At 46.4% G+C, this 72,089-nt stretch overlaps 1 protein-coding gene across 1 annotated transcript; it reads left to right on the forward strand.

Moving 5' to 3' along the window:
• Positions 1 to 22,071: 22,071 nt before the first annotated feature.
• Positions 22,072 to 26,964, forward strand: LOC123143765 (uncharacterized). The gene is made up of 4 exons (XM_044562746.1): positions 22,072 to 22,643; positions 23,589 to 23,681; positions 24,372 to 26,324; positions 26,659 to 26,964. Exons 1-3 carry the CDS (start codon positions 22,197 to 22,199, stop codon positions 24,375 to 24,377), a joined length of 546 nt encoding a protein of 181 aa, XP_044418681.1. The 5' UTR covers positions 22,072 to 22,196; the 3' UTR covers positions 24,378 to 26,324; positions 26,659 to 26,964.
• Positions 26,965 to 72,089: the final 45,125 nt, after the last annotated feature.

Raw genomic sequence — 72,089 nt, forward strand, 5'->3', positions numbered from 1 at the left:
TCTATGTAAACCCTAGATCCCCCCGGTGTCTATATAAACCGGAGGGGTTAGTCCGGAAAGGATATATTCATTACCATAGTCATACAGGCTAGGCTTCTAGGGTTTAGCCATTACGATCTCGTGGTAGGTCAACTCTTGTAATACTCATATTCATCAAGATCAATCAAGCAGGAAGTAGGGTATTACCTCCATAGAGAGGGCCCGAACCTGGGTAAACATCGTGTCCCCCGTCTCCTGTTACCATCGATCCTAGACGCACAGTTCGGGAGCCCCTACCCGAGATCCGCCGGTTTTGACAATGACGTTGGTGCTTTCATTGAGAGTTCCACTGTGCCGTCGACGAAAGGTTCGATGGCCCCTTCAATCGTCGATAGTGACGCTGTCCAAGGAGAAACCTTCCTCCCCGGACAGATTTTCGTATTCGGTGGCTTCGTACTACGGGCCAACTCGCTTGGCCATCTGGAGCAGATCGATAGCTACGCCCCTGGCCACCAGGTCAGATTTGGAAGCTTGAACTATGTCGCGGATACCGTGGAGACTTGATCTTCAATGGATTTGAGACCGCGGCGATCGCTCCACCTCACCCCGATGAACATGACTTAAATCTGTCATCGGACCAGATTCTGGAAACGGTTCCCGTAACTGCTACGACCTTAGATCCAGAGCAGTCTGCACCATCCGAAGCCACAGAGTCCATGGCGTTGGAACCGCACACAGACTCAATACCAGGCAATATCAGCGTCAACGGAATTCCGGACTCGTCTCCGGCTATAAGTTCCGAACTTCGCATGCCCCCCAACACCGAGTTGGATCGGTTATCAATCTTTGAGTTCAGCGCCGCAGATATCTTCTAGCACTCACCTTTGGGCGATGTGCTAAACTCTCTAAAGAATTTGTCCTTGGAGAAGGACTCACAGCCGGATTATGTTCGGTTCGAGCTAGAGGCTGATGACGGGGAATTTTGCTTCCCACCCGCCACCCACTTCATAGCCACCATCGATGACTTAACCGACGTGCTTGATTACGGCTCCGAAGACATCGACGGTATGGACGACGATGCCGACAAGGAGCAAGGCCAGGACCCGCCATTTACTGGACGTTGGATGGCCACCTCTTCATACGATGTGTACATGGTCGACACACCTAAAAAAGCTAGCGACGATGACAAAGGGGATCTAGTTGCGAATAAACCTTCTGAGACACAGTCCAAGCGCCGGCGCCCTAAACGCCGCTCTAAGCCTCGTCGCTCAAAAGATGGCAACACTGGCGCCGGAGAAAATAGTACTCCGGGCGACGCCGAAAGCAATGAAGACCTTGTTGGGGCTGCATCCGAACAGGAGGAGCAAGACAACGGGCAAGATGACCCTGATAAACAGGCCATGCCCAATGACCCGGATGATGATAGTTATCGTCCAGTCTCCAAAGATGAGGAGAGCCTCGGCAGCGAGGATTTCATTGTGCCTGAGGCACCCCTAGAGCAGGAGTGCTTCAAGCGCCAGCTAATAGCTACTGCCAGAAGCCTAAAGAAAAAACAGCAGTAGCTCCAAGCCGATCAAGACCTACTCATCGACAGATGGACCGATGTCCTGGCAGCCGAAGAATACGGCCTCAAGCGCCCAGCCAAGAGTTACCCAAAGCGCAGACTGCTACCTCAGTTTGATGAGGAGGCACCAGATCCCATACCTCCCTCGCACAATGAGGACCGACCACCACGTGGCCGGGATAGTGCGGCGGACCGACCACCCCGCGGTCGGGATAAAATGGCAACTCAGGCCGAACAACAGCCCGCCCCACCGCCTTGTAAAAACAGGGACAAAACAACTCGGGACCATGCTTACGACCTTCAGCAGGGTCTGGACAGCAGAGCAGGACACACCAGATCAATCTATGGATCGCGAGGACGCCTCCCGACTCAGGATGATGGCTACCTATTCGGACATGACAAACCTAGTCACACCCGGGCCGATAACCGTAGACGGACTCCATCGGAGGTGCGCCGTGATGCAGCCCGATATAGAGGCGCCGCACACCCTCTATGCTTCACAGATGAAGTACTGGATCACGAATTCCCCGAGGGGTTCAAGCCCGTCAATATTGAATCATACGATGGAACAACTGATCCCGCAGTATGGATTGAGGACTTTATTCTCCACATCCACATGGCCCGCGGAGATGACCTCCACGCCATCAAATACCTTCCACTAAAGCTCAAAGGACCAGCTCGACACTGGCTAAATAGCCTGCCTGAAAACTCCATCGGCAGCTGGGAGGACTTGGAAGAAGCCTTCCTTGACAACTTCCAAGGTACATATGTCCGGCCACCCGATGCTGATGACTTAAGCCACATAGTTCAACAACCTGGAGAATCAGCCAGAAAATTCTGGACTAGGTTCCTAACCAAAAAGAACCAGATCGTTGACTGTCCGGATGCCGAAGCCCTAGCGGCCTTTAAACACAGCAATCGTGACGAATGGCTAGCACGCCACCTTGGCCAAGAAAAGCCGAAATCCATGGCAGCCCTCACAGCACTCATGACCCGCTTTTGCGCGGGTGAGGATAGCTGGCTGGCTCGTAGCAAAAACACAGCCAGCAAGGCAGGCCCCTCCGAGGCCAAGAACAGCACCGGCAAGCTCCGGCGCAATAGGCACAAACGCCGAAACAATGTTGATAATACCGAGGACACCACAATTAACGCCAGATTCAGCGGCTCCAAGTCCGGCCAACGGAAGAAGCCCTACAAAAGGAATAGTGAGGGGCCATCCAGCCTGGACTGCATACTCGATCGTCCGTGCCAGATACATGGCACCCCAGATAAACAAGCCAATCATACCAACAGAGATTGTTGGGTTTTTAAAGAGGCTGGCAAGTTGAATGCCAAGAACAAAGAAAAGGGATCACAAAGCGAGGACGAGGACGAAGAGCCCCGGCAGCCGAACAGTGGGGGGCAGAATAAATTTCCCCCTCAAGTCAAAACGGTGAACATGATATACGCCACACACATCCCTAAAAGGGAGCGCAAGCGAGCACTCCGGGACGTCTACGCGGTAGAGCCAGTCGCCCCAAAATTCAATCCGTGGTCATCATTCCCGATCACCTTCGATCGTCGAGATTACCCAACCAGTATCCGCCATGGCGGTTCGGCCGCACTGGTCCTCGACCCAATCATCGACGGATTTCACCTAACACGAGTCTTGATTGACGGTGGAAGCAGCCTCAACCTGCTCTATCAGGATACAGTGTGGAAGATGGGCATTAATCCCACACGAATTAAACCCACAAGGACTACCTTTAAAGGAGTCGTACCAGGCGTAGAAGCCCGTTGTACGGGCTCAATCACGCTGGAGGTGGTCTTTGGTTCTCCGGACAACTTCCGCAGCGAAGAGTTAATCTTCGATATCGTCCCCTTCCGCAGTGGCAACCACGCACTGCTCGGACGAACCGCGTTCGCTAGATTCAACGCAGTGGCACACTACGCTTATCTCAAGCTCAAGATGCCCGGTCCACGCGGCGTCATAACAGTCAATGGCAACACTGAACGCTCCCTCCGAACAGAAGAGCACACAGCCGCCCTAGCAGCAGAGGTACAGAGCGGCCTTCTCAAACAGGACCGTGATCCGGCTGCCGAGCCCCTGGACATCACCAAGAGGGTCCAGACCACACCGCAACAGGACAGCGCGGCTCGTCAAGAGCTTGATTAGCAACTCGGCCTCCGTCCCAGTCCCGATGAGGTAGTGGCATTCGTCCCACGCGTACATAATTACGCACTCAAAATTCCATGGGCATCGACCGAGGCACAAGCTAGCCTGGGATCTACAGTTCGGCTAGACTGATCCCGGACACACATATCACTTTACTATTTCCCTTTGCCTTCTTTTTCAGGTTTCTTTTATATGGGCCTCCTTCGACGGCCTAATTACTGGTCCTGTCAAAGGATAAACGCACCAGACTGGCACGGAGCATAAGCATACAAAGGGAAGCTCTAAAGGACAATCCAGCTATTACACTATCCGTTTTCAGGACCCACACGCAGCTCGCCTTTGGTTGTGGTATGTCAAATAGCCGGTTGCTTACTGCACTATTTTGTATCAACGTGCTTCGACGTGTTAATCCAACTATAATGGAAACAGTTCATGGTCCAAATTCGAGGGCCCCAGATACTATCTCTGTTCTCCTTCTATTTTCCTTTAAATTACTTATTTCCTAGCAACCGTACACTCTGGTACGTTTCGTATTTGCCAGGGGCTCCTCGTCGCCCCATAACACGGCAACAAAGTCCTAACACTTCTTATAGAGAAGTCCGGCACCCCGAATTTAGCATTATATGCATTGGCTCCGAATCATGTCTTTGGTCAATAGTTGGGTTGCCCGGCTCATGTGCTTGCTACCCTACGTTCCGCTATGTCGACTAGGGTAGTAAAGGGAGAACTGCTGCGATTGTGTCCTGGTCTAAACCGGATGAGCACCTCAGTAGAGAAAGCCGAAAACTGACTGTCATGATGCGGCGAGAGCCGGTCAGCTGTTCGAGGGTTACAAATCGTTGGAGATTTTTTCCGCATTATGCGAAGGATCGGTACTTCCCGATCAGATGCCGATAGCACCCTGGTCCGCATACCAGGGGTTGTGCCCATGTTTTATTATAAAACTCCTATGGCTAAGTGAGGGCGTTTAAGCCGCATAGTCTGATTGCCTGGTTCGTTGCGCTAAACAACTCCTTCAAGGACCATATAATTGGATCAAGATTGTTTAGATTCCATCCCGAACACCTCCGTACTACCTACGTGAGGGCAGAAGCCGACGACTGGCCAACCTTCAAATTCTGTAAACAACGGCCGCACAGGAGGAAACAATCAAAACATAACAAACATTATATTACAAACAGACTTTGTTTCAGTCATACAAAGCAAAGATAACATGAATGTTTCATTCGAAGTAATGTCCTCCCCGCACTGCACTGCTGCAAGTCGAGACCCTTCTATGACATCCGCAAAATATCACTCGGGTGTGCGGTGCTCCTTGCCCTCCGGCGGCCCTCTGGCCACTTCAACGGCGCTCATCTTCACCCACCACATCTTGCAACGGGCGAAGGCTATGCGGGCACCTTCAATACAGGCCGAGTGCTTGACGACGTCCAACCGAGGACATGCGTTCACCATCCGCCTCACAAGTCTGAAGTAGCTGCCAGGCATAGCTTCGGCTGGCCATAGCCGGATTATCAAATCCTTCATGGCTAGTTTGGCCACCCTATGCAGCTCCACCAGCTGTTTCAGCTGATTGGTGAAGGACACGGGAGGCTCTAGCGCCGCATATTGCGACCAGAATAACTTCTCCATAGAACCCCCTCCTTCGGCTTGGTAGAACTCGACGGCGTCTGATACACTGTGTGGTAAATCCGCAAAAGCCCCTGGGGAACTCCGAACGCGGGTTAGTAAAAGGTACTGCTTCTCCGTGTACTTGCTTTGCATCTTAAATGCCTTACCCGCCGCGATCTTCTTGGCCTCCTGGATCTCCTGGAGGGCGGCCTGGGCCTCATTCTGTGCGGCCTCCGTGCTCTGACGAGCCTTGGCGAGTCCGGTCCCTTGAACCGACGCATCATGCTCCAAGGCCTTGAGCTTCTTACGAGCGGCTTGCTGCTGGACAGCCTTCTCCTCGGCGTCGCCCAGGGCCTTCTTCAGGGCCTCAACCTCGGTCATGGCTCCTGCACATATTATGACACTACGGTCAATATACAGCGCCTATTCTTTCCGAACACACAACAAGTCGTCACTCACCTTGCTTCTCCTGGAGCCGAACCTTAACCTCGCCGAGCTCGTTCTCGGTCCGCTCCAGCCTCTGCCTCAGTTCAGAGACTTCTGCAGCATGCGAGGTTGCGGCCAACAGCGACGCCTGCTTATTCATACATATTACGTTAGTCTCCTACAATAAAAGAGTGATTCTCTGTCCGGTTCTTCTCGCCGAACACCAGACAGTGTCTCAGGGGCTACTGACTACATGGGGTTTTTCTCTTTCTATGTCACTTACCTTGAAACCTGTCAATAGCTTGTTGTAGGCTTCGTTCAGTCCACTCTTGGGGGACTGAACCTTCTCGATCACCGCACCCATAAGGACATGGTGCTCGTCCACAACGGAGGCGCCTCGTAGCGCCTCCATCAGGTCATCCGGCGCCCCTGGATGGACAGGGGCCACTGGTGGAATCGGCGCACCCCCCTCCTTCGAAGGGGGCTGCACGCCCGATTCTGAAACCATATGGGTCTCCGGAATCGTATCCGGCTGAGGGCCGAACTGAATACGGCCCTCTTCGCCAGTCTCCATGGGGATCTGCTCCACCATGTTTCCGGCAGTGGAGGTCTCGCCTTGTGGTGCCTCCCGGACAGCGTCCTGGGATCCTCCCCGGCTCGGAGCGGCCCTCCAGGACAACACTTTGGTGTCGTCCCTGGCCCCGGGGGAATAAGCAAGCGGTGGCGACATGCTGGCCATTTCTGTCGAACCCAACGAACCTCCAGATGAGGATCGCTGGATGTGGTCGCGGGCCGGGCAGCAATAGTACAGTTAACCATATCAAGATGACGAAGAGAAAGGGCTGGACATGCGCGTGTACGGGTCATGACACTTACGATGCGGCATGGGGCTTAGTGCGGGGGCACCGTTCCGGACTGCTGTCAACGTCCCACGGTGTGGACCGCTGGTACTCCTTTCCCCTTCTTGGGCGTTTCCGCCTCCAGATGTGCAGAAGCCGCCCTCTTCTTCTTTCTCTCTTCACGGGGAGGGTTGTCCTCCTCCTCCTCCTCTTCCTCGTCATTGTCCTCAGGGACAGAGGAATAGGCTTCGTCGTCTTCGGACGTCACGTCCGAAGTGCCATTGCGACGGGGCCACTCTTGGCCCCCTTGGCCTTCTTCTTGGCCTTCTTCTCTGGCGCCTTATAGGGCACCGGCACCAGCATCTTCGCCAGACGCGGGATGACCGGTTCTTCGGGCAGCGGAGCCGGACACTGGATCCGTTTCGCCCTCTCCATCCAGTCCTGAAAAAGCAATAATAAAAGCTCAGACATCATCCTCGAAACAATTAAGTTGGGGATACATAAAAAATAACATACCTTGCTAGCGGGGTGTTTACAATCGTGACCACGGTCTGAATCCGTGGCCGGCGGTTTCTCGTTACCCTTAAAGAGCAACTTCCAGGCATCTTCGTGGGTGGCCACGAAGAGCCTCACTAGGGTTTGATCACTACAAAAAAAATACACTTCCGTGATGATACGTGTTTGTCACAGTAGGTCGCGTTTTCTGTCATGCATGTACATCCATGACAAATTTATGACAGAATCAAGATAGTCATACCTGTGCTGTCGTAGAAGTGTTCCATGACATTGCCAAAATTATCATCACGGAAGTGTCCACTTCCATGACGATAAATCGCGCGCCACAGAAGTGCTTTCGTCAAGGGTGACCGACATGTGGCATCCACCGTAACGGAACGCCGTTAAGCTATCGTGTCGGATTTTGGATCCGATAACCCGTTAACAGTCCTGACCAATGGGAAATTTCCACATGTAAAATTCTGATTGGCCGAAGGGAACACTTGTCAGCTCGTCAGTGGGCCAGATGTCGCCCGTCCATTGGAGGAGACATGCCTATGATACGTCGACACGTGGCTGGGCCCAACAGAGGCCCATATAGGTTAAAAAGGCCGGCCCAGTCAAAGGCCCGTAGAACTTAATCAGGTACTAGTGGGCCAGCCCAATAACGGCCTGCTTAATAAAGGCCCATTTACGGCCCGAAGCCAGATCTGGCCCGTTAATTGTTCGCCCAATATTTGGGCCCATTTACGGCCCGAAGCCAGATCTGGCCCGTTAATTGTTCGCCCAATATTTGGGCCCATTTGCGGCCCGAAGCCAGATCTGGCCCGTTAATTGTTCGCCGAATATTTGGGCCCAACTACAGCCCAGTGACTTTCGGCCTGTTAGAGGCCTGATGTAGACATGGGCCCATTTCAGCCCGGTGTGACTTTCGGCCTGGGAATGGCCCGTGCTGCCCATGGGCCATATATGGTCCGACGGGACATCGGGCCCACTAACGGCCCATGCTAAAGGTGGCAACAGTTAAGCCCAACGTGACTTTGGGCCTGTTAAAGGCCTGTCGCGTAATTCGGCCCGTTGATGCCTGTGCTAAGCTTTCGGCCTCTTAAAGGCCCATGATATCAGTGGGCCAACTAAGGCCCGAGATATGTTTCGGCCTGGTAACGGCCCGTGAGCTAACTGGGCCCAAAACGGCCCGGTCTACATTTCGGCCTGCTGAAGGCCCGTCGACGACTAGTGAAAATTGAGGCCCAACATGCATTTTGGCCTGCTAAAGGCCCGTGGTTTCATCTCGGCCGTAACAGGCCAGTACAATATTCAGCCTGTTAATGGCCCAACGCTACCTGGGCCAAACTAAGCGCTGGGTCGACAAAAGGCCCAACTAAAATATAGGCCGGTGTAAGTTTGGGCCTGGCGCAATGTGTGAAGGCCCCAATCATTCGGGCCCAAGAAAGACGCAGGCCGGCCCAATTGTGGCCCGCTAAAAACCTGGCCCGTTAGAGTCGAATGTTTCGGTCCGGTCGACTACATCTGATTTTTTTTCAGATAGCGAATGATGGCAGTAACTAGTAGGAATTAAGAACAAACCTACTCTATACAATAAAGAAATTACGGCATAGTAACTAAGAATAAACCTACACTATACAATAAAGGATTTAAGGTATATTACATCCACTGGGCATCGAAGTTCGCCACCAGTGATCATAAAGCGCAACGAAGAAGCAGATTACAAAAACTGGGCACCATTGCAGCGTAACAAAATAATACTGAACCGAGACCACTTCCAAGACAGTTCAAGAAAGGTTAGCCTTGCGGGGGAACTGCTGCGCAAGCTGCTGAGCAAGGCTGTGAGACCGGCCTAGCATGTCGGTCATAGCTTCCAGGTGTAGCTGTTTAGCGATGAGGTTCTCATTGGTGTTCTCCGCAATCTTTCTTAGAGATAGGACTTCAAGTCGAAGTTGAGTTGCAGAATGCCTTTCTGCTAGAACTTGGGACTGAAGAAGTCGAACTGATTCAGACAACGAATTCTGTGAGCTTGTCTGACTGTTAGTCTCAAGTAACTTGAACACTGCATCAAGACAAGACTTTGGGGTTGTCTCGCTATCTTCAAGATGTTTTGCCTTCTTTGCTGCAATATATGTTGGGTTTGTCTCACAGCCTTCAGCAGACTTGTGCATGCCATCAGGCATATCACCCTGAAACAAAGCAGAGAGATGACAGGTTTTGCACGTGTATAAACAAAGATGATAACTGTTCTGTCAATTCTATCCAATTTCAAATTAGAAAATAAAGAGTAAGTTCAAAATATCAATAGCATAATTTGGCATTGTTCATAATGCGGGGAGCTTCACCACACTACTGGATTACCATGTCAACATAACAAGCATAGATGAAGGGCAAAGAAAATCATTGTATCTATTTTGGATAATGTGCATGGCATGTTGTTCATATCATCAGCCACATCAGTAAGATAAAACAGGAGATGACAAGGTGCAAACGTGGGCTGCTTCACCACACACTGGATTATAGATCCACAAAAACAAGCATACATATAGGGAGTATTAAGTAATGTGCATGGTATGAATAAGGAATTTGGTTTTACAAGTAAAACTTAGAACTTACGGTTCTTACGAACATGCATTTTGGTAGAAACAACAAACTAAACAGCAGTAAACGATAGGGAGTATGAGCAAATTAAACAGCAGTTGAGGATAAAGGCTTTAGAAGGACTGACTTACATTAACAGTTAACACCGGCTTTATAATGCCCTTCTCCATGTCAAGGGAAGGATAACTCAAGAATTTCAGCACATAATCTTCTTCATAAGCATTGCCTGTACTCTACATTTTGTAGAGAGTAATTATAGATATGATAATACTGGAAGGGATAGAGGATAATGAAGATAAGATGCAGATTGATGCTACATAATCAACTACCAATCCCTGGAAGTACAAGCGTTACAGGACAAAATGTACTGACAAGAGCAATGGGCTACACTTCTGCACTGGCATTGTCTGTGTATTCTACTTGTTGGTAAGATTAAATATAGATCTGATCTTTTTTAGTAAATGGTGGGCGAGGGAGATAAGATGCAGAATGCTACAAAATGAACCAATCCCTCTTCCCATAATACAAGAGTGTTTTGAACACTGGTGTACTGTACAAAACGTTCTTATATTATGGGACGGAGGGAGTAGCTGTTAATGTAAGTACAGTGATAGACCATGTTCAGTCCTTACAAGAGGACTGCAGAGCTAAACCTCTTCAAAAGCATTGGGTTGATTCTAAATTTATGTAAGAGTCCATACGGATCTTATAATGTCCACCAAATGGACGATTACGAGGCTAACATGTGCAGTGATGCTACATAATCAAACAGCTATGAAAGTAAGTATGGTCATACAGGGCAAGAGGTACTCACAAGAGCAATGCAGTGTGCAGTATAGTTGCGAGATTCTGTGGTCCCTTGAGAACGAATGTTCTTCTGCTAACAGTTTTCGTACAAGTGAGACATTAAGGCAAATGCAGAAATGTAGTTCAAATTGTGATGTGATATCATAGACAGTACCTTACGCTGCAGCCGAGACCAATGTGTAACAAGATTATTCCAGTCACCGTCGGATAAATGTAGCACCAGAGACTTTACAGAAATTTCGTTCAGAGGCTTGCCATCGAAGTGCGCTTGCCTCAGGTAGGAACGATACTTCATCAACGAGTGCTTGAAAAGCGCAACCAACCCTTGCTCGTCATCACAATCCAGTTTGCTCCTCGCCTATTTAAAAGAATGAAATCTTGTGTCTTCTGTCAGCAGAAACATATGCAGTAATGACCATGAATAACATTAGTACATTACTTACGCGTAAGTTGCGGAGGAAGACTGGAAATTGTTCTGTGTCTGCGGTATAATCTTTCCATGAAGGAAAGATGCGCACAAAGTTCCTGACAACAACATAAGCTTCGTCTTCTAAACTGGGAAGAAATGGAACAGGGGTCCTATTTGCTGCAATTGGGGCTCTCTCTGGTTCGAAAAGGGATTTGGCAACTGGATTTGGTGTACTCTTTGCTGGAATGGGGGTTTTGCGTCGTACAGCTGGTGCTATGTCAACTGGCATAATCATACTGTTTGCTGCAGTTGGGGTCTGCTGAGTTGGGGCATCAGAAATGACCAGTGTAGTAGGGCTAGAGTCTGCTAGAGTTGGGGTATTTTGTGGGTCAGGTGATATTGCAACTACACCTAATGGGCTATTTGATTTATCAGGTGCCACTACCTTTTCCAAATACTTTGCTTGTGCTCCTCCACGATCAGCAATCGCCCTCTTCCTTTTGAACGTCTGATACACAAGAACACATTTGAATGGATAAATATGGTATGATGACAGATGGAATATGTACTGAAAATGGATAGGCAGGGCGTATTCACATACACGATGTGTAAACTAAGCTAATGGCAGTTCAACAAAGTAGAAGCAATGCAAAGCATCAGTTGCAAGATATGTGCGAGCAATGTAACCTTGGAAAGTTAGAGCAAGTACCTTGATGGGTGAATAAGATAGGGCATCTTCCTCTGACTCCTCCACTAGGGAGCTACATTGACTTAGGTCTCCCTCTAGCTCAGAATCACTGTTAGGATCATATTCTGAGCATGAATCTGTAGGTGGAGAGCGTTTGCATTGCATTGCATCCAGACTTGATTTCAGTCCCTTAATGCCAAGTTTGACAGCCATGGCATTGTTCTGCTTTATTCTTTTCATGCGCGCAAGCTCATAATCATTATGATGCTGTTCAGAATCTGAGATTCATGAAAACATAAAAAGTAGTCAGATTATCTATGGAATGCATTGCGGATTCAACTCGGAGAGTGTCTCCCTATAAACCCCTGCATATGCAAAGTTCACCTCCCCAACCGTGCTGACCAGACCACACACAGAAATACAAACCCCTTATGTCTCTATAACAGGCAGGCACACATTTCAAAACTGAAGTAGGAACATTAGAATCATATGAAATTCGTATTTGAACAAATAAACTAAGCAATTATGAGTGGCGTAATGTTTAGCTTCAAGGGTGGAGTGTTGGTAGTGCGACACAAAGCAAGTAGGCAGATTGTATTCCATGTAAAAGATCGAAACCTATGTAAAAGCTGGAAATGACACTTTCTTTCTATACAATGCAGTGTTCGTTACCCACACATGATGGAAGAGATCACATAGAGAAATACTATTCACTCATGTCTACGGTTCCAGTATTTAGAAACAGGGTGGTCCACCCTAAAAGAATATTGACAACAAATATGACAAGGCAAGCATAGATGTAGTGAATCAATCATTTACTTGTGAGCTTACTAGGACAAGTATGCAGAATTGTAACTGCAGTAAGAGACCGTCCAAAATCTGAATGAAGAAGTTTGTCTAGCACTTATTGTTTGCAACTAATCGATGTGAATAATTGGATATTATATCGAATGAGTAAGAAAGACAAGTAAAATTGTCAACAAACCTGGCTTGCAGTAGTAATCTGGGTCAATGTCACTACGACCAACAATCCAAAATGACTAGTTTCTGTTCCGAGGGCCGGAATTTTGAAAACCCTATGAACTTTAGAGGTACTAAAGATTACCGAAATACATCTGAACCATTAAGTGTAGGTAGCACTGAGCACACAAAAAACCCTAATGACAGTCCTGCCTAATGAGTAATGAATCAGTTAGAAAATGGGTGATGAGGAGTGGTTGCTGAGTGTTGAGGACGTATCTCAGGATAAATCAGGTTGGCTTGGTGGGTGTTGCACGCTTGAGCCCTGAACGGACTGGGAAGCTAGGCACGGCGGCGCGCCCGGGCAGCGGTGACGCTGTTGGGCGAGCGGCTCCTGGCCTCCTGTTAGTCCGGCGTCTCCTCCTAGAGTCATGCCGTCCGGGGACGGCAAGTCGCCGGCGAGGCAGGTGGCTGGGGGCGAGTAGAGATCGGAAGCGCGCAGCAGAACAGAGGGGAATCAGGGCCTGGGACGACCCAAAATCCCAGGGTGGGCCGGCCCACCGTGGGCACCCTGTAGAGATACACACCCGAGCGGCGAACATGCATTTTCGAAACTAATTTAGGAACATTTAGCTGACCAATTAAACAACTCTGTTTTAATAATATCATATTCGTATTTGAACAACTAAGCTTGTTTAGCTTGATGGGTGGAGCAGTGTTATTATGACACGAAGCACGTATTCTGATCGTATAGTGATCATAAAAGGGGGAAACTCTAAGCATATTTTTTTTAGCAAAAGAGGGTTTCCCCTCCGATTTCTATTAAAGAAACCACCACGGAACCAACATGATCAATTAAACCCTAAGCATGATCAATTAAACCGTATTATGGCTGTGCCATGGCAGATTTGAAGCTGCAAACCGGAGAAATGATATTTAGCATCCATTGTTTGCTTCGAACTAAGAACTAAATTCTAAGAGCTGAAAAGAAAGTAGAGTAACCAAGTTAAGATCTATTTTCTGGTTGAGATCAAAAAGTTGAGGAGATATGAAGTACCACCTCTCTTGCGGCGCCGTGTAGGCATCGGGGGTGCGATGGCTGTCGGTGGCGTTGAAGCAGATCTGCGACGGTAGACGGGTGCATCGGGGGATAAGTCCCGTTGCGGTGGAAGAGAAGGTCGTGTGAGCGGCCCCGGCAAAGAGGACGACGGCGCCGATGAAGCGAGAGGACGCGATGCAAGGCTATTGGTCCGTTGCCGTGGATGAGAAACGTCCATCTCTAGCAGTGGACGACGCGGTCTTGGTAGGCGCTCCGGCATGGTGGAGGACGGTGGCGATGGATGTGGTGGAGGACGGCGGCGATGGATGGGGTGGAGGACGGAGGCTGGTGTGGGGATGGGGTGTTCTAGCGCGGACGGTGTATGAATGGGAAAATGGAGGGAGAGGTACGGGGAACCATGTTTTTGGGACGCGCCTGTCTGAAATATGGGAAAGTTACGAACTTAGCCCCCGTTTAAAATTTGGACGTCTCGTCGGTTGGGGATAGGACGGTAATCTCGCATCTCGCCAATATTTTCCCAGAGCGATTTCGGGCGAGGAGAGGGTGGTTGACGCCCACGGTGTATGAACGGGGCTGACAGGTAGGGCGGTTGTGTCACGTCTGAGTGAAGTTACAAACCTGCCCCTATTGAAAATATTTGCCTACATCGATTTCGGCCGAGTCGAGTTTGTTTTGCCGCCCACCGTGTATGAATGGGGAATGGAGGGAGAAACAGAGGTCTTTCGGACGAGCTTGAATCAAATGAGTTTTGCCGCCCATGTTTGACGCCCACCGTGTCGGAATGGGCTCAGAGGCGGTCGTGTCACGTCTAATTGAAGTTACTAACCTACCCCTATTTAGAGCAGTGGAAATCGGGCCGATGGATTGTCCGTGTAATGGGTAGACAGTAATTTCCTTCTCCCAAACACTTGGCTTCGGGCAGCCGACGTGGGAGTGGACATTTTGCTGCTTCTTTCGAATTTTGGGACAATAAGCATCCACGTTTACCCTGGCAACTAAATTCGAATCCATTTTGTATTCCTATATGAATCTTTATAAATCATTCTATGTGTTTTTATATATCTTCAAAAGGATGACAAAGATGTATTCCACTGTCATATATGAATATGGTTTACAAATGCCGATACTCAAATTCAGAAACTAGAATCCAGTTTAAGGTGAATTCGAATATTTGGAACACTTCATGTCCAACTCAAATGTCACACGCAGCATAATGTGTACTCCCATTTAGATATGTACACAAGCGATGTATCAAGATTCAAATACCGAGTCAATCAACCAAGAATGTACAGAACTAACAGACATATAAACACTTATAGAGTATATGGATCAATAATATCAACTAACATACATAAGCCAGGCCGTTGTACTTTTTTTGGCTACAACAGCATCCTTTTTTTAGCCAGCATCTTGGCCCTTTCCGATGCGTGCCACTTATGGTCCATCTATACTACTACTATTGCTGAATGCACATTCAGCCCGATTGGCATATTTGTAGGTCTGGCACAGCAATCCAAATGAAATGTCTCCGAGTCTTATCAATTAATACAGACTTGTGCTCAAATAAAATTACAAACCAAAAAAAAAACAATTATTACATGATCTCTAAAACAAATGGTTTGATTGATTACATGAACAGACAACACAAAGGTTATTCAACTATGGAAAGAACATTTCACCTATGATTTACCAAGTAGGAATTTAATTTCCTTTTTTCCTTCAGGACCTTAACAATCTGGTCAGTCTCAGCTTGCTTCGTTTTGAAATCCACCAAATATTTAATGGTTGTCTTGAGTACTGCTTGTGATTGTGCTGTTTGCTTCCTCAACATGTCAACTTCATCTCTAAGTGCAGAAGCAGAATCTCTTTCTACCACTAGTTTAGCCTCTAGAGCATCAGCAGTTGGCAATTCATAATGCACGATTGGGCCGGTGCCACTGCTGTGGGATGATGCAACGTCCATGGGGACCTCGCTCTTTGATCTTGGGCTAACCTGTTTTGCCATTAAAGTTCCGATTGGATTCAGAAAATTTGAAGTTAGCAAAATATCTCAACTGGGAGTTATAACAGAAAACCAGTTAAACAAACAAGGAATTAAAGAGTTTCAATTGGATGCTGAAAAGTAGTTATTAACATCATTGTAACCCGCTGTTGCAGCAGCAAATCAGTTAAACAAACAAGTAGATATTTAAGTTAAGGCAAACAGGTAATTCTTAACAGTAAGTATCAAACACATAGATAGGCGCAGTCTACAATATGATTAATAGGTTGTGCCATTATGTAATCAGTAGCAAACTAAATTAAGCCAAGCAACGTAATTGAACAATTTTGCAATAAGTGGCTAACTAAAATTCCGAGAAGCAGGTAACTGAACTTACGCTCGTTCTTTGTACAGGCACACTGCAACTTCTTTTTCACTTACAAGGTTGTACGAAGGAGTCCATGGCATCAATTGCTTGGATACGCAGTCCCAATACTTCTTTCTTCCCACACTGCATGGGTAAGTCGAATGGTTAATCTGGTAAGATGGTGCGTCCTTGATATGTTATATGAGGACGTGTAGTCAAACTAGTTGTAGCCAAACACATCACACTGGCTTTTACTGTATATTTCATGCGATTACTTTTGGCATATCGAGATCTAAGCAATCTACAATAGGATGAAAAGACTGGCATCCTTCACATTATTGGCGAACTCAGTTCATAGAAACAAGCAATTCAACCATTCTGTGGGTAAATCAAAAGCGCCACTGGAATATTTTTCACTATCCAATCATACACGCAAAAAGGGGCAACGCCACCATAGGGGCTGGTATGGGCGGCCGCCTCAGGTGGCTGGAAAGTGTGCACCTAGTTTGAGTCGTCCAGGTTGGCCCACGCTAGTTTTGTTCGTCCCAACGCACGAGCAGGCAATGTAAAAAATGAAGAAAAATGTTTCAATTTGGATGGGCCAATAACATAAGTGCAAGGCAGGCCCTATAGCAGGCTCGCAGCCCAAACGAGCGCCTCCCATATCGATCTACAGCAGGAAAAATCCCAATTCATTCGCTCCAGCCTCTAGTCTGGTTCGCTCCTAACCTAGCCGCCGCTGGACAGACTGACACAGCACTTCCTCGCGCCCTCGTTGGAGGGCGGTCGCCAGGCTTCAAGCAAACGGAAGGACAAGAAGATGAAGATCCAACCCTGGGTGTAGCCTGCGTGGGCGGCAGCACGGGCATGGCATCGAGCTTGCGCAAACGGACAGTCGTAGCTTGCAAGAGTAGCATGTGCAACGAGTAGGTACATCACATCCCTGATTATATCTAGTTCAACTCTTCAATTTCTGGCCAATAGTTAAACCTGACGGTGTTGTAAAACTGCTTGTATGTAGGGAATCTATGAGAAAATGAAACCAATTTCTAGTTATTTTATAACTCCCCCAATCAATACTGAACTGACTATCTGATGTATCTAATCAAGTTTCCGGTGCAAACATACAAGCTCATGTTGTTCTTGAGCCTGAAGTGTCTAATGAACAGACTGCTAATGAAGGATTTGATGCAAACATTTTACATGCTCCTGGTGATGAACATATAGTGTCTAATGAGGGATCTAATGCAAGCATTTTGCAAGCTCATTGAAGGATTTAGTGTCTAATGATGATCTACTATGTTGAGAGAGACAGAGATTTGCAGGCATTGATGACAAGCAAATTATAGTGCATTTTCATAGCTTGAGGAAACGTCGAGGCCATCTACCAGAAAGTCCCCGTATCATGACAACTTAGCATAAATACTTTTCTAATCTGTTGTTTGAAACTATTGGCATACTTGTGCAGGATAGATATATTGATATGCAGTTTGCGCACTGGTTATACGTGCAATTACACTTTGATATTTTCAGCCAGAGAACGAATAATTCAAGCAGGTACAGACCATGTTTGTAGTCCTTGTACACCATGTTGCATTTTGTGTTTTTTGGTGCTTGCATCATTTAGTGTTTATAATCTGAACTACTTTGGATCATTAGCTGGTTTTCAAAGTGCATGTAGCTTCACATTTTCTCAAGTTATGTTGATTTCTGGAGTGCAAGTGCCTTCGTATTTTTTAAGTTAAATGTTCGCCCCTGGTAACTTGAATCCGTGGATCAGCCACTGCACACAAATCATACACGAATGCAAGTACGAATTAAATGAAATGCAGGGACTTACGCTAGCTCGTTGTACAGGCTCACTGCAGCTCTGCTTGCGCTTGGGACGTTCCATGTACAAGTCCATATTAACACTTGCTTGGATGTGTAGGACTTGTGCTCCTTGCATCCCCCTCCGCATTTTTGACACGGCGAATGGTTGATCAAATAAGAGGAATCGACCTTGATGTTGTACCGGAGGACAGATACTTATAAGGTTATACGGGTGTGCAGGATGTGTACCAGATCCCGTAGCGCCGTCATGCTTCGCTAAAAAATGGATTTGCTTGTTTCAGATGATATCTCCAGAAGAAATAAGAGTTAAAGTCAGAGTTGCATAGGCATGTAAGCTAAGAGAGCAGTGAAAGGATATCCAAACATCGTCGGAACAGTGCACAAGGGAGTGATGTGTGGATACCTAGTTCGGGCCGGCGTTTGGGCATGCTCGCCTAGCTAGAGTGCGGGTCACTTCAGAGCCGTTGAGGGTGATGCGCTGGCGTTGGCTGGCTGCGCACGGATGCAGATCTTGAGTGGCAGCGGAGCGCTACGATGCGGTGGACGAGACCGTTGGCACTACAAGAAATATGTCAACTAGTGACCTTCTGTCAGTGACCCTGGAAGAATTGGTCATAGATCTATTACCATTTCAGACCAATTGGTCAAAAGCTGTTCGGGGGGCTCAAAACCCTAAACTATAACGACCATTTTGGTCAGAAAGGTCGTAATTTCCTTACACGAAATGGTCATAAAGCAGATAGCACAGGTCCGCTGCCTTATTTCTAGCTGATCATGACCAATATAGATGGTCATAACCTTGTAAATTGTGGTGGGTTGCTATGACTAGGCGCCACCTCATCAGTTTTTCCTATGTGTCATGTCCATGTGGCAGTTTTTGCCCTAGGTTGTGAAGCAACCTATATTTCTGTCATACCCAAAATTCCCAAAAAATCTCATAAATTCTTTGGGTCATATCTTCGTCAAATATGTAAAAAACTTTCCTTGCCTAGTTCAAAAATAATTCAAAAATATTCATTTTCCTATTCTGTTCAGAAAAACACTTTGTGAAGGAAGTACCACTTTGGCATGTCCAAATGGTATCCATTTTCTACAGTGCTTTCCTATGCCCAAATAACCATCCTCCACCAAATGCCAGCTCAATCCATTCATTATTTTGAGCCCAGCTTCAACATTTGTATTTATGTCCAGTGTGGTACTTTGCAAAGCAAGTACCACCTAGGCTCCTCCTTTTGAGCTGAAAATTTGTGAAGACGGTCTTCTTAGTAACTGATCATCCTCAGCCAAAACTCATGCCCATTAGCCATGTGCATTTCCCATACCGCTAATCAAACACTTGGCTGCTTATTCATGTTTGAGCATCGATCGATCTCCTTGTGAGAATCTTATTTTGTGATTTTCTTCCTAGCACCTACCTGGGGAGTGCCCAACTCACTAGACATGCCTAGGCCACCCAGAACACATGTCAACGCCACGGTCACGCGACGGGCATGCGAGCTTACGCGCTCTAGAGTTGGGGCCCTCGGCCATCGTCCAAACCTCGACGCATCGCCACCAAACCATGTATTTATTATTAAATAGGTACTTATGTAACTAAAAATGACTTTTGGAAAAAAAATAGCAAACTATGAGGCAGCTGCAGTTCAAATTTGACCCGCTTCCTGCTGAATCGGCGGGAATTTGTCTTTTTCACCAGAGGTGGATCAAAACTTTTGACACCCAACCATTTTGTCAATTGTGCATTAAATATGGCCTAGTATTTTAGAAATTTGATTTGGTCCAATTTTGCAACAAATATATGGTAGGTCCTTCACAAAAAAAACTCATTTCAAGGACTCAGAAAATGGAAAATGAATTTTCCGTGCAAAGAAAATGACAACTCCCTTAGGCAACATTGTTTGGAATTCCAAGATGCACCCTTGTGCACAATATGAGATCATTTGAACAAACTATGCCATGAATGTGGCCATAAGATTGATCATTTGGCTTGAAAGCCATGAATCTTCACGCATGATAGCTCATTTTTGAGAACACTTTTAAAAAATAATTTCCGTATTACAAGTTTATTATTTTTCCTGGAAACTTGGTCACATATGATGACACAATGCGAAGGTTTTCCATTTTTTTGATTTTTTTTGAATTTTTTATGCCCGTTTCAAAATGCGGTCAAAACGGCGGGAATGACCGTTCCTAGCTAGTGGTTGAATCTTGGTTTTTTTTGGTGTTTCTCTGATTAAATAGATACTTATGTACCTAGAAATGATTTTTGAAAAAAATAATGAGCAAACTACGAGGCAGCCGCAGTTGAAATTTTACCCACTTCCTACTATATCGGCGGAAATTTGTCTTTTTCACGAGAGGTGGATCAAAACTTTTTACACCCAACCACTTGGTCAATTGTGCATTAAATATGTCCTAGTATTTTAGAAAATTGATTAGGTCCAATTTTGATACAAATATATGGTAGGTCCTTCACAAAAAAACCCCTTTTAGGGCACTCGAAAAATGGAAAATGAATTTTCCGTGCAAAGAAAATGAAAACTCCCTTAGGAAACATTGTTTGGAATTCCAAGATGCACCATTGTGCACAATATGAGATCATTTGAATAAACTATGCCATGAATGTGGCCATAAGATTGATAATTTGGCTTGAAAGCCATGAATCTTCACGCATGATAGCTCGTTTCTGAGAACACTTTCTAAAAATAATTGTTGTATTACAAGTTTATTATTTTTCCTGAAAACTTGGCCACATATAATGACACAATGCGAAGGTTTTCCAATTTTTTGTTTTTTAAATTTTTTATGCCCGTTTCAAAATGCGGTCAAAACGACGGGCTTGACAGTTCCTAGCTAGTGGTTGAATATTGGAAAACTTTTGATGTTTCTCTGATTAAATAGGTACTTATGTACCTAGAAATGATTTTTGGAAAAAATAAAGAGCAAACTATGAGGTAGCTACCGTTCAAATTTGACCCGCTTCCAACTAAATTGACAGAAATTTGTCTTTTTCACGAGAGGTGGATAAAAACTTTTGAAACCCAGCCATTTGGTCAATTGTATATTAAATATGGCCTAGGATTTTAGAAAAACCATTTGTTACAATTTTACAACAAATATATGGTAGGTCCTTCACAAAAAAACTCAACCATTTGTGTTTTTCACCGAGAGGTGGATAAAAGCTTTTGAAACCCAACCATTTGGTCAATTGTGCATTAAATATGGCCTGGTATTTTAGAAAATTTATTTGGTCCAATTTTGCAACAAATATATGGTAGGTCATTCACAAAAAAAAATCATTTTGCGCACTCGGAAAATGGAAAATGAATTTTCCATGCAAAGAAAATGAAAACTCCCTTAGGCAACATTGTTTGGAATTCCAAGATGCACCCTTGTGCATAATATGAGATCATTTGGACAAACTATGTCATGAATGTGGCCATAAGATTGATCATCTGGCTTGAAAGGCATTGATCTCCACACATGATAGCTCGTTTCTGAGAACACTTTTTAAAACTAATTGCCGTATTACAAGTTCATTATTTTTTCTGGTAACTTGGCCACATATAATGACAGAATGCGAAGGTTTTCCAAATTTTTGTTTTTTTTGAATTTTTTATGCTCATTTCAAAATGCGGTCAAAACGGCGGGCATGACCGTTCCTAGCTAGCGGTTGAATCTTGGAATTTTTTTGGTGTTTCTCTGATTAAAAAGATACTTATGTACCTAGAAATGATTTTTCGGAAAAATAAATAGCAAACTATGAGGCAGCCGCAGTTCAAATTTAACCCACTTTCAACTAAATTGACAGAAATTTGTCTTTTTCACGAGAGGTGGATAGAAACTTTTGAAACCCGGCCATTTGGTCAATTGTATATTAAATATGGCCTAGTATTTTAGAAAAATCATTTGTTACAATTTTACAACAAATATATGGTAGGTCCTTCACAAAAAACTCATTTTGGGCACTCGAAAAATGAAAAATGAATTTTTCGTGAAAAGAAAATGAAAACCCCCAAATCAACATTGTTTGTCATCTCAAGATACACACATATGCACTATATTGATTCATTTTAACAAAATATAAGTGGTTAATATGTTGAATATTTGCCCTGAAAAAGAGGATAAAAACTATAAGAAAAACAACATTTTTTTATACAACTTTAATTCTGATTGGTGGAATCAGCTAAGGCATGGATTGATGACATGGCGTACATCCAACCATCCACCCGTACATCCAACCAACCCGAGCCGGATGCGCAGCCACCCCACGACCCCACGTCCAACCGTGACCTAACCTATCCATTCCTCCCCCACCCCACGACCTCTCCTCTCCTCTCCCTCCCAGCCGCCGTCAGATCCGCCATGCCCACAGCACTCTCTGCTCCACCCAAACCCTACCCACAGCCGCCGCCATGCTCCGTCACCGGCGACCTCGCCGCCGCCACCCCTCTCCCCTTGCCCTATCTCCATACCGCACGCGAGGGAGGGAGGGAGGCCCCAAATCGAAGCGAGCAGCAGCTTCCGGTTCCAGATCGAGAGGGGCCCCAAATCCTCACCTTCCTCTGCCCCTTGGCTCCTCTGTGTCGCCCTACCCCTCGGCTCCCGCGACGCCGAGCCGGACGGGAGGAGCCACCGCCCCACAGCACGCGCGCGCCGGTAGGGCGAGGGGATCGATGGCGAAGCTGTATGTGCAGGCGGTGCCCCCGCCGGATCTGAACAAGAACACCGAGTGGTTCATGTACCTGGGGGTCTGGACCACCTACATCTTCATCCTCTTCGTCTCCTGGCTCCTCATCCTCTCCATCTTCGGCTGCACCCCCGGCATGGCCTGGACGCTCGTCAACCTCGGCCACTTCGCGGTACCCGCCTCCCCCCTCCCCTCTCTCCCTCCCTCCCTCACACGTCCTCGACTCCCGTGGATCTGAAGGCCGTCTTTCCGTGGTCTGTCTTCTGTCTATAACATAGAAATTTCGAGGTGACTTTTCGATCATGAGATTCGAGATTACCATTCAGATGGGTCGACGTAGGTCACGTACTGAATTAATCATGCTGCGGCGCCCCCATTTCTGTCCATACATCCAGTCAGGAATCCGTCATACAGTAGTACTGACTGAACCAGCCCCTTTCCTCGATCGTCAATCCTTCCGCCTGCAAATGGCGAGGAATTATTAACCAAGTCAAGCTTGTAAGGGCTGGCAAACCTGTATTGTAGTAGTCATGGTGATCAGCGCACGGAGAGTGACAGTTGGGTATGCAGGCTACCAAATTGATTGAACATAGCGAGACGCTTAATTATTTACTTTGGCAGGCAGCAGTCCTTAATCTACGCTGGCAGGTCGGCCTGTCAGGAAATCAGCTGTTCTAACTAGCTGGATTTGGTTTCTTCCGGTTGTTTGTGCGTCCGCCCCGCGATTCATATTCTAGATACTTTCTGTAGTTAACACTTGTGAGTTGCTTAGGATTGACGATGATGCCAAGCCAAAGAGTATACATCTGCAAGAGATTGCTTGCTTCGCCAATCCCGCAAACTAATAAAGTGTATTCTAGTTTGAAGGTTTACTGTTTCATAATAGCCAAATAAATAGCCTGCATTTAATAATTCTGTTGCTACTTTAAATATAATAATGTAGTGGCAAAATTCATGAAATCTTTCTGGCAGTAAATACTGCAGTTCTAGTTGGCCCAACCTCAATTCTGGAAGTACAAATTATTGCTATTTTTCTCATAAGATTATAGCATGCAACATACTATCTAGAAATCATTTCTCTATTGACATTGCTTTCCTAATTGAATCTTCATTTCAGATTACATACCACTTCTTCCACTGGAAGAAGGGAACTCCATCTGCAAGAGAATCCGTGAAGAAGAGCAACGACCAGATCCTCGCCTTCAACAAGGTGAGCTCTTCTTCCACGCTCATTTGAGTTTACTCCGTCGTTGAATCGTAGCATTGAACAGTCGTTCGTTACTGTAGTCGATATTAACAAGTGCAGTGCTCGTGTCGTGGATAGCATAACCCACCTGTGTCACACCAGATTGATTTCAATGGTTTAACATAACAAGTATAGCAAGGAGATAGTTTTGTTTTCACTGTGCAAGTCCTAAACCTGACTGCAAAGCACTGTACGTAGGCACTGAAAGGCAGCTGGAAGTCTTTTATGGGAGTATATACTTCTTTTATCAATTATGGGAGTATATACTTAATAGACAGAATAAAGAGAAGAGAGTGTACTTAAACAACACTTCTTTTATGGGAGTATATACTTGTATCATACAATAGCATCAGCTCATGCATTTTCAATTCCTCGTCTAGGCGATACCGAATTGTTCTGTTCATATTTGGGGTGATTCTTGTACATAGATGTATTTCTCTTGGATTTATGTCTACAGAAGCTGCATGTAGAATTCTGGTCTCTTACCTTTTTCATAGAAAGTAGAAGGGAAAAGGTTAATTTTATCTATTAACATGGCCATACTAGAAGGTTAATTCTCTTTGAAACAGATATCAAGGGTAATTTGAGTTATTCGTCATCTCCAAAAGCCAAACTGCTGTAGTTCTTCTGACCAACCTGCGTGTTTAAATTCAGGTGTGAGGAGGAGCCTGTGGCTGAGACTGCATCAGCACAGATGCTGCAACCCATCACAGCGAGTTCCTCGGCCTCTGTTACGGCCGATGCAGCAGTAACTCAGGACACCATTCATGCCACGCTGCCACTTCTACATTTTCTTTCTCTTTTCTAGTTACTTATGTGATTTATTCCTGGTACTTGTTGCTGTTGTATTCTGATTACTTGTTGTGACCGGTATTGAGAGATTTTGGTGGTTGCTTTGAGTACATTTAACTTGGAGTTCTCCAGTACTCCTAGATTTGCTACTCAAACAAATTTTGAGTACTTGCACTGGAAAGGAGTGAAATACTCCTGGTACTTGCATAGGTTTAAAAATGACTTGCGTAGGTTTAAAAATACTCCTGGTACTTGTGGTGAAACCAACAAGCAACTTGCTAACCTCTTTCAGTGTTCAATCATCTTTTCATTCTTAAATTTCAGTGTTCAATTTCAGATTATACAAACTGGAAGTGTCTGTTGTTCTTTTTCTTTTTTGAACTAAACTAGAAGTAGGAATTCATTTTATTGGGTTAGTGTTGTAAATTGTCGATGTTTCCTTTTTGTTATTGGCTTATTGCTTGCTTCATTTGGACAGCTACAACTGAAATTATTATGATGCCATATTTTTTATATTACTCCATGCTCACCAAGTTATTGAGTTGAAGTTGTCGTTGTTTGCTGTCAAGATTTGCTTAGCCTGAATACATGGTTATGTTTTTGTGTACTACTGTCCTGTTGTCTCTGTTGGATGGACAGCATCCCAGTACAAGTACTTGCTAGGTTTTACCTGTTCATGCAAATCTTGTTGGGTGTTGCAACACTTGGATTATTTATTAATATAACCAAGCAGCGATGCTTCCATTTTAACACATCTATTAGTGTGCTAAAACTACTAAAGTACCTGCTTCTTCTTACCCAGAGTAGTACATCAGGCTTGTATTAACTTGTATCAACTGTATTAACTTGTAGCCTAGTCACTGCAGTCATCTTGTGCTTTTATCTTCTCTGTGATGTCATGTCCTTTGAGTCTACTTATTAAAAACCTTATGCTCATATTTCTTTTTACTACCTCTATTTCCATAAACGTGACATTGTTTTGTTTCTAAATACTTGATGCATACAAGTTTGAGGGCATTATCCTAAACCACTGCTCTGGTTCATCCATCTCCTATACTTTGTTACTTGTGCTTAATTGAGATGTTACTCAAGGGTAGTGTTTGGGCCAGCATATATAAAGGGTATGGTCGCTTACTTTAATATGTGTGTTTACTCAAAACAGTCAAAATATCTATAAAGAGAGTGAACTCACTTCATGGATTCTTTCAATCTTCAATGGTTATGGTTTTTGCATTATAGATTCTTAATCTCGGCTGATTTCAGACTCTTCCAAGTGCTAGCTAGCTCCAAAAGCAAATCATATTCATTTGGAAGATGCAACATTCTATCAGAATTCATTCTCCTGCTCTTTTTCGTGTACTTAATGTCATCCATTCTTCAAACCTGTTGGTTAAGTTCTTATAGTGTGTCGCTTTGTTCGGAACTGTATTTTTGTTTTAGGATTTGCTTCTTGTGTGGTACTGGATGGCGGAGTATTTAAACAATTTGGTTACTATCGGAAGCACTTTAATTCTATGGAATGAAACTTTGACAAGCATGCATATATATGTGTTCAAATTTTCTGGATTATGTGATGGCATTCTATGATTCTGTTTAACTACTTAAGTATATGTATGAATGTGCTTGAGTCCATGATTTATTTTTCTGATTTTTGATTTGACCTCAAGATTATCTTCTTATTTCTCTTGTCCTTCTGGAGCAGCATGATTTGATTCGGTACAAGGGGTTCGTCATGCCAGGCTCCTCTTTTCTGCTGCTTCCATGCAACGGTGGTGGCGGCTGTGTTGTTTGGCATCGGCTACAAAAACAGCCATGGTGAGCTCCTTTCCTTCCTCTGCTCCATTTAGTCACGATCAGTTTATGGAGGTGTTGCTTATTTGGTCAGATTTCCTTACTTGCTTCAGGCATAAGAATAAGCTTATAAGAACAGAATATTGATACTCTGCGAGCTATGAGTAGAATGCTCTATTTTCACGAGTCACCTTTCTTGTATGAACGAGTATCTCATTTTAACTAGCTGGAGAACAAAAAGCATGGTACTAGCTCAATTTGTGTTATCATTCTAAATAACTATAGTTTTCTTGAATGGTCTGTTCATAATATATTTGCGCCAGTTTTTTTGATTCTTCTCTACTGATTCATGTAACAGGGCGACCGAGGAAGGCATGTTGTCTGTTTTCTTGAAGGCCGTTCTATTTGTTCCCAGCCCTAACTACGGTTGTCTAGCTAGTTTGGCATGTTGTTCATATCACTATGGTAGTCCAACGAGTTTGGCATGTTGTGAGTTTGGCATGTTCATGATGGGAGCAGGTGCCAGTTTGTGATTGCTTGTAAAGCTTGTAAAGTATTGTATTACACTTGTAGTCATTACTGTGATTGCCACTGTATTACACTTGTAAGGATCTGGTTGCTCTTATTTGAAGTATTATGTGTGCTTTTTGTCTGCCCATTTGAATATTGGTTCAAATATGAAGAATATGAGCCTGATAGATGGGACCCACTTACCAGAAAATGACAAATGGGACCCAGTTACCAGAACCTGACAACTGGGACCTATCTGACTAGTGCACCCTTCTTTTGGGAAAAAAAGAAAACTAAATTCGTTTAGACAAAAAGGCCACAACCCAACAATAAAAAAGGTTGCAATGTTGGGCTTGGCCCATGAAGCCGATCAAAAATTGATAGAAAAATATATAAAAAGGCTGAATTGTTGGGCTAGGCCCATGTACAAAATCGAATTGGATCGGGCTGATTCTTGTGCCACATCGGATTGCCACGTCGGATGCCTACGTGGCCTGGGGAGGCTGCTAGTGACCAAAACAAAACAGTAGGCATATTTTGGTCGTAAACGTCTACGACTTTCTCACAGAGAAGGTCGTTAATTTCAGTTTACGACTGCCAGCTTTTGACCTTCTGTTTTTGTCACAAAAAGGTCTCAAATGAAAAACAATGACCTTTCAGTGACCAATAGTCAAGGTCATAAGTTGACATATTTCTTGTAGTGTGGTGAAGCCCCAACGGCCTCGGGGGCGGAGGTGCGACGATGTGCTCGGTGAAGTAGCCCCGGTGAGCTGGGAGACTGCGTCGGTGAAGCGCACCTGATGCGGTGGAACTCGGTGTCTGTGAGGCACGTCGGTTGCGGCGGCCGATGTTGTCGGTGGACCACCCGGTGCGGTGGACGAGGGCGTAGATGAGGTAGCTCCGGTGCGGTGGTGAAGCGCGACCGTCGTCTTCGTCGTCATCGTCCGGCACAGAGGTGGGGATCGGTGGGGAAAGAGACGAGACGAGGGGCGATTCGAGGGTTGGCGGCGAATTAGGGATTTGAGCAATCTGGGCGCGGAAGGGGACGGTGGAGAAGAGAGATTTTGCAGGGCTGGAATTGGGGCCGCCAGATATTTCAATCCGAAACGTGGAAGCGCGAACTTATATTGTCGTCGTCCTTTTTTTGGGGGGAGGGGGGTGGGTGGCTGGGTGCTACGCGTCCGTCCGACACACGCGACCACCCCGACAGGACTATGCTTCGGTGCCTTAAGGCACCTGCCTTTGTGTCCATGACATGTGGGCCCAACAAGTGGCTGGCCCACATGTCAGTGACCCAAAGACAGTTGCCTTTAAGGCACCGAAGCAGCGTCCACCCCGACACGACCCTGGTCTGCCTGGTGCGCGTACATTTGAGAATGCAAACGAATCTTCTTTCATTTGCAAACGAATATGTATGTATTACCATGCCCGTGTTTTCCTTGCAATAATTAGTCATTCGAAACGAGATACTCCATCCGTTCACTTTTGTAAGTCGTTTCAGACAACTTGAAATGAACTGTTTTGCACACTGTCTGAAATGTCTTCAAGGTCTTATAAAAGTGAACAGAGGGAGTACTATAAATTAATTAATGAGGAGTTATTTGAAAAAAGTTCGAAACGGTACCCACGCTAACGTGGATTAGAGTGTGTGTCACATAATTATTTATTTGAATTAGAGTGTGTGTCACGTAGCGATCTCCAATTCTAACGTGGATTTCGCATTTCACTGTATCCACGCTACTTTTTTTAATACAAATTCATATGTATATGATGAACACCATGGTAGTGAGAAAACTTTTGGGTGGAGTCAAACATATGACCTACAAAATAGCACAACAAACTGAGTCAATGTCAACTTTTCGAAACTTAGTATGGCACGAATTCAAAATAATTACCCATATGCCTGCTCCTCGGTTCAAATCTTACAATGTACACCGAATTGAAACATCGATATTAAGTCTCGTACTATGTACATTCAAATGTTGTTTTTAGCCCACCCCCGCACAAACACTACATACTTCCTGTATCAGTCAATCTTCCTCTCCTAACCACCTTAGCAAGCTATCGGTTTCCAACACACGTTCATTCTTTCTCTCCATGTTTCGATCTCTAAGTCTCTCAACTACACAACCCCCTTTTCCACTCTGTTACCAAATGTATTTACCTCACACACCCGCCATTGCACCCCATGCCGAGCTCTCTCTCTCTCCTCCCTCTCCCTCTCACCCTCTCGCGCTAAATACATGCATTGCCTATCTAGCCCCCCAACCTCTCGTGCGCACGCACACACGTTGTATATCTAGGTCACTCCCTCGAGACTGTCTCACTCTTTCTTCCGCACGGCGGGCCACACTCGCTCAATCTCGCTCTCTTTATCTGAGTCTCGTTTAACCTCGTTTTCTTTCACACACAAATGATATATCTCCCTGTTCGGGCCTCGATCGACACACTCTATACTCTCTCACGCAGATTGTCTATCTAGGTCAGTCCATCCAAGCCGCCGCCACTCTTTCGACCTCATGGTGGGCCACGCTCACTCAATCTCTCTCTCTCTCTCCGTATGTCTCGATTGACCTCGCTCTTTCTCGGACAAAAACGATATATCACCATGTTTGAGCCCAATTCGACCTATTCACATTGTATACTCTCTCACGCATATCGTCTATCTAGGTCACTCTCTCCAACCCGTCTCACTCTTTCGATCGCACGACGACCCTATGTGATCGGTTGACCTTGCTTCCTCCCACGCACAAAATATATCTACACGTCTGTGACTGGATCATCTCTCAAGCTCTATCTTACAACCCTCACCCTTGCCAAAAATCTCAATCGGACAATACCTCTCCAGAGCATATATATTTGTTCAATGAATGTCGGACCACACTCACTTTGTCTCTCTATCTATATGTCTCTCGATTGACCTCACTTTCTCACACCGTATCTTCCACGCGTTGAAGCTACCTCCATCCCTCGCAAAGCCGGAGCTATTTACATTGCGAGGGGCACTCCAACCTTGGATTAATTTGTGTAGGCATTTATTCCGGTCGGTTTAGATTATATATTCGTAGCATTCGGCCCACAACTACTCCAAACACCGTTGCAACCCACGCAACTCCCCTAGTTGATTTCCCTCTGGCTCGGTCATCGCTCTCTCGCACGTCCTTTCTCGCCTTCAACGTCGCACCATGGTATTATTAAAAAACTATGTTGTTTCTCTTTAATTATTATAAATAAGCTACAAAACTACACACCGATAGTCTACTTGGAACGTAACAAATTTCGACCCACAAATTAAAGTGCTACAAACTACACACCGAGGGGCCCACATGTCATGAAACAAATTTGGACCCATATACAAATTAAAAAATAAATGACGAGGATCGAACATGCGACCGGGCCTTCAAGCCGCACGTCAATAGGCAACATACGTAGAATAGCAATGTTTGTTGTATCCCCTTTGTTCACATAATGTTTTTATATTACCACAGCCTAATTAATGGATAACATGTAATATTATTTTTAGTACTATTCGCCTTCACTTACTGGTGGGGTCCATGTGTGCTCTCTCTCTCCTCCCCTTCTGCGTTTAGACGCACGGGCAAACAGGAAGAACTCGCGGGCGATGTTGCCGTTCACCATATCTGGACGCGTTCACAAGTCACGGCACCAGTTTCACGTACTAGCAGCACTAGTCAGTGTGTACGTGCAATGCACGTTAATTTGGAAGTATATTAAGTGCATGCGGATATTAACTACTAGGATATTATTTGCGTGTTGTCATGTGATTAGCACTATTTTTGGCATGAAATTAACTGCACGCTAAACGTGTTGAGCTCTCGACATTGAACCAGTCTAGGTCATTGGATGACAAGGAATACATGTGGCTTGATGACGTTTTATATTTAATTTGATATGACTCTAGCAGAACATTCAATCGATCAAACCATACATTTCGTTCAGTCTGACTCCGACTTTAAATTATACGACGATCGATATAAAATAAACGGAAATGATAAACGTTCGGATTTTAAGCATGGCAATCCGAACATTTTTCATGGCAAATTTAGATTACGCGGCGGCGGCGGGGGCGTCTCGCGGTGGGAAGTGGCTCCTCTGCCGTGCTCTGTGTGTTGTCGGGCCACTGACCGACGGCGACGGCGGCGTCTTGCGCCGTTGTTGCCGTACTCCTGGACGTTGGCCTAGCTTCAAGGAAGGCCAAAATGTTCTGGACTTCAGAGCGAGTCAACTGGCGGGAGGAAGCGACTGGCATTGGTGCAAGGAAGCGGTCGACGGCGGCCATCCATGCTGCTGAGGGGGGCACTGGCACCCGCGCGGGGACATGCGTTGTTAACGGCGCGGCAGAGACATTCGGGTGCACGGGCATCGGCACGGGCGCGCACGTCAGTGCACGCGCACGCGCATGCGCTGGCAGGTGCACGGGCACCGGCACGGGCGTGCGCGTCCGTGCACGCGCAGGCGCATGCGCTGGCAGGTGCACGAGCAAGTGAAAGTCGGCTGGGACCTCGTGGAACCCCATGGGATCAAGCTCGGCGACAATGTGCGGCTCCCAGCCCATCAATGCCACGGGGATGGGCGCTGGCGCAGTCGGGGCGACGGGAGCCGGAACAGGAGCGGGGACAGGCGCGGCGTCTTCCCGCAAGGCCAGTTCAAGCTCGTCCCAAAGCGCCTTATGTTCTTGAGACTCCGGCTGGGTGTCTTCCTCAGGAAACTGGAACACTAAGGGCAGACCATCGTGATGCGGCATGGCGTACGTTTAGGTCAGGCTAGTTGGAGGTAGATGACAGGAGAATCGGAGAGGAAGAGAGAGGACTGTAGCGATACCGGGTAGTGCGGGGTTGAATTTAAACTGCGGCGCCGGCGACATTAAAAGTGGGAGCAGTTGGGACGACGGTGGGCGACGGAGCCTGGTCAAAGGGCTCGCTTCCCGGTGAGCATGCACAGCGGTCTGCTCGCACGCCTCCCGTCGACTCACACGCTTGCTCGGACGGCACCTGCCGATGAGAAGTGCGGACTCGTGGCGGCACGTAAACGCCCACGGTTTCAATAGTGAAAGCGTTCGCCTTAACGTGACAGGTCTTTGATCCAAAATACCTTGGCTCTTCATTTGTTTGCTTAGTTAGACTTCAGACAAGTTATATATGCAGAGTAAAAGGATAATCCCTCCGTACCAGTGCATTGCCTGATATATTAACCCAAGTACTAGGCACGAACAAACGGGCTCAATCCTGTGATCATCCTGGTGTAGTAGTAATAGTAGTACTAGGCAATGCAGTTGACGGGTGACCTTGACGAGCGGTGACCGAGGGAATTGAACCATGCTCGGGACGGTAGGTAACGTTGTCTAGTTACTAAAGCATCCCTCCGTTGTTTATCGGTAGTCATTATGGACTGGGGACATGAGGGGAATTTCCTAGGGCTAGAATTCTGGCCGCCAGATATTTTGACTTGAAACGCTGAGGCTCGACTGGTTGGGGTTGCCTAATGTGCGTACCACGCACGCCACCGAAGGACACGAGCCCGGTTTTTTTAGGATCAACACGAGCCAAGGTCTGGCTGGTACGCCGTTGGGTCCTACCATTCGAGAATACGAAAGGAACCTTTTAAATTGCCGAATGAATCTATGTGTATTACAATACCCGTATTTTCCTTGCAAATACTAATCTCAACGTGGTAATTGATTTATGATGAGTTGTTGAATTAGAGTGAGTTTGTGATATAGTGACCTCAATGTGGATTTCACATTTTATGGTATCCCTAGTAAGTTTTCCAATGCAAATTCAAATTTAAAATATGAACAATATGGAGGTGAGAAAACTTTGTATGTATCAAGCATATGACCACACACACACACACACACACACACACACACAGAGACACACACACACGAACACAACAACAATCCAATAAGAATAGTGCATCTATTTTTCCAAACCTTGCATGTATGACACGAATTCAAAAATACTCCTTCTATTCCTAAATATTAGTCTTTTAGAGAGTTCAACAAGTGACTACATACGGAGCAAAATGAGTGAATCTAGACTCTAAAATATGTCTATATACATCCGTATGTGGCAGTCCATTTGAAGCCTCTAAAAAGACTAATATTTAGGAACGAAGGGAGTAAAATGTAAGACATCCATGGTCCTCAGTTCAATATTTAAAATGGACATGAAACTGAAACATGAATATTAAGTCTAGTACTACAGTACATGCAAATGTTGTGTTTAGGCGGAGCTATGATTGTCGGGGGTCAACCGCTCGACCTTAGATAAAATTGTGGAGCTCTGTTTAGGGTTGTTTATATTATATTTGTCCCCACCCTGCCAACCACCGATTGGTTGTGCACCCCCACCCCTCCTCCCCGGGAGAATATCATGTGCCCCCATACCTTAGATGCTATATGCCGATACGAGTTGCTTGGAGATTGTAGATCTGAGATATAGCAGCTCACATGATGTGTCTTAATATTTTTGCAGGAAACCTTGATGAGTTTGAGAATTGCACACAATTTGTACAAAAACTACTTAGATGCCCTTTGATCCCATATCCAACGACCTCGAAGCTTGTATCACCTTAGCATCTAAGATGAAGGAGGACATCATATTCTCCTCTATGTAAGAATATCATGTGCTACCACACCTTAGATGCTTTGGTGATACAAGCTCTTCGGAGGCGTTGGATTTTTGACCCAACACCTCCTCGGTGGTTCGAATGGTTTTTTGCAGAAAAGCCCCAAAAGAGTTCGTCCACTGCTTACAAGCACAAAGACTGCTCAGATGCCATTGGATCTCAGATCAAACGACCTCCAAGGTCGTATCACCGTAGCATCCAAGCTGCGATAGCACCTTATGTTTTCTCGCACGGGAGAGTATGAGGTGCTCCCGCACCGTAGATTCTATGGTGATACGAGTTCACTGAGATCTAACGGCCCACAGTAGGAGGTTTGAATGTTTTTGCAATATACGGCTGATAGAGTTTGGGAAATGCGCAGAAAGTACAAGTACTACGCATGTGCCATCTGATCACTGATCATACGACCTAGATGCTCATATCACCGTAGCGGGTAATTAAGCTACGGGGAGCACCTAATATGAGCACCGGGGAGCCGCTGGATCGAAGATGCAGCGGCACACACGAGGCCTGAATGTTTTATTTGCAAAAAAACCTTTGGAGAGTTTGGAAATTGGTCATAATTACAAAGACTACTCCCAAGCCATTGGATCTCATTTACAACGGTGTAAAAACTCGTATCACCATAGTATCTAAGCCGCGGGGTGGATGTGATATTCTATGCCGCTGTCATTTTTGTTCGTAAACTTGCAAAATACGTGTAACTCGTGCCGTTACTTGTCTAACCGCGCAAAGTGTTTGTTCAAAAAAACCATCCTACACCGAAATATCGGAACAACACACGGGGTCCCAGTTGTCATTAATCAAATTTGGACGTAAACTAACAAATCTGAAAGACGAGATTCGAACTGGCAACCTGGACTACAAAGTGTAAGTCGATAGCCTGAAAAAACAAACGGTTGTTGGCTTTGTCCCATAACTTGATTTTATACAGTACTTGCGTTGAGTAGAGTAGAGGGAGTGCCTCATCAACACGTGCATGACCGTTGTCTCACTTACTGGTGGGTCCCAGGTCTGCGATCTCAATCTCTCTTCTCTCCATCGTCTAACCTTTGCACGGGCAGACACGAAGAGCGGCGCTAGCTTGCCGTGGTGTTATTACAACTAAAAAATGCTTGGAAAATAGAAGAATCGCCTAGAACAAGAGACGTTGTGGCTGGTCGAGACGGAGCTAACCACATCTATCCTCCGTGCCATGTTTGCATGATGAAGCTGTGTGGCTAGTGGGGTGTTTTTGACCGACTGGCTGGGTCCCGAGGTCGAACCATAGGTACTACGTCTGATACAGTATATTTTTACACGCACATTTTTCCTCCGTGCCGAGACGTGGCACACCCTACCGCACGGTTTCGGGGTCCTCCCGGGTGGTGCACGCATATATTCTTCCTGACGTGGGATGCCCTACCGTGCGTTTTCTAGGTCTTCCTCGGTCGTAGCGCGAAAGTAAGTAAATGAGTCGCCAAATCACGAAAGACCACCTTTCCCGCCGAGTACATCAGTGAAGCACTGTGGCTAGCTAGTTGGGCTAGTTCGACCGATTAGCTAGGCTTCCGCCACATTTGTTTTTCACCCCTTTTTTTATCTACTTGCCGGCAGGTAAATTTAAATATCCACCGCGGCGTTGGTCTGGTGTTTGGGTGCGGCAAGATTTTTAATTTTTTGATTGATGGGAGCAGGCGCGGTAGGATTTTTAACTTTTTGATTGACGGGAGCAGGCGCGGCATCAATTAGTCACGATGACTCCGCCTGTCAAAACCCACTGCTCCCTGATGTGAGAAGTCGTCGACTGGTGTTTTACCGTGGTGAAAACCAAAAGATTCCCCGCTCCCTCCGCCTTCCCGTAGATTGCATTGCCTTTCAGCCGTGTCGCCCCCTTTGCTTCCTCTCCCCATTGCTTCTACCTAGTGCCATGGCGGCGCAGCAGATCACGGAGTCCGAGGTGAGGCACCTGACACAGGAGCTCCATGCCAAGGATGCGGAGCTCAGGGCCAAGGACGTGGAGCTCCGTGAGCTCAAGGAGGAGAGGAGTGCCATGCTCCTCCGTTATGTGCGGGAGTTCACGGAGCTTCAAAAGCGGCAGGCGTCCACCACAAAGATGCTCGAGGCGTTGGCGGCATTGCTGTAGAAAGCGGGAGATATGATAGGCCGTCAGGGGAGCCGGCTGGAGCGCGAGCGGGCCGATCGTGACGAGGTCCAGGATCGCCTCAGCCACTTGGTGAACCAAGTTTCCACGCACGTGTTGCGGCTGCGTGATGCCTACCGTCATGCCAGCGGGACGATGCCGGCCGTCGGGCTAAACCCGTTCGACCACCCGGTCGACTTCAACGAGGTGCGGCTTCCTGACCTGGTCTCCTTCTTCACCTATATCTCCGAGGAGCTGAGCCGTCTCCGCGCGATGGTGGGGGCTGAGCTGGACAAGGAGGGGTTGCGGACTGCCATCGCCGTTGCCGGGCGAATCCTTTCAGGGCTCCGTCACCGGAATCCATTCGTGCCATTGGACGCCGTCTTTGACGAGCTGGCTCCCGTCGACCGGGAGTGGGCTCTGCGGGCGGTTGCTGTAGGAGATATGCCCTATAGGCAATAATAAATGTTATTGATTATCTCCCTGTTCATAATTATGTTTATGTTCCATGCTATAATTGCTGTGGTTCCCGAGCCCGTATATCCATAAAGGCTCTGGGGAGAACGCATATGCACGTGTGGAATAATAAACGGTAAAATGTATTCCTAGTCGTGCCTCTAAGACTAGCTCAAGTGTTGCATGATGATTATGTTTTCCCAATCATGGGCATGTCTATGCCAAGCAACTTTGAGGGCACAATGTCAGGAAGGACATTTGTGTTGAATCGACCCGAATTGATGTTATGCTATGAGATACATTCGCCACAAGTTAATGGTTTATAACAAAGAGATAGTTAATGTTTGCATAATTCCTTAGACCATGAGAGTATCGAGTTTCTTCATGCTTGCTTCATGAACTTTGGGGTTTGTTAAACGTCATCCGTAACTGGATGGCTATTACGGCGGCTTACGGGTTCATGGGAAAGTATGTTAAGTAACTTGATAGCTCGAGATTGGGATTTGCTCCTCCAACGATGGAGAGATATACTCGGGCCCTCTCGGTGTTACGGTGTCCATCATCGTCTGGCCAGACACTTTGTGATTTGATCACGGGGATGCCGGAACACGAAACGAGAAAAGAGAACACAACCGGTAACGAGGTAACTTGCATAGTGGACAAAGTGTTGGCCCACAGGGATGCAATAAATCTCACCTCAGGTGTTTGTGATATATCGTGAAGCAACAAGAATAGCTCACCTCAACTGGAGGTTCACTCGAATATTCATTCGTGTGGGTATAGGGGTGAATATGGGTGTCCACGGCTCCGATGTTGATCATTGATCGGAAGGGGTTCCAGGTCATGTCTATACTTCACCGAACCTATAGGGTCACACGCTTAAGGGTCATCTATCTGCTGAATACTAGACAGGGAGTCTGCGAGAAAATCACCGAAAAAGTTTCGGACACCGGAAAAGTTTCGGACACCGGAAAAGTTCCGCAGAGAGAGGTCACCGAATGAGTTCCGGTGAAACTGGAAAGTTGTTTCAGGGGATACCATAAAGTCAAATTGGTTTCGGCACATGCCTGATAATTCTTGGAGGATGCCAGAATCATTCTGGAAGCTTTCTGGAATTTTCCGGGATAATAACCGGATATGCTCCGAAGCTGCCGGAACCACTTCAGATGCTTTTCGCAGATGAAAATCACTAAACCGGAATTGTTTCAGAACGCGTTGAAAGTAATTTTGGTGGGTACTGGAAATGTTCTAAGCCCACACAAATATTTTCGGTTCGAACGGACACTGAAAAATGTCGTCGTGAATAGTGAAAATCAGCTTTATGGTTACTTTATGGAAAGCCACCTTATGGGGCTTTGCTCCAAAAGATCTTGGGAATGACATGGATGGATAGGAGCCATTTTTTGGGCCCCTCATGGGGGTGTGGCTGGCCACATGGGGTATCCCCCCTTGGGGACCCTCTTGTTCATTGGTTTCACTCCTAGGTCCTTGTGGAAGGACTTCTTTCATGTGCATTTTGGGTTTTTGTGTGAAACTACCCTACCCCTTGGGATTTCCTATAAATAGAGGTGGAGGGGCAGCCCTCCACACTCATCCCTTCTCACATACAAGTGCCATGCATGATCTGGCTTCTCTCTCCCTCCCAGCGAAATAGTTTCGTAGAGCCGAAAGGCTGTCTAGGTTCCGGTGGGAACTAGTTCTGGACGGCGAAGCCCTGCCGGATAGATGACACCATATGTGTGCAACTCTGTAGAGAGATCGTAGTTTCGGTCTTAGTTCGTGAGTGCCTCCCGAAGGGCTGTCCGTGTGACCGTCCGAGTTTCGAAGGTCCTCCCGAAGGGCTGTCCGAGTGACCGTTCGAGTTTCGAAGGTCCTCCCGAAGGGCTGTTCGCGACACTGTCCGGGGGACTGTTCGACCGCCTCCCGGAGGGCTGTCTGAGGAGCAGATGAGGGTATACATCCTCGCGGTTGGGAGGTTGTAAATCCTAGCTGCGGGAATCTGCACCGCCGATCGTCATCGACTCTACTTCCCGCTGCGCTACGAGTCGGTAACGAAAAAGATCAAACCTTGTATGCAGTCTCCATAGTGGTCCTGGGCTGGTGCGTAGGTCAGAAATTTTTTGTTTTCTGCTGCGTTACCCATTGGTTGCACCCTGCATCACCAACGTCGTGCGCCTCGAGAAGCAGAGGGACTTCGGTGGTGTTTAGGCGCCCTCTGCATGGGCATGTCCATGTCTCGGCGCAACATGACCGTTGGATCAAACTCAGACGGTGCAGATCAGTCACTGTAGCACAAAGCATGTGCGTGTGTTTGGTTGCATTCTCATCTCAATATAGTTGTTTCCTCTTCGTGTATTTTTGTCAACCTACTAGTGTGGACTCATGCACCCTTCATGCACTCTGCCAAACACCCAAAAGTGGGTCGAGAAGGGAACTTTTGCTCCCATCCCGTGCACCCTTCATACACCCTGCCTAACACTATTCGTGCTTCATATGGTTCATGTTTCGTGGAGTACTGTAGCACCATACTCTCCGTGCGCTGTGGACCTAGTTCTGTTAACATTGATCTCACCGTTCATTCTCGACCGGACAGTCGAAAAAGCGGTACTATGTTACATATATGACTAGTTGACATGCGCACAACATCATTTGTTATCCTCATATCTTACTACACTAGCAACAAGATTGTGTAGTACTGACGTATGAACCACTGCACATGCCTAGTAGTAGGAGCACTGTGTATGTTCAAGTGGCTGCCGTGTTTCGCACTCCTCCATCATAAGAGTGGAAACGCTTGCTGTAATCATTTTTTTCTTCAGAAAAACAGTGGACACGCTCTAACGTGCGGATCCTCCTCCAGTCATGCACTAAATTACTCACTTTCGCCGACGTGTGGGACAGCCAGCACCTGGGTCCACCAACCATGCACTAAATTACTCCGTAGTAGAGTGACGGTAGACTACCCCGATCGAACCGCCGCATTAATGCCCAATGAGCCGGCAAATCACAAAACCCCCTCCTTTCCAGCAGTAAGTTGGACGGACGAAGCAACCATCATTTCACTCTTCTCTCAGCTTCCTCTCTTGAAGAAAACCCCCACTCGCTTCGCTTCTCCCTCATATCGTTCCTCCTTTCACTCTTCTCTCTCAGCTTCCTCTCTTGGATGGACGCCGGAGCACCGGTCGACGTGATGCTTATGGCTCTGGCCAAAACCGTCGAGGCTCATGGTACGAAGAAGCGCAAGCACCCCGCCGAGACTACCGCAGACAAGCTCAAAGCCATCGCCCTGTCCAAGCCCCCCTCTCGGGGATCCCTCATTAAGCAAGTCCAGGTAATGTCTCTTGTTGACGATCTTTTTCTCGATCTTGATCGTGTTTTTTCATCTAACACGCAGTACTAGTACTGGTAGTACAACTTTCTGGGTGATCTTGCATGTGATTTTAGTGTGCCAAATGACGGTTCTAAATTCCTCTTTTGACCAAAACATGCGAGAGGTTGACACTGATTTCTTATAGATTACTTTCAACTACTCCCTCTGTCCCAAATTTCTTGTCTTAGATTTGTCTAGATACGGATGTATCTAATACTAAAATGTGACTTGATACATCCGTATCTAGACAAATCTAAGACAAGAATTTTGGGACGGAGGGAGTACTTTATGAACATCAATGCTACCTTTTAAGAGGGTATATTTGCCTCAGTAACTTGTGTTATGGATATTGCATGTAATCCCTCTGCTCTCATGCCTTTGAAGACATGTTCTAGTGTCATTGTTCACTCATTTCTGTGCATATATGTAGTCATATATGGAGTATAATATCAAAAATCATCTTATATTTCTGAACGGAGGTAGTAATAAAATATGGTTTCTGTTTGAATTAGAACTAGGTCCGCGGTGGAGATGAAGTTCTCAAAGTCATGCCATGTGAACTGGAAGACCTGATGATGAGTTCTACTGCTGAACTATCCAGCTGCTGTGTCCTTGTCGCCACGTGTCCTGAACTAGTGTTTTCTTGTAGCATTGTTGTCAGGCGTGTTCTCGAGGCTGTACTTGACCACAACAATTTCCTGGCTGTGCCTTCGATTACGAAGGGTGTGGTTCTTGTAAAGCTTCCCAACAAATCTGATTCGGCCTATCTTCATCATCATGTTTATGAGTGGAAAGACCACTCTGTTAGGTTCTCCAAGGTTGACAAGATGGTGATGGTGCATGTAGACATCTCACATGAAGCCTTGGCCTAGTCAGTTATGCGGGCTTCATCCCGTAGGTCGGTGGCAAGAAATAGTCTGCAGAGTTTAGTTAGTGCAACTTTGCTTGTCTGTAGTAAGTACTATTGTTCAGTACTTGATTTGTGTTTGTGAACCTTGTATTGTTTATTAGTACTGCCGCTTTTGGTGTGTGAACGGTCTATGTTAGTGTCTATGTTAATGTCTATCCACTCAATTCAGTCTGTATATTTTGAAGTATCCAGATCATATTTTTTGTGAGGACGGTTTATCAATTATGGTTACACTCCAATATCTGTATGCATTGCAGGGTTTATCGCACCCACCAGGATTTCCAGTCCCATGGATGTTCGGTCCATATGATTTGTCACGACCTTTGGACTGTCCTGCTTGTGGGAGTAGGCGGGGCCCCTGCATGCCACGCGTAGTTGGATGATCAATCTTCTGTTTAGTACTTCAACATAGTGATTTCCTGGTAAGGATTCACTCGTTTCACATCAAGTAAATCTTATTGATTTACTGTCTAAATCTTATTGATTTAATGTCATGTTTTCTTTCTTTTCCTGCAATTTTACGATGCAGGTTTTGCCAAGTGACATTCATCACAGAATAAACCGTTTGGTTTGCTCTATGATGGCTATTTTTGCAGGTTTCACTTCTTATGTCGTGTCAGTAACGAAGGCACTGTCCATCACTTATATTACTGGAAAAAATTGGATCAGTCTATTGTCTGAGTACAAGCTGAATCCCTATGATGAACTACAGTTTGGTTTAACAAAAACGCCACAATTAGTCCTTCTCGCGTTTAAAACAAATGAGGAAAAAAACTGGATCACGGTCACAGATCCTAGTCAAGTTAGAAAGCTGATCATAGCAGACCAGACACGATCGCCGCTGTCTCGCACAGATCGAGCACCGGCAATTGCTCTAGCATTGACAGCGGCAGCAGCTCAGTCCGATCCAGTTGAGGATTGGGCACCGACCGCGTCAGCGGATCAGTCTGATCTACCGGTGGATCGGGCATCGACACCGGCACCTGCTTCGACACCGGCACCAGCTCTACAAGGAGCACCATCTCCGACAGCAGCAACGGCTCCGGCACCTGCACCAACACTTGCACTTGCATCTGCTCCGGCCCGTGCAGTTGCACCGGCAACAGACTGGGCTGCAGTTCGCACTTCATATACCAAAGTCCTTACAAAAACCGACATGTCCACCTTCTTGGTAAGCATTGGCCGCCCAAGTGCTTCGTTCTTTTTTCTTTCCATGTTGTTTCACATGATTCACTGTGTTGATCTAACTGTTTGGGTATGTCTTCTTGTTTGCAAACAGAGAATTCCTAGAGCAACGAGGGAGTCGTTCAACAATCCGGGCGACCGCGGCCAAGTTTCTCTTACCATGCGCAGCCTTGGTGTGAATGAACCTGCTCAATATACCGTAAGTACAAAGGATGGTCGCATGATGATTGATGCTAAAGTATGGTCAAGGTGCAAATCTAAATCATATCTTGCGGTAGGGGATGATGTCAAAATCAAACTTTCTCGGCAAGGAGAGCTGGTCAAAATCAACTTTGAAATTCTTCAGTAGCAGCACGCAACTGTCGAACTGATCTATCCTCCGAGAGATTTTGATGTAATAATCTGGCATGGTGAAACAAGTGTCCTGTGTGTATAAGTAGTACGACAGTATTATTTATCACATGGTATATCGTTGATAGAATTGCAACTCTGATTGCTGGTTAGGAACTGTCGTTCGATTTCATTCCAACAGCTGCTGTGCTTTATTCAATTTTGTGTATTCGCCTTGCGACAACATCTAAAACCAGCGCCGTACCGATCGCTTGCAATATGAAAAGCGTTGAGGTAGAACACATGGGCCCCCAAACATGCAGGGTCGGCCTGCGGCCCAAAGTCCAGAACCGTGAGCCTATCTGAGTATTATATTCTCAGCTGAACCCCCATAAAAAAAGCTGAACCCCCATAATGCCCGTGCGTTGCAGAGGGAGTATATTTCTCGGCAAGGTGAGCCTGTGATATAAAAGATTTTTATATTTCTTTACAGAGGGAGTATCTCTCTGTCAAAAAATATATTTATGTGTAACTAGTTACTCCTGTCTTTCTACTTCCTTTCGCTGATATGTGGGGCAACCGGCAACGGGGTCCACGTGCCATATGCACAAATTAGAGTGCACAACTTCATGGTAGACACACCCCGGTCGTAGCGCCGCAGTAATGCCCAATGAGCCGTCAAATCACAATACCCCCTTTCCAGCTTTAGCAGTAAGCTAGACGGACGAAGCGGCAATATTTCACTGGGCCTGAATCCCCTTCTCCCTCGTCTACTTGTTCAGAGAAAACCCCCTCTAGGCGATTGCATAGGGTTTTCTCATGGAGAACCAGGTACGAATTCTTCATCCATCCCCGATAAATCCAAGTCCCTTGGTCGCAGGTAATCCTAGGATGGCAGCCGCCGCCGTTGATGCATTTTTCTTCCTACTGAATCTAGTGCGTTTCATTTGCAATGCCCAAAGTGCGAGTACCCTACAGGTTTCTGCGCCCTCGGCGAGACACCACACTTGTTCCTTCTCATCCTAACACAGCATTTTGAAACGCGCACAGTATGTTCCTAGAATCCTCTTTTCTATCCGGGAGGGTGGGTTTTTTTTGAACATGCTGTGTTCTCATATTATTTTTCCTGCAGTGTATTATTTGCTTTGCCAGAACACATGTACTCAAGATGCTCGGCCTTGCCATAACTGAATACACTAGTTTAATGGTCACAGTGAAGACAAGCCATGGATATAAGTTTCGAGTTGGGTTCATGAACCAAGAAGATCGCTGCTTTTTTATGGCCGAACTTGGATAAACTTTCTCAAGTGTTACGGACTGAAAGTTGGCGCACGAATGTTGATGGAAATAGCAGAACCTGGTCTCATCTTCATTGCGATCTTCCACCCCGACGTCGTTCCAATTGTTCATCCATGTTATTTTTGTATCTGGTTCTTGCTTGTTGCCTCGATTACTTCTTAATCCACCTATTCTGTCTAACTAATCACAATTTAACTTTAGAAGTAGCAACGAATCTCTCACGAAGATGCTACTTCTAACTAATATTTTCTTATAATTGGTGGCACGTGTAGGTTTTTTCAGAGTTAAGCAGTCTGCTCGTTTGTTATTCTGTAATAACTCGGCTGTTACTAATGGCACTGAAGTTGACTGGATCGACATCCACAAGTTCCTACACTTTATTGATCGTCTTGAGGTCCTTGTGGGGCGTTTCAATGGTGGAAGGCCACGTGGGATATGTGTGCCACTGCTGCACTCGTTGAACTGGTCCAACTGTGTCGAGAAACTTATGGTACGAGCTGTTTTCTGTTATATATGTTGTTCATAAACTATTGCTTATACACAGTTTTACAGCTGTGATCTTCTTGAAACAGGAACTGCCGAGTTCTATTGTTCCTATACAGATGCCTGACCATGGTCGGGTCAGACTTGCGCTTGGTCACAACATGATGTTTATGTCGACCTACTCCATTCCCCTTGGAGGTGAAAAGATACTTATTCATGGGTGGTCTCAAATAATGAAGGCCCGTCCATCTTGGAGAATAGGACAGAAGATTATGTTCCTGCTTTTCCATGGCTCTAAAGCGAATATCCTGTTTATTGACCACATTGCGAGATGAAGCCGCCTTCAGAAGGTTGTGGATGCGCGGGGTGGCGCCTGGGCCTTGTCCTGGGGCTTGGCGGCCTCACCCTTGGTTAACTGTAGGCAAAGTAGCACTGTTCGAGGCGTGCTTTGTACGGTTGAACATGTATAAGTACTCATACTGCTTTCAGCTTTGGTTGTTAAGTGCCCCTGCTGGTGTCAGTTAAGGTTGTTAAGTACTCCTGCTGCTTTTACAGTCCGTCGTGTTTCTTCAGTCCTGTCTTCCTCCAGCCACCAAAACCAAACCAGCGCCGGCAGGGCCGCCTGCTTCCGCCTCCCACGGCTGGCTGCGCCTCAGCGCACGCATCGCCGCCCCACCGTCTCCTAAATCGTTAACGCCGACGTCCTCCGCGCGATTTGGTGCGCTCGCCGCGGCGCCGCCCTCTCGCGTTGTCAACATGGTCAACAAACAACAGGAATCGGCAGAAGTACGTGGAGAGGATGACAGTAGGGGCCCACCACGTCAGCGTATGGAAAAATAAAATGCTTCCTCCTAGTGTTTTCCTGACATCTGGAACCCACGACATTGTGAGCGTATATCGTCAATAGACAAGAGAACATCACAAGATCGGCTGACACCTGGGACATACCTACTCGAGCAGTATTTTTTTGTTTGGTATTGTTGAGACAGAGCAGAGTTTGAACTGGGCTGTGGCCCGTCTAGCCCAGGCTTATATTTTATGTTCACCATGTGACCAGCCCAGCTATTTTTTCTTTGTGAAAATGATCCCAGTTTATTTTTTCTGAAGAATACCCAATCCAGGCCTACTTATTTTTCTTCGCCCTGATGGGCTGCAACTCCTTCAAGACGCCTGCAAATCTTGAAAGTAATATGAAATGGGTTGTAAATATAAAAACAGATGACAAATTGGCAATTACTTTATAATTTCTGAATTTTTTCACATTTTCAGATTCCTATTTCACTGGGCATTAACCTAATTTAAATATATCTTCAAAGTACTTTAAATCTGGCTCGACATTTCGGTATTAAAAATAGTTTGGAACCCACAGAAATATGCGAAATTGGCCCTGGCCAACCAAAAAAAAAGACTGCAATAAATTGCATAAGAAGTTGCCATGAGCTATATATAAATTATTAAAAAAAAGAGGGAGTGGTCTGACTTGTGGGCCTGTTTAGTTGACGCGTATGCAAGATTTTTTTAGCTATTATATACGTCAACAAACGATTCTAGCAGACGTAACCGTTGGATGTCAATCCAACGGCCGTCGTGTTTCTTCAATCTCTGATCTTCTTGCTCCAGCCGCCAATGCAGCGCCGGCGGGACCGCCTACTCCCGCCTCCCGTGGCCGGCTGTGCTGCCGCGCAGGCCTCAGCGCCCCCTACTACTCCCACCGCTGGCCAGGGCATCCCTCTACTCACCCACACCCCCTGTTATTCTGCGGCGACGGCAGGCTCACACCGCAGCCGAACCGGTGAACCCTCGTACTCCTCACCACGCGGGCTTCCACTGCCGCGTCGTCCCCTTCCTAGGCCTCGCCGTCATCCACCGCCGTGGTGCTCTCGGCGCGGCGTGGTCAACGTGGTCAAGGAACGACTTCCATCGGAAGAGTACTGTACGTGGAGAGGTTGACAGCTGGGTCCACGGCCACAGCCCAGTTTTTTTTGTGATTTGCCAAGTAAGTCGCTTTGTCAGGCCTGTTAGGCTGCAAATCTTTCAAGACGAGGAGAGCTTTCATTCGGCTGGCCGAGAAAATGGCCCATCAGTAATGAGAAATGGGTTGTACATTTTTAAAACACATCAAACCGGCAATTAGTTTAAAATATCTTTTTTATTTCATTTCAAGATTTTAAATTACATTAATTTTTATGCGTGGAGAATTTGTTGGATTTTATATTGATATACATTTATTTTTAAAATCAGTTTGAATGTGAGTCAAAATTTGGGGATTAAAAACAGTTCGGACCGCACCGAAATATGCAAAAATTCGTATAATTTTTTAACCGTGGCCACAATATGGGCTGTAATGCTAGCAAAAAGAATATGGGCTCCAAAAGAACCTTAAGAATTAGCAAATGGGCTGTAAATTATTAGAAATAATGGCAGATGGGTTGTATGCTGTTTTTCATAGATTTGAGGCTTTCCTAAAAAAAAGGCTGACGCACAAGCACTGACTGTTGGATGTCCATCCAACGGCCGTCGTGCTTCTTCAATCTCTGCTCTTCCTGCTCCAGGCGCTCAAACAAGCGCCGGCGAGACTGCCTGCTCCCTCCTCCCCGCGGCCGGCTGTGCTGCCGCGCAGGCCTCACCGCCGCACCGTACTCCCATCGCTGGCCTAGCCATCCCTCTACTCACCCACACCTGCTGTTATTCTCCGGCGACGGCAGACGAACCGGTAAACCCTCGTACAGTCGTACTCCCCTCCGCGTGGGAAACAACTGCCGAGTCTTCCCTGCCTCCGTGTCGTCCCCTTCCTAGGCCTCGCCGTCGTCCACCGCCGTGGTGCTCTCGGCGCGGCGTGGTCAATGTGGTCAACGACCGACTTCCATCGGAAGAGTACTGTGCATGGAGACGCTGACAGCTGGGTCCACGGCCGCAGCAAGGAAGTGCCTCCTTATTACGCGCAAAATAATTATTCCTCCACCTGACAGCGGGGACCCACCGGACGGGCCACCGTATTTCACGAAAAAATGTTCCCCCCTTGACTGCTGGGACCCACCAGCTACACCTTCGCATGCAAGGAAGTGCGTCCAGGCAAAAAAACAAAACGATTCGCCCCCCTGACTGCTGGGACCCACCAGCTACATCTTCGCACGCAAGGAAGTGCCTGACAGTCGGGACCCACCTGGTCGAAGCGTACGTAGCGTTGTCATTCTGGTCGTGAACGTGTACGTACATATATACTGGTGGATGTAGAGGGGCACACGTGTCGTAGTAGAGGCGCGCACGTAGCATGTACACGTACGTACAGCGGCCAGGGTGCAAGAAAGAAAATATGGCCACGTATGTGTACATACGGGCGGGGTCTCGAACGCCTACTCGCGCATACGTACGGCGAGGGCTCGTTGACATGGCTGGGTCGGAACGGAGAAACAACATCGTCGTCGTGTTCATGGGGAGGCAACGGAATGCGTCGTGTTCATGGGGAGGCAACGGAATGCGTCGTGTTCATCGGGAGGCAACGGAACGCGTGGGAGCCAACCGGCTGGGTCGGAACGGAATGCGTGGTCGTGTTCATCGGGAGGGCTTGGACGGAATAGGCGATGGAAACGAGGCCTGGCGTACCGCAGAACAGAGGAAACGGCCTTGTGTTCGACCGGCCACGTTCGAAACAGGATCCTGTTCATCGGGAGGGGTCTGGCGTACCGCAAAACGGACGAAACGGGCCTCCTACAGTCGAAACCGGGGTCCTGTTGATCGGGAGGGGTGTGGCGTACCGCAAAACGGACGAAACGAACCTCCTACGGTCGAAAGGGGGTCCTGTTGATCGGGAGGGGTGTGGCATACCGCAAAACGGACGAAACGGACCTCCTACAGTCGAAACGGGGGTCCTGTTCATCGGGAGGGGTGTGGCGTACCAAAAAAACGGGACTCCACGGGATACTGTTCATCTCCACCGTCGACCTCCTCCAGCCTCCACGGGCTACCGTCGACCTCCTCCAGCCTCCACGGGCTCCTGTTCATCCAGCCTCCACCGCGCGCTACTCCACCGGCTACTGTTCAACCACCCCTCCACGGGCACCCCTCCACCGTCTACTGTTCATCCAGCCCTCCACACCACGGGGTCCTGTTCAACCACCCCTCCACGGGCACCCCTCCACCGTCTACTGTTCATCCAGCCCTCCACACCACGGGGTCGTGTTCATCCAGAGGCAACGCCACCGCTCACTGTTCATCCAACCCCCCTCCCCCCGCAACGCTCACTGTACATCCCAGAGGCAGCATCCATCGGCTTCAGTTAGCAGCAGTAGCGAAGGAATCGCTCGATCGGGTTCAGTTAACAGCCATCGATCGATCGCTCGGGTTCAGTAACGCGTAGCCTGCAGTGCAATCGCTCGGGTTCAGTTAGAGCCCAACGCCTCGCTCGAGTTCAGTTAGAGCCAACGCCTCGCACACACGCGCGTACGTGTACGAGAGAAACGCGCATCGCTCGGCCCCCGACCTCCCACCGTAACGGGAACTCCCCAAAATTTCCTCGCCCTCACTTCTACCACGGTTTTTTCCGTCATGGACGGCCCAAAGAATGTCATGCAGCTGCGTCTCCGGCCCGCCCAGGACGAAAAGCCCATTTTCTGTCATGATTTTTTGTCATAGAAGTAGGAGCCCACCACATCTATGATGATACCGGGTTCTGTCACAATTATCGTCATAGAAGTGTCATATGTATGACAGAAAAAAATTTCGTTCGGCCCAAAATGGCACGGATGTGTCTTTTTTTTGTAGTGGATGCTTCTTCGGACTAAAATCCCACAGAGGGACACTTCTGCGCTGGCATGGGAGAATCCGGCGAACTAGCATCACCTGGATTACATTGACGAGCTTGACGTCCTTGGCTATCATGCTTTGGACGCGCGTCTGCAACGCTATCAGCTCATCGGGCGAACACCAGTCCGGACTCTTCTCGACCCAGGAGGTGAGTCGCATGGGAGCACCGGAGCGGAATTCGGCAGCCGTGGCCCAGGTAGTGCCGCGGGGTTTTGTGATGTAGAACCATTTTCTCTGCCACTCCTTTGCTGTCTCCACGAAAGTACCTTTCGGCCAGGAGACATTGGGTAGCTTGCTCACCATGGCCCCTCCGCACTCCGCGTGCCGGCCATCCACCACCTTCGGCTTCACGTTGAAGACTTTGAGCCACAGCCCGAAGTGGGGTTGGATGCGGAGGAAGGCCTCCAACACGACGATGAACGCCGAGATGTTGAGGAAGGAATTCGGGGACAGATCATGAAAATCCATCCCGTAATAATACATCAGCCCGCGGACGAAAGGGTGGAGTGGAAACCCTAGCCCACGGAAGAAATGGGGGATGAATACTACCCTCTCGGTGGGCTTCGGCGTGGGGACGACCTGTCCCTCGGCCGACAGACGGTGGGCGATCTCCTTCGCCAAATATCCGGCCGCCTGAAGCTCAGTAATATCCTCCTCCTTGACGGAGGAGACCATCCACTTTCCCTGACCTCCGGATCCGAACATGGTTGCTTGAGTGGAAAGGAGATAAGAACTTGGGCACTGGAGCTCGAGATTGGAAAGGCAGAGACAGAGAGAGGGCGTGAGAGAGGAAGACGGAATCCTTAACCCCTTATAGAGGCAGCCAATATTAAACGCCTCCTCACTCGCCTTAAGATTCGCCTATTCCCAAGGGCTGTATAAACGGTATGGTTGGGTTACCCATGCCCGCATTGATGAGAATCCCGCAATAAGGGGACATGATATCTGCTTTGACAAGACGTGCCAATGGCAACCGCGTCTCGGGACGTGGGGCGTCGAACACAAAAACGGTTTGGAATGATGACCGGTCGAACGTACTGTCGTGCTACGAAAAGTTGTCAGTGGATGGAGCTCGTGTAAAAATATATTCTCTCTGCGGTTGTGTATGGTGTGTGTAACAAGTTCGGATGCTATTATCGCATCCGAAGACTATCTTGGAGTTCAGAAAAAGGGGGAACCCGCCTTGCAATGCGGAAGACAATTTGCGCGCCAGACTCCTCGTCATTGAAGCCAGGTTCAGGGGCTAGTGAGCGAGTCCTGGACTAAGGGGTCCTCGGGCGTCCGACCTATTATCCATTGGGCCGGACTGATGGGCTGAGAAGACATGAAGGCCGAAGACCGTACCCGTGTCCGGATTGGACTCTACTTGGCGTGGGAGGCAAGCTTGGCGACCGACTATGAAGATTCCTTCTTCTGTAACCAACTCTATGTAAATCCTAGATCCCCCCGGTGTCTATATAAACCGGAGGGGTTAGTCCGGAAAGGATATATTCATTACCATAGTCATACAGGCTAGGCTTCTAGGGTTTAGCCATTACGATCTTGTGGTAGATCAACTCTTGTAATACTCATATTCATCAAGATCAATCAAGCAGGAAGTAGGGTATTACCTCCATAGAGAGGGCCCGAACCTGGGTAAACATCGTGTCCCCTGTCTCCTGTTACCATCGATCCTAGACGCACAGTTCGGGACCCCCTACCCAAGATCCGCCGGTTTTGACACCGACAAACTTCCCATCCCATTGGGCTTGCAGGTACGTGGGATGGAAGCACATCTGAGAGCAGCGATGCGAGTCAATGGGATAGAAAGCAATGCATGGGAAGACATTAACATGATGCAATGGCCAGTACGGAATATTAATGTGCCAAAAGCCGATGATACGTCAGTCAACAATATTAGCTTTTGCTTTTGTTTTAGATTGTTAATATCTGAAATGCTGATCTAACAACATAAAATGTTGCAGTTCTTGTTGTGCACTGTACATGCTGAAGAACATCGAATTATTTACAGGAGTAAAACTGAGGATGCAATATGACCAAGTACGTAGAGTAACACCTAAAATTCTGTCATTTTCTGAAGCTTATGGAACGATACTAACATATCCTCGCATGCAGGCCTACATCGACAAATTCAGAAGAGAGCTACCTGTTGTGCTTGTCGATTCACCCTACAAAAAAATGAAATACAAGAATAGGTTCAAGCAGTACCATGCTAGGCTATCTGATGCAGCTGCGGTTGAAGACGACGAAGATGCAAGTAGTTAGTCCAGCAGTGTGGTTCATTCTTACATGTGGAGTGTACACTTGGCCATAAAGCGATTGAGTAGGGTGTGGTTGGGTTTTAGTGCCGAAGAAGGTTTCCTAGCCGTGTTCTTAGTCCATTGCGGATGAGTCAAGTTGTAAAACTTCAATAATATTGGTTACAATACTTTGCTTGAAATAAATTTGGTCCCTACGGGATCTCGTACAAATCTAAATTTGCTTTTTACAACCATGTGACAGTAACAGTGCCTGGGCAAGGTTCGGGCCAATTACAGTGCACGGGCAACCCTAGAAGAATAATGGATTATGATATGTCTATTTTCATACAAGAGAAAAAGGTACGAGCATGAGCATAGCCTCACAACAGAAGAAAAAATACTGCATGAATCAACACGCAATCTCAGCTATCCCAGAAAATGGCACAGTCAATGTCTCGTAGGCAGGCCGCAAAGCCAATAAAAGAGAGCATAGGATAACAAGAGTAAAGCACGTACCTTAGGGGGCCTCTACAGGTGCTGCAACGACCATGGTGTGGCATGGTAGGACGTGCGCTGAATTGAAGGGATCACCTTCAGGAGCACAGTGGGGTGGCCATGGTACATCCATCCTGCCTTAGGGAATCACATAGCATGTTCTGTCATAGCCCTGCAAAACAGAGGAAAACTTACTACTTGTACTAACCTTGTCAAGTGTGTGCATGTAACAAATGTTGGACATAACTAAACACGGAAGAATGAAATGCAACATATGGAAGAATCGAATGCTCATTCCTTTCTCTCTGCTTTTTGCGAAGATCATTACTCTCCCGTTAACAAGGCTAAAACATCATAATAGGAATTAACACCAATCTTCAAACGGTGGATATCCCATGTGAATCTAATTTTTCTTATAAAGCACATGCCAAGTCTGTTGATCCCAGTCCAGCAATTGCACAAGAAGAAGCGATCATCATAAATATTGAGCAACATAAGCTATGAATTGTTTCTAGTACATTCCAAAATTAATAGCTTATCATCTCTATTGATCTCCAAATCTCACCTATCGGCCAAATTAAAAGAATACATGTTGAATGAAATGTATAAGTGTATGAATGCAACGATTGAACGCTCGTAGATCTTGCAGTCGGGGCTGGACGAATGGGGCTGGCCGTCGAGGCCGGTGGCCGGCTTGATCTAGTCCCGCAGAACATGATCCATACCCAACAACCTTCGGACGAGATGCATGGCCAGATCAAAGCCGCGACCATGGCGGAGAGGTGATGTAGAGGACGCAAACAACCAATTGGGGTGTGGGAAAGAGGTTGCCTATAACCTTGTGGCTATAGGCACCCGCATGAAGGACTGGGAGGTGGGATGGCGGCGAATCTTCGCCGGCGGCCGCCGTGGGGAGGGCAGTGCGAGTCCTCTCGTGTTCTTCGTTGAAAAGGTGATGCGAGATCACGAGGGAATTGGGGTGGAGGGAGGGAGGGGCCGCGACGCGCGGCTAGATCTTGCCGGTGAGGATTAAAACCATAGCGGCGGCGAGGAATAAACCCTAACGACCGGGATAAAAATCAAACATAAAATAGCCCTGAAATTTGTACCAAGAATACCCTCGAAATATTTGGGAGGGAAAATCTGATCAGTTCGAAATATTTTTTCTCCCAAAAATGCCCCTCGGGGTCTGATATGATACACGTGACATCAGCGTATTGCATCGGATCTGGACTGTCGAATTCGCTCCGACGGACGGTCCATATCGACCTAATACACTGTAAAATGACTCTTGTAAAAATAGGTAAATTATAAGTCGAGTGTATTATGCCGGGCACTCGGCTTGTATTTAGTATAAGCCAAGCACCCTTAGGCCTACACTCGCTTATAGTGTATGTCGTCACGGAGCCGTCAATCACATCCATAATTACCACGTGACAGAAAATTGTACCTACTCTTTCTAAAAGCCGTAATCATTCTTGGCTATATGCCTAGTTTCATCTATAAATGGGGTGTGTCTTAGAGCCGTACTCGGCTTACTGTTAGGTACGCCGAGATCTCATTTTTGTACCATGCGTTTTGTATTGTGTACTCGATTTAGTGTCCTCTAAGCCGAGTACCTTCTGATAAAAGACTCTCGCCTTACCTCTTGGTACAACGTGTGTTTTTCCGGTAATGAATCAACTCAAAATAAATATACGATTAATATGTTGCCACGCATATTGCAGGCCACTGTGCTAGTATGAAATACGAATGGGGTCGTCCGTGGTGCTGATTTCGCCGCCGCACTTTAATCAAACCAGGTTGGAGAGAAAAGTGTGCATTATTGTGCACACAACTAATTATTCAGGCCAAATAAACAGGCACTACATCCAGAACGCAACGGGTGAAAACGACCTAAGCTGTTTAGACACTGGACAGGACCTGGTGCTGCGGTCGAAGATCTCCAGCTCTCCCTTCCGGCTGTGCCTAAGGCGAAACGTGGTGACTCGGAGCAGGCGGCCATGGAACTCCATCCCCTTGACGCAGTCCAAAAGGCAGAATCTGGCATTGCCCATGGCAGTGAGGGTAGGCCCATGATCCACCGCCTGCTGCTCCTCACTCCACAGCTTGTCCTTGGCGATCTTCCAGTCGAGCTGCTGCTGCATGGCCATGGCGCCAGCTGCCGTGCCGCTACGGGAGGCGACTCGGCAGGTGCCGATGTGGCCGTTCTTGTCAAGCCCAACCCATGCGTCCAGGTCACCGTCGAAGTAGCCTTGGCCGTTGAAAGGCAACGCCCACTCCCCGTGGCACCTCCACTCGCCGTCGCCGGTGTTGAAGGAGAAGGTGCGTGCGCCTGGACCGCCGGTGCGGCGACACGGCCCTTGGAAGGCGGACACGAAGACGGTGCGTCCGTCAGGGTGCGTGGCGTAGGAGTTTACCCTTTCGTCAACGTCGAAAGGCGAAGGCGCGACGCTTCTCCAGGACCAGGCCTGGCATGGGATCACGCGGCTCGGATCCTTGGCGGAGGAGGACATCACCTCGACGGACTGAGGCCGTGACTTGAAGTAGTAGGCGAACGCGCACAGCGCGTCGGCGGCGGGCACGAAGACGCTGGCGGCACGGAGCAGCGCGTCCGGCAGGGAAGGGCCGGCGGCAAGGCCAGTGGTTTGCGTGTCGTACGCGAGGGTTGCTGGGTGTTGGCTGCTCACCGCGAGGATGTAGGTGCCCATGGAGGTGAAGGTCATGCGAATATATGGTGCCGGCGAGACCAGGCGTACGGCAGGGTGGTCGCTGAGGGTGAGGGCTGGGCTACTGTCGTCGTCGTCGTCGAGGTCAATCTTGCGGATGGTGTAGCCTCCGTCCCAGTCGTCCAGCAACAGGTAGAGGTGCTTCTGCCGCTTGTGCTTCTTCAACTTGGTGCTCGGCTGCCCTTGCGCCTGCTGCCGCTTATGCATCCTGGTTTCTCCTCCGGTGATCAGCTCGCCGGAGCCCATCTTCTCCTGGCTCGTCATTGAGCCGAGATCCGATTTTGATTTTTGAGACGCCTACCAATCAATCAAAAACAGTGCGAGATCTGAAATATTAGGTGCGTGGTGGGCTTTGCAATCGATCTGAAGTGATCTGCCGACGGAGTGGGTGTATTTGTGGAGCCTGCTTGCTTGCCTAGTTCAAATCGAAGTCGGAGAGAATTCCGAAACCGTCTGTGCTTGCCTGTAGTTAGAAATCCAACGGCGATCAGTGAAACCTGTGGAAGCCTTCCAAAACCGGGAACGCCAATACGTGAAAATGGGGAGCTCCCAATCGACGCTCTCAGAGCATCTCCAGTCGTTCAGCCCCTGAGGGGCTTGAAATAGCCGCTTGGGGACCAATCTATGGTAAATTCGGCGTGGGGGCTCGGATTTTCAGCCGACCCCCAAGTTCGTCCTCAGCCGATTTCGGCCCAAATTCGGCCCAAATTCAGCGTACTTGGGCACAAATTCAACAAAAACTCAAATAGGTCATCGTAGAAATCAATACAAATTCGGCCCAAATTCAACGTTCATCTCAAAAATCAATACAAATCAAATAGTTGAAGGAAGCAAACTCATAATTCAAACACAAATTAAAACTCATAGTTCATCACACGTCGAACTAGGCGTTGCCCTTGAGTCTCCGTAGGTGCTCCACCAGATCGTGCTGCAGTTCTTGATGCACCTGTGGGTCTCGGATCTCCTGACGCATATTGAGTAGGGAAGGCAACCCATGATGCTGGTACCTGGTGATCAACTTGGGCAAGAGGACCCTGCTTGAATACAGTTCAGTGTCAAACACTGGCTCTTCCTGCTCGCTCTCAATGATCATGTTGTGCAAGATGACACAGCAAGTCATGACTTCCCATATTTGATCTTTCGACAAGGTCAGAGCGGGGTACCGGACAGCAGCAAATCGACATTGGAGCACACCAAATGTCTGCTCGATATCCTTCCTCCAAGCCTCCTGACACTTGGGAAAGTAGGAGTTCTGGCCTCCTAGCATAGGGTTTGAGATAGTCTTCATAAATATGGACCATCTCGGATAGATGTCATCTGCTAGGTAGTATCCCTTATTGTAGTGGCGCCCATTGACCTCGAAGTTCACCGGAGGAGCATGACCTTCAACAAGCTTGGCAAAGACATTCGAGCACTGCAATACGTTGATGTCATTGTGAGTTCCTGGCATACCAAAGGAGTGCCAAATCCAGAGGTCCTGTGTGTCCACTGCCTCAAGTACCACACTGCAAGCTCCTTTGGCGCCTTTGTAAATCCCCTGCCAAGCAAATGGACAGTTTTCCTATGCCCAATGCATGCAGTCGATGCTTCCAAGCATCCTAGAAAATCCTCTTGCTGCATTATGTGCTACATCCGGGCGGTTTCTTCAGCATTGGGTGATCGCAAGTAGTATGGTCCAAACACTGCCACCACTGTCCTGCAGAACTTGTACAAACACTGAATGGTGGTGGACTCGGCCATGCTTCCATAGTCTTCTAGTATATCACCGGGAGCTCCGTATGCAAGCATCCTCATAGCTGTCGTGCACTTGTGGAGTGAGGAGAATCCAACTGTGCCGGTGCAATCCTTCTTGCAAATAAAGTAGCTGTTGAACTCCCGGATGTCATTCACAATCCTGAGGAAGAGCTTTCGGCTCATCCGATAACGACGCTGAAATACTTTCTTGCTGTGCAGGGGAGCGTCGGCGAAGTAGTCGGAATAGAGAAAGAAATAGCCCTCCAGTCGATGCCTCTTCTTGCTCGTACGGCGGTCCGACGCCGAGCCACCACGTCGCGGCTTTGCATTGCTCGCGAACAGGCTGGCCAGAGCGGCAAGGATCATGAGGTGCTCTTCGTCCTGGGTGTTGGTCTCGGCTTCCTCCTCTAGCAGCGCCGCGAACGCCTCCTCGTCGTCGGAGTCCATCGCCGAACAGGCAAATCACCGAAAATATGGCGGGCATGGTGGGTGCACAGCCGCAGGTATCCCCCGACTTGCGTGGCCGGGGCGCTGGAAAGCTCGCCCAGGAGCAGGATGGAAGCTGCCGCTGCGAAACCCTCTCTTTCCGGCGGGGAAATGGCCTTTATAGAGGCGGAACAGCGGCTGTGGACTGGCGGGCGGTGCCGGGATCGACACGTCGGCGAAAGGGGAAGTGGCGTCCTATAGCGCTCGGGGTCGAATCTGGGCGGGGAAAAGTCATTTCTCACCTGACAGTGGCGGCCCACGCGCCACTTTTCCTTCCGCCGGAGCCCCCAAGTGCCTCCCAGTGCGCTGGGTTCGGCCAAGGATCGCTGAGCCAAAAAATGGGCCGAACCGGCGGAATTCGGCGTTCTAGGGGGGCGACTAGGTTTTTTTTCGGCGCTAGCGAAAGAAAAGGCATCCTGGGGGGGGCATGTTGGGATGGGGTAGTGGAGATGCTCTCATCGCCGGTTCCTCGTACGAGCGCCGAAGGCGATGGGACTGGGCTGGCCCAGCAAAATACAATTGGTACAGCTTGGGTCATTGGTAGCGCGAAAAAAGCGAAAAAAACACCCCAGAATTGGGTCTCAGCGAGGATCGAACTCGCGTCGTACAACGACGAACGAGTATGGCTAACAACCTTACCTACGAGGCGCTACTGATCGATTCTAGGGAGAACTTTTTACCCAAAATCTAAAAAGTGGTCGCGCACTAAACGGAGAGAACGAGTGGCCGAACCAGAGCAGCTCGATCTCGTCCCGATCGACGGCGCGGGGTGTCCAGGTGTCCCTTGGTCGGGTGGTGGAGCCACGCCGCTCAGACCCGCGCATGGACCGGTCGCGTGGTCTGATTGCGCCGTGCCGCGCGAGATAAACCTCCTGTCGGACCCACATGTCATAGAGGCTTAGGCAGTTCCCCAGCGTATTAGCCGTCGTGCGTAGTGGGTGGCGGTTTCGAATTTCGTGCCATTACCCCGTCCATCCCCCACCTCTCGCGACCCATTCCTCCTCTTTTCCCTTTTGGTTTCGCCGTTGGTTGGTGCTCGGAGGCAGTTCCAAATCTGCCGGGTTGTGGTCGACGGCGGGGAGCGCCGCGAGGGTCGTCGTCCACGGCGGCATAGGTACTGCTCCTACGCGCGCTCCCGTTCTTCGTCCCTGCTTGTTTCTCCACTCGCCCGCCCTCCTTTTTTCTGGTGAGGTCGCACGTTTTCCGGTGAGGTCACGGTCATTGTCAGGGAGGTCGAGGTAGAGGTCGAACTCGAGGTCGCGGTCGGGGTTAGGGAGGTCGAACTCATTTTCCGGTGAGGTTGAGGTCCACCCCGCGGACTACTTCGTTTGGGAAACCGCCGGATTGGCAGGGGTGGGCTAGGGTCGTGCTCATCCCGTCATTTTTGCGTTGCAGTAGGGGGAGAGCTCGTGCATATACGTACGGGATGAGTGGTTCAGGGAGGATGAGTTGTTCGCGACGATAGAGCCTCGTCTGTGGATTGTAGCCTCGGGGTGGATCTGGTGTTTTTGATGAGTGTTTTCCCCCGCGGTGTGCAACTCTGTTGCCCCTTGTGTGCAAATTAGGAGCAGTAGTAGACAATTTTTGAGATAATATAGCCAATCTGCCAGCCTTGTGGTGGTTCTCCTGGGTCATGTGTTTCCCCTGTTGTGTGCAATTAGGGACCATTACCTGTGCAAATTAGTACCTACGCATCCCAATTTCCCAATATTCTCTATCCATGCTGCCAGCCTTTGTGATGGATCTGGTGGTCCGTGTGTTTTCCCGCTGCTGTGTGCAACTAGGAACCCTTGTTTGTGCAATTTAGCACCAATGCTTGCCAATTTTTGCAATATAGTGTACCCAATCTGCCAGCCTTGTGGTGGATGTGGTGGTCCACGTGTTTTTATTCGGCTGTGTGCAAATAGAGATCATCACTTGTGCAAATTAGTACCAATGGTTGACAATTTCCCAATATAGTCTACTGATTTTTCTGCCAGCCTTTGTGCGGGATCTGGTTGTTCGTGTGTTTTCCCCTGCTGTGTGCAACCGGGGCCTCTTGATTGTGCAAATTAGTACCAATGCTTGCCAATTTTCCAATATAGTCTACCCCAATCTGCAGTCTTTGTTGTGGATGTGGTTGTTCATGTGTTTTCGCCTGATGTGTGCAAATAGGGACCCTTATTTGTGCAAATCGGTACCAATGCTTGCCAATTTCTAATATATTGCACCCAATTGTTTTGCTGGATATATTTCTTGTTGGCTATGCATTTTTCGTTTGTTCCAGTTGCACAAGTTATCATACTGAGCTGGTTGCCTTTAGTTAACTATTTTCTGCCTAGTTATTACTTGCCACAGTTAAAATTAGTTGGCTTATATGCTGTCCAGTTTGCACAAGGTTGACTGCCTAGTTGGCTGCATCATTGTAGTAGTTGGTTGTCCACATGTTTTATAGTTTTTTGCACTATGTGTCCTGCATATGTGTAGAGGTCTGCAGATCAAAGCAACCTTTTATGATTTCTCTAGTTTGTTTGCGCATCTTCTAACTACGTTTTCTTTTGTTGTATTTCCCCCGCAGGGCAAAAATGGTTATAATAGGAGGAGATGCGGATGGCAATGAAGAAGATGTATTTTTTCACTTTTTTCTGTGTTTTTGAGTTGTTTTCAACTTATGCACGTATGCTAATGTCCTTTTTTCATGTTTTCTTTGGTTGCTTAATCAGCGTTCTGGAAGTCAGTCGCTTCGCTGGAACTCGAAGCGTCCTGCTAATCGCCAGCCACGACCTGCACGGAGTGTTCAGCAGGGGGAGGAAGTCGAGGTAAGTGGCATGCTGATGACATAAGCACCTTATTTTGGTTTTGTTTGGGTCATATAATATATTTTTTTTTTGTTTTTTTCCCATGCTCACGTTTTTTATTTTCTTAGGATGTTGATCAGTTTCATGTTGTAAAACGGACTAGACGTGCAGCAGTTGGAAGGGGAGCTGAGTCATCTAGTAGGGTAAGTAAATTCTTGAATATAAGTGTTTCTCGCTTTTTAGACGCTGATGAAATTATGCAGCCATTGGCACCACTATTTTTGTTGTAGTTGGTCAATAACAATCTTGTAGTTGACATCACTGGTCATCTTGGTCTAAATATAGTTTTCCCACAAGATGACATGAGTTCAGTTGGCTAGCATGCATGCTCAGATGGACAGTCAATGTGTCAGTTGGCCAGCATGCATTTTTTCAGTTGGACAGCATGCATGTTCCGTTGGACAGTCAATGTGTTCAGTTGGCTAGCATAGGTGTTTCAGTTGGCCAGGATGCATATTCAGTTGGACAACATGCATGCTCAGTTGGCCACGGTACATGTTTTTATTGATCTAAATATAGTTTTCCTACAAGTTGACATGAGTTGGCATCTTCTTGTTGACATTAGTTGGCATCTTGTAGTTGACATCACTGGTCACCATTTTGTGCAAGCAGCAGTTGCTGGAGGAGCTGCCGCATCTTCCGCAGTAGATGCTAAGGTATGTGATTTTTTTTACAGAATGCAAAACTACTCTAGCAGTACATGGTCATTATCAGTAGTAATGCAAAAGTTTCAAAGTTGCACATGGTCATTATTAGCAGTAATGCAAATGTATTAATGTTACTATTGTTTACTCCTGTCAAATAAAATAATCCATGTCAATATTGCTAGTGTTTACTCCTATTAAATAAACTACTCCATGTCAAAATGAACCTTGCTCTAGGTGAATCTTTTCCATTAATAAATTTAACTGAACCTAAAGCACATGATCCTTGTCAATTACTGACTGTTTATAATTGTTTTCTTGAGTACTTAATCATGATCTGGAGTACTAGCATGGAGTTATTTTTTTTGCAAGAGTACAGTTACAAGCATGAGTACACAGAATTTCTTGTAGCAGATGGAGCACATAAAAATGGAGTAGCTCACCTACTGTTGATCTGCTAATTTTTCAATCTTCTGCTTTATCAAATGGAGTACTCCTTGCTGATCTTGTTTTTGTTGATGTGCTAATGTAATGCTATTTAACAGTTCCTTGCAAACCTTTTTTTCGTTGATGTTATCTTGTTGCAATATCATTTCTTATTGTTGCACATTCCCTAGAACTTTTTGTAATTGTCAGGTCTAGTATATTTTCTTATTTTTTTGTAGGTTGCACACTGGTAGTCTTTAGTTGTCATCATGAGCTTTATTAGTTGCACAAAAAACATCATATTAGTTGGCATGATCCATTTTATGTTTATATAGTTTTTGCAAAACTGATCCAAATGATGATTGCTTGTTTTTTTTCACTCCTGTTTTTTTCTCTTGTGTTTAATGTTTCCTTAATGTTTTTAGTTTCTCATCAACAGGCCAGCGGTGAAGGAGTTGAGGTGGCTGCAGGGGAAGATGTTGAGCGACCATCACAAGCGGGCAGGATAAGTGCATCACCAGGGCGGTTTGCAAAGTTCAACAGCTCTCTATCCCCACCGCAGAAGTCTGAGCTAGTTTCGAGGTTGTTCGGGGGCCTATTGAACTTATTAGACACCCTTCCAGCGGACCTCACTAAGTTCCTGGTGCAGTCCTACCAGCCAGAGAGCTCTGAAATGGTTTTCCCAGGCAGGGAAAGGATCCCTGTTGATGCTGACAGTGTTCACAGGGTATTTGATCTCCCAAACAGGGGTCAAAAGTCAGATATGTAGTAGACAAGGATGCAACTAGGAGATTCAGAGAGGCTTTCAACATAACTGGAGATTCTCATCCCCAGCTCACTACATGGTGCAAGATGATTCAGGGTATGGCTGGAAGAACGGATAACACATTCTTTATGGCCCGGCTTGCGGTTGCATTCAACACTTTTCTATCACCAACCACGGCCCTGAAGCTCAGCCCAAAATGCTACGGACTTGTGCTACATCATGAAATGCTCAAGAACACAACATCTGCCTCTTTGTAGCAGAACACATAAATGAAGCTTTCCGGAACATGGACCAGGAGAAGCAAACCATTTGCTGCTGCTTGTATCACTTGATGGTTAGTGAAAACGACCACTTCCATGTGTTCTTCTTCTTTGTGCAGTTATAGTTTGCTGAAATACTCCTCATAATAACCGAACTTGGCTTTTCCTTTGTTGGATCAGGTGCAGATCAGTAAGCAACTGCGCGATAGGAGCGAATGCATGGGATAGTATTCTAATTGCCAAGGTGATCAAGAAGGACACGATCTCTCCTGGTGTGTTCAGCAAATTACAAGTGCGTTCTCTTTGTTTTTTTTTCAATAGTGTCTTCTTTTTATGTTCTATTCATGTCTGCTCACTTTTCGGAAATTGCACAAAAACTGTGATCAGTTGGCACAACAATGCATGTACTTGCACAACTTGTAGCTTTAAGTTTGGCATCTGCACACATGTTCATTTTTAATTGGCACACCATCTGTTTTAAGTTGCACTGTTTTACTTATCTTGTTGCACAGATGTGTCACATCAGTTGGCAGAAACTTTTTTTAGGTGCCATGTGGGTTGCACAGTTTTTTTGTGTTTGTTCAGTTGCATATATGTAGAATCGAATTGTCTACCCAGTATCTTGTTGTAGTTGCACATGTTATAATGTTTGGTTTCGTTCAACACACAAATATGTTTTGATAACCTTGTTCTTTTCTTGTTCTCTTTTTTACATCATCTTAAAGAGAAGTATAGAGGCACGGAGCAGACACCACTGTTTGGTGGTATTTTGCAAGCTGAAGCATTCGTGGCATCCAGGTTACCAATAACCTACAATCCGCAGGTTAGTCTTTTGCATACAGAAGTTTGTATCAGTTACCAACATTTTCTTTTGGCTGGGATGTATGTTCAGTTTCCCATATATGCCTTTTTAGTTGTGAGAATACAGGATTTAGTTGGTTGGGATGTATGCTTAGTTGCACATATATGCTTTTTTAGTTGCACATACTCTTTGGACAGTCAATGTGTTCGTTTGCAACCAATGACATCAACTTGGCAGAATGCATGTTTAGTTTTGGCCACAATGCATGCGTAGTTGGCTAGAATCATGTTTTTAGTTGGCCAGAAAATGTGTCTTAGTCGGCTTGCTTAACACATCATGGTCAGTTACAGACATTTTCCTTTCTAAAAATGTTTTCTAACTGACTCAGTACTGAATCTTTTTTTTGTGCTAATGCAGAAAAAGGCAAAGATTGCCAAAGTGGTTAATGACCTGTGCAAGGCTATAACTGAACAGGTTGGCACCTTCATTGAAGCAGTTGCTAAGATCGATGACGAGGAGCCGGATATTGATCCCTACGTACAACAGCCATCAATGGGAACCGGGACGTCACGCCGTGCTCGAAAAAGAAAGAGACGGGTTTCAACTATACAAGAAGAAGAAGAGTTTGTTGAGGAGCAGTCAGAAGAAGATGAGGAAATGGAAGCAGCGCTAGATGTTGACGATGACGATGACACAGATGCAGATGAATCAGAGGAGGAGGACAAAGAGGAGGATGACAAAGAAGAAGATGTAGAAGAGGAGGAGGAGGAGGAAGAAGAAGAAGAAGAAGAAGAAGAAGAGGAGGAGAAAGAAGAGGAGGACAAAGAAGATGAGGACAAAGGAGAGGAGGAGGACAAGGAAGAAGATAGTGAGGCAGAGGAGGAGGAAGAAGAAGATGAGGCCAAAGAGGGGGAGGAGACAAAGGTGTAGTAGTTGATGGCAGTGAGGGGGAAGAAGATGATGAGGAAGAAGACGAGGATGTTGATGGTGATGATCAAGGGGGATCCAATGGAGGAAGTGAAAGCAGCGATGATGATGATGACAACGCCCCTGGTTCTGGTGGTACAGGCGGCAACACATCCAGGAGGACTAGCAGCTGCGCCAACCCTACCAGCAGAAGCAATTCATTGAGCATCAGGAGCACACTACAGATGTTGATTGACAAAACTTGCTAGAAAGACAAGGATTTGCCGAAGTCAAAGAAAAACGATGAAGCGGAGTCTCAGGGCAGCATTGATATGTTCAAGCTGTGCAACTTGAAGCCAGCTTGGCCAACCACCTTTCCCGTGCCAGATTTTAGTGACAAAGAGATGTGTGAGAACATCAACTTTGCCATTGGTCAGAGCCTGTTCTTATCAAGTGAGGCTGAAAAGAATCAAATTGACATGGAGGAAGCAGGAAAGGGTCTCGACTGGGTTCATTCAAAGAAAAAATAGAAGGAATATTTGAAGCAGCTTCCAGATGTAAGCTGCAGCAAGAGCAAGGCAGCATCCGGGGCAAACCCTCACGTGGTCGAGAAGCGCAAAGCAGTATCAATGAAGAAGAATCTGAAGTTGCCTCAAACCAAGGAGAAGATGGTGAGTGCAGATGCTGAAATAAATGTGGTCAAGGAAGCTGTGGTTCAAACTGATATGCCAACTGTAGTGAGCAGAGAGCCAACCACCATCACAGGAGTTCAACAGATCAAAGGGAAGACTCCTATTTTAGCAGTCCCACCTAAACCAGCTAAGCAGCAAAAGATTGTCAAGTTTGCCAAGGGCACAAAGGGAGAACCAGGCACAAAAGGTGTGGGGTTCAGAGACGAGACAGAACTGTGTGCACAACAATTGATGCAGGGGTGCCAAGTTCTACTAGGTTGCTGCCAACTCAGACTGGAAAGATGCCAACTGAAGATATCAGTGTGCCAACTGATGTGTCAGTTAGCAGCGTGGTCACAGTCAAAACCACCACTGCTGCTCAGGAAGGCACCACTGCAACTGCAAGCCCCAAGGTGCCAACTCATATAGATACTTCAATGCCAAACACAATAGGAGGTGATCAAACTGCCAAAGTGCCGTCCCCAAGAGCTAGCACACTGCAGCCAAGCAAGCCTGCTTCACCAAGAGCTGGCTTTCAGCACTCATTAACACAAGAGGATGTCTTCAACATTGTAAGTAGGTGCAAGCCTCCAAGGCCGCCAACTACAACACTATTGCGAACCAAGTCAGCGAATGATGCACCTATGTATGTACCACAAGGAGATGCCCTGGGCCTTGAACCCATACCACTACAAGAAATATGTCAACTTGCGACCACCACTATTGGTCACTGAAAGGTCATTGTTTTTCATTTGCGACCTTTTTTTGAAAAAAACAGAAGGTCAAAAGCCGGCAGTCGTAAACTGAAATTAACGACCTTCTCTGTGATATGTAAAAGGTCGTTGGTTCTTCGACCAAAATTTTGGTCACTAGCAGCCTCCCCAAGCCACGTAGGATCCAACATGGCAAGCTGACGTGGATAAGATTCAGCCCGGTCCGATTAGGTGTCTATATGGGTCGAGCCCATTAATTCAATCCATTTATATAAAAAAATTCCGCCAATTTTTGTTAGCTACCTAGGCCTGGACCAACAATTCGGCCTTTTATTTATTTCTGGGTCGTGGCCTTTTAACATTGTTTGGGCCATTATATTTTGGAGCTGGTCCCACTTGTCATCATCTCACACATTGGGCCCACCTGACAAAAATTTCAAAACTGCTCAGATTATTTTCATAAGTGGGTCCCACGAGTCAAGTTTCCATTCCACACATTTTCAAATCACATACATGATCAGTATTTCAAACAGAACAGTACAAATGTAGTTCATCAAATAACACTAAGTCTACTACAATCTGTACATAGTCTATTACAACCATAATATGCCTACTGTTACAATATTAGAACATTTACAGTCTATTACAATCAAACATAAGGGACAACTCTTTGCTGAGTATACGGCTTCAAACTTCAAATTTCGTAGACCTGGAGCTCCTGTAAAAGAGTGAACACATAGGCTACCAACATTAGAGTCGCTATTATTCCTGGACTATCAAAAAATTATATATTGAAAGAGATCTCATAGAAATGTAGATTTATGGACCAAATATGATAAAGCAACAAATTCAGCCAACTTCAAAGACCTAGATGTTTGTGATGCATCTTCACAGAACCACAAGAACACTAGATATAGTATAATATGATTCCAGGAGACCACAAGAGTATCAACCAATCAGTAGCAGGTATACAGCTAGCAGACTACTACTAGACATCATCGACACTTGAACCATAACATGTCCAGCAAGGAAACAAAAAATGGGACAAGTACTAATTCTGGATAACATGTCCAGGAAGGCCATCCAATGGTTTCAGCCACATCCTAATAAACTAGCGATACTCTAATACTACTAATTACCAGCAGTAAATAAATAGCTAGATGAAGCACTAGCACTTGATCATCAACACAACAGTCGGCAAGGACTCAACCACTGCACAAAAAACATCGAAATCCTAACTAACACATGAAACAGAGCATGGTTTTAGCATAGCAAAGGGAGGAGCTCACAGTGGTGGTTTGTGTAGCCGATGTCGAACAACCTCCGTTCGTTGCTTGCGAGCACCATGCACCTTGGTTGGCCATGAAGCCCTTATCATCTGCCACGAATGAAATCCAAAGCATCACTGTTGCACATGGATAGGAGGAGTCAGAAATTTTGAGGTCAAACTCCAGCCACATTGTTGTGTATAATCCAGTATAGAATGAAGCACATGAAGTTAGTACATGCTACCAAAACAATACTATGCCCATCAAGAACAACAGAATAAACGCATTTTAGGCATTCTAATGTCTGGAGATCTGCTTCTAGAAACCCACTATGCCAATCCCAAAACTAGACTGTAAAGTACTGGATGAGATATCAACTACTGCTACTACTACTAAAGCATATGCAAGATGTTGGTTAACAGCATCATAACCAGTTGAACCTAGCACCTAATCATCGATCAACCACCAAACAGTATGAAGCAAAAGCAAAAGCAAACAAAATTAGATGAGGCGAATTGCCGAATTATACAACCATAACATTACTGTCACCAAGATTCATAGTCCACCGAGTCATTCAATAAGTGATATAATAGTCATGCCATGGTGATGTTAACACTAGGACATGACAAAAAACAGAGCTTATTACAAAGGGAAATAACAGAGCTTATGTCAAATTTGAACTGTAGCTGCCTCATAGTTTGCTCTTTATTTTTTCCAAAAATCATTTCTAGGTAGATAAATATCTATTTAATCAGAGAAACATCAAAAGGTTTCCAAGATTCAACAACTAGCTAGGAACGGTCATTCTCGCCATTTCGACCGCATTTTGAAACGGGCATAAAAAATTAAAAAAAAAATCAAAAAATTCGAAAACCTTAGCATTGTGTCATTATATGTGACCAATTTAGCAGGAAAAATAATAAACTTGTAATACGACAATTCTTTTAAAAAAGTGTTCTCAGAAATGAGCTATCATCTCTGAAGATTCATGGCTTTCAAGCCAAATGATCAATCTTATGGCCACATTCATGGCATTGTTTGTTCAAATGATCTCATATTGTGCACAAGGGTGCATATTGGAATGGCAAACAATGTTGCCTAAGGTAACTTTCATTTTCTTTGGACGAAAAATCCATTTTTCGAGTGCCCAAAATGAGTTTTTTTTGTGAAGGACCTACCATATATTTGTTGCAAAATGGGACCAGGTCATTTTTATAATATATTGGGCCATATTTAATGTACAATTGACAAAATGGTTGGTCATCAAAAGTACCTATACACCTTTGGTGAAAAGACAAATTTCCGCCGATTCAGTAGGAAGCGGGTCAAATTTGAACTGTGGCTGCCTCATAGTTTGCTATTTAATTTTTCAAAAAATCATTTCTAGGTACAAAAGTATCTATTTAATCAGAGAAACACCAAAAAATTCCAAGATTCAACCACTGGCTAGGAACGGTCATTCCCGCCGTTTTGACCGCATTTTGAAACGGGCATAAAAAATTCAAAAAAAATCAAAAAATTTGGAAAACCTTTGCATTGTGTCATTATATGTGACCAAGTTAGCAGGAAAAATAATAAACTTGTAATACGGCAATTCTTTTAAAAAAGTGTTCTCGGAAATGAGCTATCATCTTTGAAGATTCATGGCTTTTAGGCCAAATGATCAATCTTATGGCCACATTCATGGCATAGTTTGTTCAAATGATCTCATATTGTGCACAAGGGTGCATATTGGAATGGCAAACAATGTTGCCTAAGGGAGTTTTCATTTTCTTTGGACGAAAAATCAATTTTCCATTTTTCGAGTGCCCAAAATGAGTTTTTTTGTGAAGGACCTACCATATATTTGTTGCAAAATGGGACCAGGTCATTTTTATAATATATTAGGCCATATTTAATGTACAATTGACAAAATGGTTGGTCGTCAAAAGTACCTATACACCTTTGGTGAAAAAGACAAATTTCCACTGATTCAGTAGGAAGCGGGTCAAATTTGAACTGCAGCTGCCTCATAATTTGCTCTTTACTTTTTCCAAAAATCATTTATAGGTACATAAGTATATATTTAATCAGAAATACATGGTTTGGTGGCGATACGTTGAGGTTTGGATGGTGGCCCAGGGCCCGAACTCCAAAGCGCGTAGACTCGCACGCCCGCCGCGTGGTCATCACGTGACCGTGGCGTTGCCATGCGTTCTGGGAAGCCTAGGCATGTCTAGTAGGTTTGGCACTTCCCAGGTAGATGCTTGGAAGAAAATAACAACAGAAGAATCTCACGAGGAGACCGAACAATGCTCAAGCATGAATTAGCACCCAAGTGTTTGATTAGTGGTATGGGAAATGCACATGGCCAATGGGCCTGAGTTTTGGCCGAGGATGATCATCTACTAAGGATACTATCTTGGAAAATTTGCAGCTCAAATGGAGGAGCCTAGGTGTCACTTGTTTGCAACGTACCACACTGGACAGAAATATGAATGTTGAAGCCACACTCACATGTATTGTTAGATGGGGCTCAAATTTTGTGGAGAGCTATGATTTGGGAATATAGAAGAAGTGGCAAAAATTCAGCTCATTAGGATATGCCTAGCTAGTACTTCCTTCACAACAGTTCGAGTTGAACAAAAACTTCGGAAATTTGCCGAGGAAGATTTACCAGGCAAATGGAGTTGAATATTGTCATGAGGCAATGATTTGGATAGTAAAGAATGCCCAATTTTTTTGGGAATTTTGGGAATGACAGAAATATAGGTTGCTTCACAACCTGGGGCAAAAATTGACACATGGACATGACACATAGGCAAAACTGATGAGGTGGCGCCTAGTCATAGAAATAAGTAGCAATGCATCCACGTTCACAACCTCATGACCATTTATATTGGTCGTAATCAGGTAGAAATAAGGTCATCGATCACTCTTGTCTGCTTTATGACCATTTGGTGTAAGCAATTTCATGGTTTGAGCCCTTCCAAGTGAAATGGCCGTGGATTTACGACCAATTCAGCTGGGGTCACTAAGAGAAGGTCACAAGTTGACATATTTCTTGTAGTGTACGCAGATCAAACTCTTGCAGCTATCATGGTGACGGGTTCTGCGATGCACCATCTTTTGACCTCGGCATAGATGGTGATGCTCCAGCAGCAGAAACAGCGCAAGCCGGTGTGGTTGTCATAGATGAGGGTGAGTTGGACCCAGCAGCTGTGAATGAAGGATGCGCTGCTGCTGATACTGGCAAGGCAATAGCTCAAGAGCCAAATGTTGGATCACCCGACATTTGCCATACCCCGATATGCGCATAACCAGAAGTTGGCACGAGTAGTTCTTCAGGACCACCTGTTGCACGAAGACAGAGGAGGGTAATAAGGCCCGCAACATGTCAAAGGTCTCCATTCATTGACTACAACAAAAAGAAGATGTTCAGCTCCAATGAGGCAGTAAACAAGCTTTACGCTGCCCTCATGTATTGGGTCAGGCATCTTCCAGGAGCAAATAATGAGGCTACTAGGTAAACCAACTCCCCACAGCCTACATACATATCTTTTTTAGTTGCACAGGACCAGCCACTTAGTTGCACAGAGAAGCAGAACATGTTGCACAGAACAGGGCTTTTAGTTGCACACTGTTTTGTTTTAATTTCATACACTTTTTTGTTGTTGTTGTGACCCTTCGAGCTAACTTGTCTTTTTATTTCTTTTAAAAAAATCAGCCCTGAGATAATCAGGTATGGTGCTTTCTACATTTCTTTAAAGGAGTCAGTTGATTCGATGAAGCCGGTTCAATGGCTGTCAAGAATTGTTATTGAGACTGGAATCTTGCACATCATGGATAACTTACAAGAAGGGTCAAAGAAGGTCGTTATGCCACTGAGGTTTTCTGTAAGTTTTTTCAAAACCTTTTTCCCCTCTTCTTTTTTGTAGCACTTTTGTTGACCAATTCAGGGAGTCCTTTCATCTAGTAAGAAGTTTGAGGCATGCTTATAATCTTTGCAGATCAATTTACAACAAGGGATCCACAATGTGAATGAGATAAACAAGAAGATTGATTACAAGAATCGTCTCGACAAGCAAGACTTGGCGAGTGCTATGCCCACATGATCCATCTCTTTAGTTGGCACCCATAGCATGTTTAGTTGCACATGACACATATGTTAGTTGGCAAATACTTTCTGCCAACCTATTTTAACTTCACCAGGTCTTTGACTGTTTTTCTTACCTACAACGTGTATTTGTGTCTGAAATCGTTCACGCTTGCAGGTCATGCTACCAGTGCTCGAGTGCGTGATACGTCCATTTTGCATCATGATTTTATATCGATATTTTGCATTATGGGCTGTTATTACACATTAAGTCACAATACTTATGCCTATTCTCTCTTATTTTACAAGGTTTACATAAGGAGGGAGAATGCCGGCAGCTGGAATTCTGGACTGGAAAAGGAGCAAATATTAGAGACCTATTCTGCACAACTCCAAAAGTCCTGAAACTTCACGAAAGTTCTTTTTGGAAATAATAAAAAATATTGAGCGGAAGAAATACATCAGGGGGGCCTCCACCTGGCCACGAGGGTGGGGGCACGCCCTACCCCCCTGGGCGCGCCCCTGCCTCGTGGGCCCCCTGTTGGCCCTCCGGTGCCCATCTTGTGCTATATGAAGTCTTTCGTCCGAAGAAAAATCATAAGCAAGCTTTCGGGATGAGACTCCGCCACCACGAGGCGGAACCTTGGCGGAACCAATCTAGGGCTCCGGCAGAGCTGTTCTGCCGGGGACACTTCCCTCCGGGAGGGGGAAATCATCGCCATCGTCATCACCAACGCTCCTCTCATCGGGAGAGGGCAATCTCCATCAACATCTTCACGAGCACCATCTCCTTTCAAACCCTAGTTCATCTCTTGTATCCAATTCTTGTCTCTATGTCCGGGATTTGTACCTGTAGGTTCCTAGTAGTGTTGATTACTCCTTGTAGTTGATGCTAGTTGGTTTATCTGGTGGAAGATCATATGTTCATATCCTATATGCATATTAATACTCCTCTGATTATGAACATGAATATGCTTTGTGAGTAGTTATGTTTGTTCCTGAGGACATGGGAGAAGTCTTGCTATTAGTAGTCATGTGAATTTGGTATTCGTTCGATATTTTGATGAGATGTATGTTGTCTATCCTCTAGTGGTGTTATGTGAACGTCGACTACATAACACTTCACCATTATTTGGGCCTAGAGGAAGGCATTGGGAAGTAATAAGTAGATGATGGGTTGCTAGAGTGACAGAAGCTTAAACCCTAGTTTATGCGTTGCTTCGTAAGTGGCTGATTTGGATCCATATGTTTCATGCTATGGTTAGGTTTACCTTAATACTTTTGTTGTAGTTGCAGATGCTTGCAATAGAGGTTAATCATAAGTGGGATGCTTGTTCAAGTAAGGACAGCACCCAAGCACCGGTCCACCCACATATCAAATTATCAAAGTACCGAACGCGAATCATATGAACGTGATGAAAACTAGCTTGACGATAATTCCCATGTGTCCTCGGGAGCGCTTTTCTCTATATAAGAGTTTGTCCAGGCTTGTCCTTTGCTACAAAAAGGATTGGGCCACCTTGCTGCACTTTATTTACTTTTGTTACTTGTTGCTCGTTACAAATTATCTTATCACAAAACTATCTGTTACCTATAATTTCAGTGCTTGCAGAGAATACCTTGCTGAAAACCGCTTATCATTTCCTTCTGCTCCTCGTTGGGTTCGACGCTCTTACTTATCGAAAGGACTACGATAGATCCCCTATACTTGTGGGTCATCAGTGCGCTGATGTAAACGATAAGGAGGGAGGGAGGCATTATTGGGTCTTCAATGTCAACTTGAGGGACGGACGCTTTGAAGTTCTTGATTCAAACAGGAAGCTGGACAACATTGAGCTGATGACCACCGCCTCTACCATCGCGGGGGCAGTACGCTAGCTATGGAGGAAGCATTACCAAAAGTATAGCATCAAGCACTTCCAGATTATTGACATTGACGTACCGAAGCAGGTCGACAAGTAAGACAATAAGCATGGCATTCTTCTCAATTTTTACCATCATTTTGTAGTTTTTAAATTTTTCTAAGACATAGAACTAGTTTGCAATCTGTTTTTCATTTTTATGAGTTTCTCATGGATTATCTAGTCAGTTGCACAATGCCACATAAGTAGTTGCATAGTGGCACATTAGTAGTTGCACAGTTTCACAGAGTATATTATCTTTTTTGGTTTTAAATTTATGGGACAAATTTTATTTTTTGCCCACCGGAGCAATGAGTGTGGGCTGTTCGCACTGCTTAACGCCACTGAGTGGAACGGTAGCCAACTGCCCAACTACGAACCCAAGGAAGTACTCAACATGAGGAAGAAGTTGGAATATGATTGGGTCACCAGCCCGCACAACTCCGCCCCATGGAGGAAGTTGCTCAGATACGACAAGGACTAGGTCAGTACTCTTTTCTTTCTTTGCCCCATGGAGGAAGTTGTTGGTTTGCACAATTTTTGAGCAGATTTTGTAGTTGCACACTAGTAGTAATTCCGTTTGCAACTCAATATCATCACTTTTGTTGACACATTAGGAGCACTGGACATACAATTGTTCAACAACTAAATATTTAACCATTTGCCAACAAGGCACAAATAGCAACCTTTTTTACACAATGCATGAACTAATTCGAG

The sequence above is a fragment of the Triticum aestivum genome, chromosome 6D (assembly GCF_018294505.1).
Source record: "Triticum aestivum cultivar Chinese Spring chromosome 6D, IWGSC CS RefSeq v2.1, whole genome shotgun sequence".
NCBI lineage: Eukaryota > Viridiplantae > Streptophyta > Magnoliopsida > Poales > Poaceae > Triticum > Triticum aestivum.

Excerpts from the sequence above, each read along its gene's own strand:
- LOC123143765 (XM_044562746.1), top strand. The coding sequence starts at position 22,197 with ATGCTCCGTCACCGGCGACCTCGCCGCCGCCACCCCTCTCCCCTTGCC. Across the intron at positions 22,644-23,588 it reads TCAACCTCGGCCACTTCGCG|ATTACATACCACTTCTTCCA; the intron begins GTACCCGCCTCC and ends TCTTCATTTCAG.